The sequence below is a fragment of the Balaenoptera physalus genome (assembly GCF_965194825.1).
Source record: "Balaenoptera physalus genome assembly, chromosome: 5".
Taxonomy (NCBI): domain Eukaryota; kingdom Metazoa; phylum Chordata; class Mammalia; order Artiodactyla; family Balaenopteridae; genus Balaenoptera; species Balaenoptera physalus.
In genome coordinates, this window is record NC_138884.1 from 143,649,193 (window position 1) to 143,721,281 (window position 72,089).

Genomic DNA, 72,089 nt, shown 5'->3' on the forward strand with positions numbered 1-72,089 from the left:
CAGAAGATATAGCAATGCTACTTTACATGTTTTGTGCACCTCGCAATATGAAAAGCATTTTTGTGAACTTTAAATGCTGCTTACCATAAGCCAGAACCAAATGACAAGTGTTATACTCTACAATTTGCAGATGAGTAAATGAGGGCTTCACAATTTTAAATCGTAACAAATAGATCCAATATTAGAAGCCAGTTCTGCTCCCAGGCAAGCATTCTTTTTTCTTTCTCAGTCTCTCCAGAATGACCAGAACTTTGGTGGTGCTTCTCATATATTGTAGGTAATTAGAGCACAATTTACTAAATCACCCAACACTCATTTCAAACTTCCTGGTAATAGATTTTCCTAGTGGTAGAAATATTTTAAGTGAAATTTGTGCCATTTAATAAAGTTTAAAATGAATAATAATTCCCGGCATTTTAGCCTTACAGATATCTACTGAATGCATTTAATGATAGATAGATAGATAGGGAGTATTCAGAGTTGTATTTCTACAACAAATAACAGCATTGAGTCTAACCCCCAAAATGCACCATTTTAGTAAAGCTTTTTTTCTGAAATGAAGAGTATGAGCATTGCTATCTAACAATTGTTATTGAAAAACAGTTCTTCAGAAAAAGTGAAATGAAAGAGGTTGTTGATTTTTGCTTTTGAAATCTCAAGCTGATGAAGATAACACTTTGACAACTGAGTCTCTCATAGAATACATTTCATCAACAAAAATCTCACATATGACATGCAAATTTATTTAACAAGTGGTATGACTAAGTTGAGTGTACAGAAACAGTTGTATTCAAATGTAGGACAGTGGTAAATTAGATTTTATGATGACACTTTATGCATGCTTTTTTGAGGAAGAAATGTCAAAACTATCAGTTCAATGAGCCACTACAGGGGGAAAGAGACTCATCTACATTAGAGAGTCATAATAAACGTAAAATATATAATAAATAAATAAGGTCAAAAGCTGAATAATAAGACGTAGATGAGTGTGTACTATTTTCCTTTCTTAAGTCCAAATAAAGACGGTTATATGAAGTTTGGATGACAGTTTTGGGGTTAATTATTGTTGAAATGATACATATTCACTTTGATATAAGAATTTTCAAATGACTGACAATGCAATTATGATATAAATGTTTTAATTTAAGAATTATTTAAGTAATTTGAAAGAAATGATTCCGATGTTTATTTTGCAAGGATGTGCTTGGTTGAAAGGGAATACTAAATGTTATTAAATGTCCTCTGTAGGGAAGAATCATTTATCAATCCATTATTGAACACTTGCACTTTTAGTTAAGTTTGTGTTACTTTTATTTTTGCCCTTAGTCAATGTGCTATCAGCATATATGAAATTGAACTCAGTAAGTACAGAGTATTTCTAGCTAGCTATTCAGCCACTTCAAATGTTTCCTTTCAATTTGAGTCTATAAAATGTATTCTTCCTCTTCTGTGAGAAGAGCTATGCTGTACCCGAGCAATACAAAGATAAGCAATATGTGGACCTTGCCCTCCAGGGGTAGATAATTCCTTAGACGAAACATACATACACACCAGTAGTGGGGGAACATCTCTAATGTAGGTAGAAGGGCAAAAGTAAATAACATCCACTGTTTAGGATAAGAAAATTGCAGGCAATGAATTGCACTATCATTTTTCTTTACTATAGATGTTAGTGACATTCAGTTTAACCTGTGTAATCAGTGACTTTATTCAATGATGCAACCACCGGCCATTTTTCTTTCTTTCTTTTTTTTTTAATTGGAGTATAGTTGCTTTACAACGTTGTGCTAGTTTCTGCTGTACAACAAAGTGAATCAGCTATATGTATTCATATATCTACCCTTCTAGTGTATTTATGTCAAACCTAATCTCCCAGTTCGTCCCACCCTCCCCTTCCACCCTTGTGTCCACGTCTGTTCTCTACGTCTGAGTCTCTATTCCTGCCCTGCAAATAGGTTCATCTCTACCATTTTTCTAGATTCCACATATATGCATTAATATACGATATTTGTTTCTAGTCATATGTTTCATTTCCTTACTGTTTTTTCACATATTTAAGAAATTTTATTTTCACATTTACCTGAGATCTCAGTTTTTCTTTTCTTTTTTGTACTTTTATTTCTTGAATGCTGTAGATTCTGATATAATTTGAATATTCTTGCAAAATTATGAGCTGAAAAATTAGCCAAGCCCGTGTCTGTGTGTTAGCAACCAAAAGATTGAGATGATCCTTGTCTATTTAAAACATTTCAATGTGCAAATCCACATAAAATCATTGTTTTTCTTATAGTTCCTCTTAGCTTTAATGTTCATTCATTTATTAATCATTTCAACTAACAAATATTATTGAGCCCCTAATATATGTCAGATATTGTTGTAGGCACTGAAGGTGTAACGGTGAAAGATACTGACAAAACATCCTTACTCTTGTACAATTTAGTGTGGGAGACTGAAAACATGTAAGTAAAATACATTGTTTGTTAGATAATGATAGGGCTTTAGCCCATCTTTAGAGTCAAATCAAAATATAGAATCCTACTGAAACCTGGATATAAGGGAGTCTGAAAAATCTAGTTACCAGCTTTTATCTCTTGTGATACAAAGAAGAGCACAGGAGAGCTTGAAAACAAATGCTGGGTGCCAAAATAAATAATAGGTAGCAGAATATAAACAACTTTGGCCAATGTTTAAAATTTCATCATGCAGCAATGCTAAAAACAACATGATTCTTTCTAATATAATAGTGGCTACTCTTCATACAAAGATGTCCCAATTTCTGCCCCAAAATAGGCAACCAAAGTACCATCAATCACCAAATCCATCCCTGAGTGATAGTAATTATTCCTTAAATTCAGTTGCAACCTACCTTTAATATATTTAGTCCCTAAAAACTAATTTATAGTTTTTAACACTTTACCAACACTTTATGTAAATTAGTAAGTGAAGAGTGAAGATAAGTTGACTTATATAGACAAAGATATACATAACAAAGCAACTAAGAAATATAAATATGCATAGTTGTTAAAGTTCTCTTTTCGGCAATGGGTCACACAGTAGCAGTTTGCATTTTTAATTTTCTCCTTCCACTAACCATTCCTTGTTTCTTTGCTCTCAGTCAGCATCTAGATGGCAGGATTTAATCACTCATGAAGGAGCTGAACACCTTGTTGATCCCATCTTTAGTGAGCTCCTACAGTTCTCCAGGGAGTATTAAATGGTACCCCAAAAGAGAAAATCTCCTGAGATTCAGACCTATGCCTCTTTGTCCCCATTGTTAAACAATACTGTGTTGAACATTTTGCCAGATACTAAATGATACAGTGTTTCAACAATAGTGCTGAGAAACAGACCCAAAATGAAAATCTGAGATGAGTTTTCTGAGCTGACAGAGCCTGAATTCATTGATAACTTCTTTGCCACCCTGGTGTTTGCTCAGTTGGCTCATGTTCAGTGTGGCTAAGACAGTCCAGGTGGAGCTTATACATAGGCTTTTAACATGAACTTTCCCTCAGCAAGACTCACCCGCCACCACCTCTGCTGACGTGTCTACCAGCCAACAGCAAAGGTCAACACTGACTCACTAATAGGGCTTTATGTCCAAGGAAACCAGCCAGTCACCTGGTGGCAAGATAATTATAGGAGATTCTTTTCAGTACGGAAAGGCCAGAGATTTGTCCTCATAAAAATAAACCTCTTGGATATGGATTATTTTTCCCCTCAATGCTTTCAATGCTTCTGTAAAAGCCACCTTCTTTGACAACCGGAATGTTTTATTGTGATGGTATCCCAGGGCACTCACAGGGGAAAAATCTGTAAGTTGCTGCAAAATGTCATGTCTGTGAAGCCATGTGTTTGCGTACTGCCACTGTGAAAGAAAGCAATATTTTGTATTCTTTTTTATCTCAAAAGTCTCATATAAATATATTTGGTTGGCAGAATGTTGATCACAATAATAATCCTTGCAGAAAGAGAGTTTGATAAGGGTGGTACTGTGAGGCTTCTGTATTTTACAGTACCGGAGAGAGTATAGGAAGGTGTATAGATAACTACAGATTGAAATATGGGAAGGCACTGGGAGGTTTTGCCCAGATAGATGACATGCTCTAAATTTCCCTTCTAGTCCTCTGCCTGAGGTAGGAGATAGATGGGCCCCCGGGCTGGACAGCTGGGGTTTGCCAAGTGGAGTAAAATTGAAGCTTTGTTCTCACCCAGACACTCCAAGGACAAAGCTAGTGGCAGAAGCTGAGCTCTGCTGAAGCAAAGAGATAAGATGACCACTCCTGAGGTCAAGGAAAACTTCCCTGTCTGTCCATGTGCAGGAAGTCTCCTTGGGGTCAAAAAGGGAGGGGGCGCCACCCCATAGTAAGTGGTGTGGACATGCACCCACAGGCCTCTGCGGTGGGATCCATCTTAACAAAAAGTTGCGCACGCATGGTGGGGAGGGTCCTGGGACCAGTCGGGGGTGAAACAAGAAACAAGATAGTTGGCCAAATGTGAACAAAGACCTGGAAGGACTGTCCTGTATAAGTGATTGAAGTCACCTCTTTACCGCGCTCCTCATTCGGGACGCCCGCCCTCCTCTCCCGGGGTGTATTTCTGCCCCGTTTCTGACTTACACTGAGCTCCTCCTAGTTAGAGAGGATGTTCAGACCCCTTCCCTCTGGGTGTGTATTTCTGCCCTGCTTCTGACTTAAATAAATAAACTGCTTCTCTGTGTGCTCTCCCATACCGTGCTGTGTCTTTAATAATAAACTTGGTACCTGTTTTTACAGTTCTTGCTTCCTTGAAACATTCTTGCTTTCAAATGGGGGAAAGAGCCAGGGCTCACGTTGCTTCTAGCCTGTAGCCCCTGGTGGTCTCGTGGCTAGGATTCCTGGTTTTCATCCAGGCTAGCCAGGTTCAATTCCTGGGTAGGGAACTAAGATCTCTCTTCAGGACCACTCACTGCCATCTCTCTGAGATCATGCCCTTATGTCCTTTTTCTGAATCAGGTGCTTCTCTTTCAGATGTAGACAAATTGTCTTAACTGGTTAATGCAACCTAGGAACTATATTCAAGTTTTAGAACAGGTGGGATATATTTCTTAGGGATCAAGACTTTCATAAATGTTACCACAATCCCTTCATATACTTAAAAGGTATTGACTAGATGTAGGTACTAAGAATATAGAGTTTAATGACCCAGGCTTCTGGACACAGGACCCCACAGTTAAGTTGGGAATACAATTAAAAAAATAAAATAAAAACATAACTGTAATATAATTGAGATATATAAGACAATAGTAATGAAATGATGCCTTTCAATATTAAAAGACACAGTTAAGTAACCAGATGCTTTCACCTACATATGTAATCATCATAAATGTGAGAGTTACAAATGAAGATTAACCAAGAGTGCAGTATGGACAACTCACATATTGGGGGATATAGTTTTTAAAATATTACAAAAAGTTTGGTCACAAATATGCAGAAATTTCAGAGAAGAGTATCTGATGCAGACTGTGAGAGAAAAAGATTTAAAGACAATATATTAGTTTAACTGAATCTTGAATGATGAGAATAAATTAAGTTGTCAAAGACAAATGGGAAAGTTGTTGTAAGAAAACAGAGTAGATGCTAATTACAAGTGTGAAAGCGTATGCTCCTATCAGGGAACAACAAGCAATCCCTAATTTAAGTAGAGTGTTAGGGTGACATTCCAGTCTCTAGAGGAAACTCAAAACTGTCTTTCCTCCTGAAGACTTATGGCTTTGTTGTACATGCAGGAGAAAACGCATGTCTCAACAACAGAACTAGACCCCTCTATGCGGCAGAGTTGGGTGGAAGAGGAAGTTTTGCCAGTAAGGATAAACTGTTCATACCTAGAACTAAAAGGGCAATATGTTCTTCTGACTCACATGACTGCCCTTAGATGCCCTTGTTCCATCTCAACCAGCTGCTACGTTAGCATAGTTCTGAGTAACCTAGAGGAGAAGTCAACCTTGGATGATCAAAGGGAAATGAAGCCAATCCCATGCTGGGAAGGAAGCACGAATAAATAGGCCACAAAAACTTCTCTGTCATGGGCTTATGTTTATGGGAGATGTCTTAGTTTCTGTGGTCCAGCCCAACTCAATAGAATCAGAAACTAGGAAGACTTTTGTGGTCCATGTCCTAGCAATAAATGAGAATGCATTTCCCAGTAATGTTGTCCATGATATATAATCATCAGGTTAACAGAAGTAGCCACAGAGTATAGACAGCTAGTCAAAGATTTAAGGAATTGGGTCCTTATATTGGCTATTTACCGTCCAAAACAGGTAATGCCCCTAGCAGTCAAAGACTCTATGAAAAGGATCTGTTTTGTAATGGTAATTTGACTAATAAAGGAAGTAATACTGAATAAGATGAAAAAGAATTCAAATTCAAAAAATGAGGTTTCCAAAGTAGAATATTTGGTAGTCTAAAACCCTTATCGAACGTCATAATTCCTGATAATTTTTGTAATAAATTATTACTCAACTTTTTGGGAAAGTTCTACTATATAGGTAGAATTATCTGTCAGGCTTTATATAAGTTGTACAAGTATGGGGTATGCATCTGTGGCCAATGTATATGGTCTTGGTGCTATTCCTTCCACAAAAATTAGCCCCATGGCTTAGAATTTAAATTTATGTTAGTGTTTTTTGTTGTTGTTGACACGTAGATACTATGAAATATTTTCCCCTGTGAACTGCTGAAAGGATCCTATGTATATCTAATTTTGAGCTTTGTCATCAGCAGACACTTAGTAAAGGTTTCCTTAGTAAGAAATGGTTTTATATCACATGCTGTAAAATCACAGTTCAAAATTACCTGAGTAAATTTATTTTCTTTAACAAGTGCTTTATAAATATTCATTTAAAAAGTCATGTTTATGAATTGAAATGGTCCTTTGTAAATGTCCAATTTCAATAATTTGACAAGTATAAATACACTTTGTGGCAAACAATACCCTGATTTATGCAGATCCCATTAGATATGACTGTGGACTGTAATTATCCAAATGGACTATAATTTTGCCTGCCCAGTCATTCATGGAGTTTAATACACTCAACTGAGACTGAATTTTCAAAGCTGTTTCTAACAGTGGCAATGATGTATGGGTCACCGCCCTTTCTAATTCTGTTTTTGCTTGAATAAATAACCTCAGCTAGATCCTCATTCATGTTCTTTTACTCAACTCAACAAGTCCAAAAATATGAATAATATTAATAGCAAGACATTTTTGCTCAGTCTAAAAAAAACTTGTTTGCTACCTTTGTAGGTATTTTTTCTTTTTGGTATATATGGCCATTAGAGTTTAAACACCTTAGTCATTAAATTATTGCCTTGATGAAGTAAATAGCCTCCTTTAGAGATATCATACATGGGCAAGAAATTACAGTTTAAATATATGTGTCAAGTTTGAGCAAAACATTACATGTTTACTTCCCTATTTTAAATGCATGACTGATCATTTCTCTTAACTTGGTAGACAAAATCAGTTTTTAGAACTTAATATGCCTTTAGTAACAGTAAGTAATAATGCATAACCCAACTTAATCACATAAACACAGACTATCTTTAGCAAGCTGTTTGCATGACACCAAAACAAACAGGCAGTTCAGATGAATCACCTATTTTGGCACTCTTCAAAAATACATGGATACGAACACGATGTGATAGTACTATACTGATGCTGAACAGTCTCTATGTTTTGAAGTTTTTCAGTTGACATTCACCAAATAGTTGTGGAATGTAGTTACAGTTTTCTAGTTTTAGATGACATACTATGGAGAACAGAGTTTAATGTCATAGAGCAATTCTTTCATTTCTTCTCAACTCAGCAGTAAGATTCAGCTTATAGGAATTATTCTTTCCAAAATGTTGCTAGTATAGTTGACCCTTGAACAACGCGGGGGTTAGAGGCATCAACCATCTGTGCAATAGAAAATCTGAGCATAATTTGTAGTTGGCCCTCCATATCCACAGTTCTGCGTCTGTGGACTGAACCAACCTCATATCATGTAGTACTGTAGCATTTACTATTGAAACAATCCTCATATAAGTGGATCTGTGCAGTTCAAATCTGTGTTGTTCAAGGGTCATCTGTATTACATTGCCTTTATTGATTGATTTCTTAGCACAAAAGCAAGCTGAACTATGCAATCACAATCAAAATCTCAACAAGTTAATTTATGGGTATCACCCAACTGATTCTAAAGTTCATATGGAGAGGCAAGAGGTACATGCTCTTCCTTTTTAAGAGAAACCTTTTATTAAATATAATTTTCTTTAAATACATACCTTTCTCCTACCCTCACCCACTTGGGGGAAAAATAGAAAACCCCTACTCCCTCCATTTGGAGGATTCTATGTATAAAGCCTGAGATGGTGAGGATGAAGTATATGAAGAATAAGAATGAAGTTGGAGAACTGATGCTATTTGACTTCAAATTTTACTATATAGCTACAGTAATCAAGGAAGTGTTGTATTGGCAAAAGAATAGACATATTGATAAAACAGAATGGAGAGCCCAGAAATAGATCTCCATAAATATGATCAAAGGAGCAAAGGCAATACAATGAAGCAAAGATAGCCTCTTACACAAATAGTGCTGGAATAACTAAACATCTACATGACAGGCAAAAAAAAACAAAAAGAAAAGAATCTAGACAGAGAACTTATATTCTTCACAAAAATTAACTCAAAATGCACCTACACTTAGATGAAGAAGACAAAACTATAACACTCCTGGAAGACAACAGGAAGAAAGCTAAATGACATTAAGTATAGCAATGACTTTTAGATACAACACACCAAACACAAAAATCTATGAAAGAAATAATTGATAAATTGGACTTCATAAAAAACAAAACAAAACAAATAAAAACCCCTCTGCTCTATGAAAGATAATGTCAAGAGAACGAGAAGACAAGCCACATACTGGGAGAAAATATTTGCAAAAGACACATTTGATAAAGGACTGTTATCCAACATATACAAAGAACTCTTAAAACTTGGTAATAAGGAAACATAAACCTGATTAAAAATGGGCCAAAGAACTTAACAGACACCTCACCAAAGAAAATATATAGATGACAAATAAGCATATGAAAAGACACTCCAAATCATACATCATCAGGGAAATGCAAATTAAGACAACAAGATACCACTAAACACCTACGGCCAGATCCAGAACATTGACAACACTAAATGCTGGCTAGCATGTGCAGCAACAGGAATCATTCATCATTTTTGGGAATGAAAATGGCGGGGGAATGCAAAATGGTACAGCCATTTTGGAAGACAGTTTGGTGATTTCTTACAAAACTCATTGACTCTGGCCATGCATTCCATCAGTCATGCTCTTTGGTTTTTACCCAAAGAGGTGAAAACTTATGTCCACAAGAAAACCTGCACACAGATGTTTATAACAACTTTATTCATAATTGCCCAAACTTGGAAGCAACCAGGCACCCAAGATATCTTTCAGTAGGTGAATGGATAAAGTGTGGTGCATCGAGACAAGGAATGTCATTCAGAGCTAAAAAGAAATAAGCTATCAAGCCATGAAAAACTATGCAGGAAACTTAAATGCATATTAGTAAGTGAAAGAAGCCTATCTCAAAAGGCCTACATACTGTATGATTCCAACTATACAACATTCTGGAAAAGGTAAAAATATGGAGACAGCAAAAAGATCAGTGTTTGCAGGGGTGTTGGTGGTAGTGAGCACAGATGAATAGGTGGAGCACAAAGGATTTTTAGGGCAAAACACTGTAATTTCTGATATTATAATGATGAATATATGTTATACATTTCCACAAACCCATAGAATGTACAACACCAAGAATGAACCCGAAGATGAACTATAGACTTTGGGTGATGATGTGTCAATTTTGGTTCAACCTTGGTAAAAAAAATGTATCATTCTGGTGAGTTAAATTGATAATGGGGGAGGCTATGCATGTGTGCGGGAAGGGGTTACATGGGAAGTATCTACTCCTTCCTCACAATTTTGTTTCAAACCTTAAACTACTCTAAAAATTGTTTTTTTCTGAAAGGTAAGCTTAGACAAAATTGGAAATTATAGAATTGAATGCAGCAATTTAAAAATCAATTTGTAAAAAAAAAATACTTGTTTCTCAATGCACATATTTTTTCTTGGCCACTCCCATTTAGCAAAGCAACTGGTCCCTGAATGTACTTGAAGACTGTCATAAGTATTTGTCTCTGAACTGCTTTCTACAAAACGTAAATTATTGCTTCTAGGATATATCTCCCTTGTCATTGTCGGGGACACTATCATTAGCAGGAAGTGCTACAATGAAATTGACCCTTGTGCCTTGGGCATAATAGTGCTGGGTCCCCGACCAAAAGAAAGTATTATTGACTGGTCTTTAATATAATGTTCTATGTCAATACACAGAAAATATTTATCTTGCATTTTGCAGTTATACTATGTTATATGAGTTTCAAAACAACACTAAGTTTTCTCTACATATATCATTGAAGTTTAACAAAAACACATTTTTCAGGTTTTTTTTTTTTTTTTCTATTACCTTGTCTCAATCTTAAAGTCAGTCCTGAGCCCATAGGAGACTGGACATGGTATATTCAAGGGGGAGAAAGAAACATGTATTTTAATCAACAGTTGTCATATATAAAACCCAGGAAATTTGAAATCTACAATCCTGTCATTCTAAGCAGGTGTGCAAGACAAACTCCTTAAAAGAGTTTTTTTTTTTCCCATGACTTTGACTATTTCTTTCTAAGGGGCTTCCAAGCTCTTCTGCTTGCACTTCTGTCCAGTCACGTCAGTTCATTTCCAGAGACACGTTTGCAACCCAGCAAAGAGCTCAGTTAAGGCTCATGATGGACTTCTATCATACAGTGAAATTAGTAATTCTATACATAGCATTAAATATACTGATCCATGTTTACTCATTTATTTTTCCCTCACCTCTAAATTTTGCTTTTCCATAGTTTGTTCTGAATGTTTTTCTTATTATTTGTATAAAATAATTGTTTTTGATCACTTTATTATTGTCTATATAGAGAGATACCTTTTTTTTCAATTTTATTTATTTGGAGTTAAGATAAAGGAGAAATAGCAACCAATTTGATATGTCTTTTCCTCACAGCAATTGCAAAATCATAAAAATTGGTAAGCTCTTAAATTTACTAAGGTATAATGTCCATTAAATTTCTAGTCAGTTCTGAAGAAGATGTATTACACTACTTCAGAGAAGAAACTCCTTCCATACTAAGAAATTACGATTTCTATGTATTTTTCTTCTATACATAGCACTACCTTTGGTTTACAATTTTTGTATTCACCTTTGGAAACCACCAAGTCCCAAATTCCACCTTCAAATGATATTAAAAATTAACTGTTTTGTTGAGAAAAAAATCCTTTTTTTGAGATAAAAAGATTCACATGCTCTCACCCATGCTCCATCTGTAGTTCCACTCTCTCCAGTGGCGACTTCAAGACACATTAAATGTACTGAATGCTTCCTAAAAAATGCCTGCACAACAGACCCACTGGGGAAGATGAAATCAGAGGAGTTCCAAAGTAAAAGGAATGTTCCCTTTGTCAGTAGGCTGGCTGATTGTATGTGCATTCATTTTGATTGATTTTTAAGACTGATGGAAAAAAAGTAACTTTTCAGTGCAGAAACAATTACAGCAGGAACTGCTATCCTTTACTGAATGAACAATGCTATTTATAAAGGAAGAAAATTACAAAAGGTTTGTTTCCTGCTGCTAATTTTGCTTGGGTACTGAATTAGTATGACACTGCTGGGAGCTGCAGGAGACCTTTATGATACATGAGTAGGAAGGAGGTGACCTGATGAGTGGTGTTAATCATCAAAAGCTCCACTTAGTGAACATGTCAACAAGGGGACAGAGAGGAGTTATCCCTGCCTCCACCCCCCCCACCCCCCCCACCCCACCCCCTGCAAAGTCACTGTAGAAGGTAATGTTAAGTAAAATTGGAAGTGACCCAAATCATTAATTTTTTTACTTGAATCAGTTAGAGGTAAGAAACAAAATTCTTGGTGGGAACAAGTGGTTATGTTAAAAGAAAATCAACAGCAAAATTAGTCCATCTCGATTTTCTTTTTTTCAGCTCTGCATCTAATTTATATTAGTTTGCTAGAGCTGCCTCAACAAAGTCCCATAAACACAGTGGCTTAAACAAACAGAAATTCATTGTTTAACAGTTCTGGAGTCCTGAAGTCCCAAGTCAAAGTATCAGCATGTAACAAAGAAGAACAAACCTGAATCCATATTGGATCTATTCCTTTAGCTCTAACCCCTGTGCTCTGTTGCCTGTGCTTAGTCATGCTGGCTGTACACCTTTGTAGATGAATGTCGCTTACAGCTTGAAATACACATGATAGCCCATTCTCAAGGCTCTGACCTTTAAAGGCAGAACACTTTTCTATTCATATAGAGATAAAAAGTTGCAAAATAGAAAATAACAATTGTCCTGTTGGAGGTTTATAGGAACACTGTGACTAGATCTACTGGACAGCTGCAAGACAAAGGGCTCTGGCACCAAGAAGCTTCCAACAACCACTCACACACCCTCTCCCCTTTTAGTATAAAAGAAGCCTGCATGCTAACTCGGGTAAGATAGTTCTTTGGGACACTAGTCCACCATCTTCTTGGTCTGCTGGCTTTCCAAATAAAGTCACTATTCCTTGCCCCAATAACTCGTCTCTCGATTTATTGGCCTGTGGTATGGCGAGAAGTATGAGCTTGGACTCAGTAACAAACAGGATTAGATCTTTCTTAAGGTCGAGAAAAGAAGTGGTTCCATGCCTCTCCTCTAGCTTCTGGAGGTTTGCTGGCAATCTTTGTCGTGTAGAAACATCACCCATCTCCGCCTTCATGTTCATATGGCTCTCTTCCTGTTTGTGTGCCTATCTCTAAATTCCCTTATTTTATAAGGACACCACTCATATTGGATCAGGGCCCACCCTAATGACCTCATTTTAACTTGATTATCTATGTAAAGAGATCCTATATCTAAATCAAGTCATATTCTGAGGTGCTCAGGGTTAGGACTGCAACGTACTAGATTAATTTGGAGGTGGGTGGGGAGATGTACAATTCAACCACAACATGATTAAAAAATAATTCTGAATAAATTGGACTTTCAATCTATAGCTAAAACAAGTTAAAGTTTGCTTGACGGATGAAACATACATTTATCAAAAAGTTTGCCAGGGGCAGAAAATGGAAATGTGTATATATTAAAGCTCTCTGAAATATCTGCAAGTTAAAACTTTGTTGCTGTATTATTTATAGAGTCAATTGAATGTTAACTCTGTAACCCAGTTTTTTACATGAAGAAACCAAATTTACCTTGATGTTGAAAGTCCTGAAGAAATTACAAAGCTAGTCAGAGATAAGACATGCCAGCAGTTCAGTGTAAAAACTAACAGAGCACCCCAAAACAGAAGGCAGACACAGTTTACTCTTTCTGGGTAAATTTGCTGCTCAGTAGGCCTTTCACCTTTGGGTGGCCACAAAATATGCAATTATTATTATTTTTTATTTTGCTAAATGAATAAAAGCATCATGTGTAGGTTCTGGAGTGAAGAGTAAATCTTAAAGATATACATGGTATCTCTGTGGGCAAATAAAATTTTCATCAGAAGGAAGAACACTGTCAAAAGGAATTAACATAGTATGTGTCGGTGCTGAACATAAGAGGATCATATTCTAAATTTCACAAGCCATGTAACAGCTCTGCTGTTATAAGGTCGCTGCAGGAATGATTATTACAAGGGTTATTTTTCACTTTATAGGAGGTAAATGCCAATGGGAACACGATAATGCCTTCAATCATCAGTGACTGTATTGGACATATCTTGCAAACACATGTGGTTTCCACACCATCCATGTATCCTAGGATCGACAATTATCCTATGAGAAAACTGTTGCCAAGACAGCTTGAATAACATAGTTTTTTTTGTTGGTTTGTTTGTTTTAAATTTTAAGCCATGCAGCTGTGGAAGGCCTATTCCCTTCTTCATAGTTTCCCTTCAATCTGGATTTAAAATATGGGATTCTTGCCTCCCTGAAGCTATTCCCAGTGTTTGGGGACTGACAGAGAAGTCTGACCACTGACCTCTTCCCATATTCAGCTAATTATGTTTGACAAGAAAATCTTGATTCAATCACAACATTTAGCAACTCATTTCTTCTCCAGAACTTTTAAGCCCTTCTAGAATACTGCAAAACCAGCTGCTGTGCCATTTGCCCGTGTTTAGTCAAATGAAGGATTTTAATACATTATATTATGATGAAAGCAGGCCATGTTTGCCAACATGAAACAGCAATAACTTACGTGAGAGTTTTATACATCTGTAAAGTACTCATGTCATGCCTTTTTTTTTTAAACTAAACTTAGTCTTTGGAAATGGATTGGCAGACAGTAATGTTATTAATGTCACTTACAGCATTGGGAGTTCATATTTATGAAATAATTTTTAAGAAAAATATCTACCCAAATGCTGAAAGAATTTTAATTTTTAGAACCTCACTTAGCGTTTTTCTTTGTGGTTAAACTTACTGTGCTTATCCAGCACTAACTCCCCACAAGACCTAGCATAACATGTACCACACAACAAGTACTCAACATCTACTGAATGAATAGAACTCTTATGAGGATAACAGATAATTATTTCGAGCTTTAAAAAACCTCACTACATCCTTTTCAAAGCACTTGAAATTTATCATCCCACTTAGTTATCATAGCAGCCCTAGGAAGTAAGTGCTATTATGATTCCCATTTTACAGAGGAAGAAAAGGCTAAATGAGGTGCTAAACATTAACAGAGTAAATACAGATGGGTTTTGTACCCAGGTTGCAACCCATCAGAACCTGTGCTGTAACTATTATACTGTACTACTTTTTAAGTATGGAGATATTTAATAAATAAAAGGTACTGGAAAAATAAATAAATAAAAAAATAAAAGGTGCTGGAAAACATGTTCTGTTTTTATTACAGAATAATGTTATAATGCCTGGTGGCATTGAACTTCTGAGAAAGTTCCGTGAGATTGTTAAACCAAAGGCATCACTTCCTTACACGAGGTCAAGGCAGCCTTGGTGTTTTCCCTCTACCAAATTTACGTTTAGAATTATGATTATCAGATATGCTTGCAATGATTTAGCACAAGTTCACCATGAAGAATCCTTAAATAGAAAAATGTTAATAACCACTCTCCTGTATCCCCCCACCAAAAAACAAAACAAAAGAAAACAAAATCAGCCAACTAGGCTCATGTAAAAATAAGTAAGTTCTTTATGCTTTCAGGGTGTATTCATGTGAGCACAGCAATGATGGACAATAATTATGGATTATCTAATTCAAAGTCATTATTCAACAGATTTTTTTTAAAAAACAGTATTTTGACAGTAACCAATTTATACTGAAATGTTTAATTTAGATATACTGTAATACATGGAGGAATGATTAATAGAATAGAAATAAACCCTGTGACATTACATGCCCTCTCCTGCTAGTTTAGATAGGATATGCTAACTACTTGACCATGCTTGAGTCATACATCCCAACACTGGAAGCATTTTCTCATTTAAAGACCATTATTGTTTGTAAAATTTTCAGCATACGTATGCAATGGTATTTTTTTGTCATTTTTTTAAAATCTCATTTTTATATAATTTTAATGAAAATTATTTTTTAAAATTTCTTACCGATTTTTAAGGACTGAAAGAGAGCAAATATATGTGTTTAATCAGTGGCAGTATACCTAGATTTAAATATATTTTATAGCTATATCAAGGAGGTAGATATATAATTGATGCATGAATTTGAGGGGCAAATCTAATGTAAGGAGAACAGAGGAGGAACAAGCATTACTATATTTGGTAACTGGCCATTTATTTTGAACTGATTACCTTGGCTAATTCCAACTGTTGTAGAATTACTCAGTTACAGGATCTTCTGGTGTTGGGTGATTTCTTCCGTTCCCTGAAATTATACCTTTATTTAGTCATAAATAAAGATATCATAAACATCTTTATTTATGACTTACTGGTAAATAACATTTTTGAACTTTGAAGAAGAGAACAAACAGGATCGGCTTAATCTGGAAATACCTGAGGTTCCTAGTTGTTATTGTTGTTTGGATTGTTTCTAATATGGCGCTGAAATTGGAGAAACATAATACGAAAGACTTCCTTGAATGAACACTCGTTTAGTTTCCTCTAAAAGGAAGCATATATTTATTTGTGCCTGGTCTGTGGTGCTTGTTGACTTACGATTAGAACAGCTGGACAAAATGTAGCCGCAGAACTCAAATCCACATTTCAGAAGCACCTGTTAGCCTAGAGGAGTGGCTGCTGTGCAGGCCTTAGGCATGCTTAGACCACTGGCCTGTGCATTTTGGGGAGGTTAGAAATAGCACCCATTACGTCGTGTACCCCAATACAAAAAAGTGAAGTCATTATTGAAGACCTGCCGATGGATCGATGCCAACCTTTTTTTTTTTTACCACAGGCCGAGAAGAAATACACTCAAGCAGGATTCTCCCATTTCAGATCACATAGTGGAATTCAGCACTCTTGGTTTGGTCCGCCTGGTTTTGTATGAATCTGTGCTGAGATTGTAGCTCCATTTACAAGAACAGCGTCATTGGCCAGTGCTCCAGGGTTTATTATTGGAAGTGTCATGGACTGAATGGTTGTGTCCCCTAAAAATTCATTTGTTGAAATCCTAATGCCCAAAGTGATGGTATTAGGAGATGCGGCCTTTGGGAGATGTTTAGGTCATCAGGGTATAGTCCTCATGAATGGGATTAGTGCTCTTGTAAGAGACCTCCTAGGGTTCCTTAGCTTCTTCCATCAAGTGAAGTTACAGCAAAAAGACAGCTGTCTATGAAATAGTAAGTGTACCAGGCCCTGAATGGTCCATCACCATGATCTCGGACTTCCTAGCCTCCAGAACTGTGAGGACAATAAAATTCTATTGTTTATTAGCCATTCAGTTTTTTATACTTTGTTACAGCAGCGCAAACAGACTAAGACAGGAGGGTTTGGAGATCAGTCCTGCCTATGCTTACCGGAACTGGGAAAAAAAAAACCCATTTCACTAGGGAATTCATGTTTTCTATAGCTTTGAGGTGCCTCATGTTTGGGCTTCTGAGGAGGGCAGAATGTGGCGTCTTTAGTAACAGGCTTTATTCCATAAACACTTTGCTTCCACAACAATGGGGTTGGTTTCACTATAAGAAAACTATGCTACCCTTTTCATTTGTGCTTCTTCTGACAGTAGGGGGAAAAGTGATGGCTGTGCTCCATCATTTCCTTTTCCCCCTTTCACCCCACTGGCTCCACCTCAACTACTTGATTCAACTTGAGTAACGACCAGTGAGAAGTCATAGATGGGTTCTCATCTGCATCCCCATTCAAATATAAAAATGTGTTTGTTCATCCTGCTGGTTGGTTGTGGAGTACAAGTTGTCTTATTGTGCAGCATTTAGCCGAGAGTCTTTTAAATCATTTTCTGACTGTGGATCATTCTAGAAAGAAGAAATGATGATGTCTTATTTCGTAGCACACTGGTCACCTATATCTTCCCCTTATTGGAGAAAATAGATTGCAAATTTTCCTGTATCATTGTAAGCAGCACTATGAAGCTTTCTTGGAAAGGTGATTAGAAAACATCTGTAATCATTGCTGAAAGGACAATCTGCATGAGCTAGTTAATCCATCGCTCCTCCTCTCTGGCCAGCAGGATACAAGAAATGAGACCCTTCTGGTTTCTTCAGTAGAATCCTATTTTGAATCATAAAAAAATATACAGCTTCATGTTAAATTCAAATGGCTTTTTAATAGGCTTCCCAGTGTTTCTCTGGAACACACACACAAAAGGCACTGCTGAACGAAGTGGGCTTTCACAGCTGTGAGAGGTGAGATCTGTGAGTTTGGAGAGCAGTTTATCCCAGCTAAGAAAAATACGATATTGTATGCATGGTGTTTTTCTCTTTAGTACCATATTCTTAAGCCTCAGGGACTGGAAAATGTCGACAAACTCACTAATGCTCTTTCAGTCAGGGACATATTCTTGGTCTTTGGCAAAATGTAAAAATTTCCTGAAACCTTTTTCCAATTTGAACCTGTCTAGAACTCACAAGTGCTAGTATATCAGGTTCTGAGGAAACTACAAAGCAGGTATGTCATGAGAAATATTCTAAGAGCTGGAAATCAGAGAGACAATCTAAGACAAAGATCTATATGGAAAACCCAGATGAAACAGCTCAGGAGACGAAAATGACAAGCAAAAAATCCAGGAACCAACAGGGTAGGGCAAAGAACTGAACGTTAAAAAGTTATATGGAAGTATGAACAAATTAGAAAAATGTTGTGAACAAACAAGGACAGAAGACCCATGATTCAAATGCCAGCCAATGTCCTTTATTGCTTGGCGACTGGCTAGCATATGATGGATTCAGGATGGCAAACTACCTGGGATCATCATAGGCAGGGCTGGGTATTGTTTACATTATTGAAGTAAATGTTATCATCCAAGAGGTTGATGAAAGTGAGAAAAGAAGTCAAGATAGACTCCAGGAGACCATGAGTTTCAAATTAGGGGTCAAGGAAGAAGGGTCCACAAAGAAGGAAGGAGGGTCAGAATGATGGCCCAAGGGAGCCAATGAAGAGGGGTGTTCTGGCAAGGAGGTGGGAGTGGTAAAATGTCAAATGCTAAAGAGGATGGGAAGAGCTGGAAAATACAAGTTACTGTGGCAATTGGACAGCTATTGGTTCAATGAGAACCGTTTTAGTGCATCAGTGCGGCTGAAGTTAGAGGTATCAACTAGACAGTAAATCAGGTGTGAAAGTACAGAGGCAAATGGAGGAAAAGGGTTGATTTGAGGGTGGATTGCTTATTTTTCTCATGGGAGGGAATTGCTGACATCTATAGGTAAAGAAAGAGCTAGAGAGGAAAAAATCAAGAACGGTTTTTGTAGACATTTAAAATTATATATATATTAAAAAAATTTTTTTTGAATTTATTTATTTTTGTCTGTGTTGGGTCTTCGTTGCTGTGCACGGGCTTTCTCTAGTTGCGGCGAGCGGGGGCTATTCTTTGTTGCGGTGCAAGGGCTTCCCATTGCGGTGGCTTCTCTTGTTGCGGAGCACGGGCTCTAGGCGCACAGGCTTCCATAGTTGTGGTTTGCAGGCTCTAGAGCGCGGGCTCAGTAGTTGTGGCGCACGGGCTTAGTTGTTACGCAGCATGTGGGATCTTCCCAGACCAGGGCTCGAACCCGTGTCCCCTGCATTGGCAGGTGGATTCTTAACCACTGAGCCACCAGGAAAGCCCTAAAACTATATTTTTATATAAAATTTTACATTTCTATTTATATGTGGAGGTAGGGTATGGTGAGTCAGAGTATAGAAATTAAACTTATGTTTCCATACCAATAAGTGGAAAAATAAGTAACCCATAATGAATTAGGAGCCTGGGTGAGTTTTGACGTCAAATTAATATTATGATCCCTTGACAGAAAGCAACACTAAAGTAGAGGAATCCTCCTCCTCTCCCGTCACTATCACTCCTGCCCAGAAACCTGGTGGTCTTGTGGTCAGAGCTAAAGGAATCAAACTGTGTGGCTAATGCTTTGTGGCTCTCAAAGAGATGTATTTGAATCTATGAATCCATGTTTAGGAGACAGGAACAGTGAAAAACAGTGCCCCATCCCACCCCTCCAGGCACATAACATGTCCACATATACTGTAAAATCGTTGGGAATTCCTGACATTAAAGGTAAAGCTGGAGGTGCATGATATGCTAGATTTTTTGATTTGACAAAGGGAATATCTGAAATATATAAGCATTCCTAGAAATAACACTTAAAAGATTTATTTTAAACAGTCAAGCAAATGAGTAACCACAACAAATGTTTTGCCTCCTAATTATAATTAGGAAATTTAAAAAATGCAAAGAATTACATACAGAGCTCCCATTCTCTTGCTGCTCAGAGACTATTATTGTTAATATTTTGATGCTTTTACTTTGAAAATTTTAAATTTATTTGAATCTGATAGACATACAGGAAAAAGCCTGTTTTCATTTAAATATGCATAATCATTTTCCAGTGTTAACTGTGTAAAAATAGTTGAAATAGTTTTATTATATTCCATCATATGTCAGCAAATTAATTTATATGAAAACCTCTTAGTGTTGAAATTTAGGGAATAAATTAATCATAAGCATGTGGTGCATTTATATGGTATTTCAGGATTTTTCCTTGGTATATGTTTTCGGAAGTAGAATTACTGAGCCAGATATATAAAAATTTAAATGGATGTTGATGTTGCAAAATTTTCCACAAATGTTGACCCAGTATAAATTGCCACTTATCATGCAAAAGCCTGCCTGGTTCTCTTTGCTCTCAATAAACTGCCTATTGCCTGGTCTCATTAAATAAACATTTTCTTTTGGTAAGAAAGTATTTTACTGTTTACATTAAACAGTACATTTCCCTTGATGATATACATTTTTAAAACCTTGAAATATTATCTGTTTATTTACCTGAAGTTTAAAATGCCCTCAATAATGCCCACTTCATGGGATGGACTAATACACGATTGAACATATATGTGTAAAATTCAGGGAAAGGAGGAGTTGAGGGTTTGGGAAGAATGAAAGTTGAAGTGAAATACCTGAAACATATGCTAAGAAGTCATGAAAATGAGGAGTTTGAGGCTCATAGACTAAGAAAAAAAGAATGGTCCAAGGGATTGAAGATCCCAATGATACTATAAAAAATTAATAAACAGAAACCTAAATTAAATAGTCAGGAGACCAGAGGGGGAAGCCGTCATGCTCTGCAAGGACCGCAGAGCTCAACCAGCAGAAGAAAGGCTCCTCTTCTTTCCTGGCAACAACTCAGCCAATGAAAAGCCATGGACGCTTTGTTCACTATTGCCCTATCGCCCGCCCAACTTCCTTTTCCCCTCTATAAAAGGGTTCTCCCTCACTTGCCATGTGAGCACTTGCACATGGCTCAGCATGACTGCAGAGCTTGAACTGCAATTTTCTGCTGATCCTCATTAAACCTTTTTTTTTTTTTTCTGGAGAAATAACTGTCCATTTGTTTTAGGTCAACAATACTAAAGAACAGATGTGGTTACTTTAAAGCAAGGAGGGCTCCAGCAGGGGCCCTCTTATTATTCCACTTTAATAAGTTGATGCCTATTAAAGGCTGAACAGTAAAGTTTATGTTTGTGGTTTGAGTACTACTGTTTGATGCTGAGGTCCACAGAACTGTATAGGAGTCCGGTACTGAGTGGGATGGAAGAGAAATCACTGAAAGTGAAGTGAAAAGAACATGGCTGTTGAACCTGACATGTAATTCACACATTCAAGGTAATAGTAGAAATTGTTGCCAAGTCTCTGAACCTGGAAACCAAGATGAGAGGTCGACTAGATATATCTAGATAGCTCAAGCCTCAAAGCATTTTTTTTTCTCACAATGGGAAACAATTATTTATGGTGACCAGCCATAATGGGCAGACACAATAATGCTGGAGGTTTCTTCCAGCCAGGCAGGATGTGGAAGAAGTTATTTCTTAAGAGTTGCAGCCAAATATTATACAGAAAACCATATAATATGGATTTTTCTAATTCTTTCCTCATAAATCAAGTTTGAGTGAAACATTTTTGTGTATGTGTCAAAAATACTACATGGGTGATTTCCTGTTGCATAACAACATTATGAGGCACATAATACCATTTTGTTCTTATCAACCAATGCCAAGTATGATTATTTTATCTGGTATTGCCTTCTAGATCTTTACATCAGAAAGGAAAAAATTTTTTTTTCCTTTGGTATTCTGCAAATAATATGTGGGGTATTGCTTAAAACATGTGTGAATGAATTTTAACATTCACTGATAATCTTTGCTTGAATAAGGAATTATTACAGTAGTCACAAATGCTGATTTTCTATTTTCCTACTACATGTATTAGCTAATATTCCTCTGTTAGAAAACAGCTTTTCTCCTTCCCCATTTTTTTAAAGTATTACTATGGACTCATGCATAATATACTTTAATTCATTGTGTTATAACTGGTTACTCTATTTTTATGATGTTTAATTGTCACTAATTTGACCCCCGTGGGCCCCTTTCTCACTAGATCCTATGCACTTTGACATGTTCCCATTAGTTTTGAAGCATGTCCTTGCTTTCTGGATCTCTCATCCACTTGGAGCTATTCTCTTATATGCAGTCGAGTATGACTCTAATATCTCTTTTTTGCAAATGATTACTAAGTTGTCACAACACCATTTACTAAAAACTACATTCATCAATGAGAACTCTTTAAAAACCAGAGAAATTAACACTGATTTGTGATGTCATATTTACATATGTATGCAGTTTCTTAATGAACTTTAATCTTTTTTCTGTGAGAGATCAATCTCTTTGGGCTTGAGTTATAGTTGGTCGACTTCATTCCATAAAGTCTTTATATGTAGGAGCAAATAAATATTTTGAAGACTTCACATCCAACAGTCAATTTCTCTCCCTCCTTCCCTCTCTCCCTAATTCTCTCCCTCTAATTCTTATTTTGGATTTGATCTTAATCTCTTATAACAAATAATTATGAAATAATCAATATGAAATATGAAAATAAAAATGAGAAGACATGGTTTTTAGTCTTACGTATATCTATTTAGGTGTAGGAATTCTGAAAGACAGTAAAACAAATATCACTCAGATTAAAAAATTATCTCACTTGCTTTAATTTCATGCACATGGTTTTGTGTTAGCCCTGTATAAGCTCAAATCTATTTAAAATGTTATTCTATTTTAATATTGTCAAAATTACGCACTTTATGCTCCCTAATTTAACTAGCATGGTAGGTTAAGGGGTCATTTTAAAAATTACATTTCCCATGCAGAAAATGATAAAGAAATGCAATGGAATGGCACTTTTTTACTTTATTCATTAGGCTTCACACTAGTAAATAATTTGTAGAGTCGTGGAGCAAATTAGCCAAAACTGTTTTATTTGATTCTAATTCTAATTTGTCATTTGTGAACAGAGATGATGGCACTGACACAATACCCATAAGGAATGCACTCTGTGGTTTCCCAGCATGGTGATGGATTTTCACGGATTCATTCATATTTTCTTACCCTGTCTCCCTGGTAATCAGTGTTGCTCAAGAAAAAATTATTTTCCTAAGAGCAAGATATTGGACTTGATTCAATCTGTGTCGCAACAAGCTGCACTAAATATACGTTGATATACTGTTGGCTCTAAAGTTAACTGTGGAAATTTTTTAAAATAATGAATCATTAAAATTTGAAAGACTCTGGAATGTTAACTGTAGTGCAATTATGGGAATACACTACAGAACCCAAGTTTTAAAATCTACAGGATAATTAACTGGAAAATACTAGGATTCTGCCAAGTCCCTACTCATAAAGTTGATTTCAGGCCACCAATCTTACATTTAAGTTGGGTGTCCTTTATTAATTTCTTCCTTACTAAGTTAGAGAAAAATTTTAATTGCCCAACAGATAAAAATAAATAAATACATAACATTTTAAAAAGTCTTACCTAAAAATTTAAGAAAAATTTCCATAGCACCTTGCATTTATCAGCAGAAACCTCATTTGGTTTCTGTACAGATTCTGTATCCCATTATATTTTTTGAGTTAATATGGATGAATTGATAATCCTAATCTGATTATTACCTAAAGGTTAGATAGTTTGATAGTCTTATCAACTACTTATTTCACTCTAAGGAATACTTCGACATTGTAAAAATTTCAATGTTTTTCCTGTATATACTACAGTGTTTCAGCAGCTTACAAACTCAAGCCTCAAGACCACACTGGAAGTTTGCTGGGAAGGGTAATGATGCTAAGGTCTCCTTACTTAGGTAACCTGCCCAACTCTAATACAATGAAGAAAATGATGATGGCCATGGGAGCTCAGCATCTGAGACTCCCAGCTTTTCAGTTTCCTTCTGGGTTCTTCGATTTTCTATTGGCTCGATTATGTCATGCTGGCATCCAGCTCATCAGAAAACAATGAGAACTCTTTTCAATTAGAGAAATTATCACTGAATAGGTAAATCTGAGATACTTGATGCTAAAAGGCAACAATGCTTTTAGACATTTGTCAAAATAACTAGTACCATGGATGTTTTCTAATCTGAAGGGAACACTCAGGATAGATGTACAGAAAGTATTAAAGGGTGACAAGAACTCCAATTTAGTCAGCCTTTTCATCAGTCTCATCCCTTGAGATTCAAGGCAGTGACTGAAGTCACAGGAAGATCAAACACACTTGGGGGCTAACACCAACTTCCCTGGCAGTCTTGAGAATACAAACTGATAGCTGGTTTTACTGGACAGCTAATTCTTGAAGAATATGAGTATCTTTTTAAAAGGACTCTACAATGTCTTTTTATTTCTTTCATTATATTTTCTTTCATCTTTTGATAACATAATGGTCCTTCTTAACTTGTAACCTGTTATTTGGATATTTACTGTAGAAAGCTTGTAATTCATCCAAATAGAAAACTTCATTGTTCATTTCAATGTTAATGTGTCAATCTGGTTTCTTCACTTATTTCCTCCCTCCCTCCCTTCCTTCCTTCCTCCCTTTCTGTCTCTCTATTTTTGGTTTCGAGAAGAAGTAGCAACACTATCTAGTAAAGGACCTGTGATCCATTAGGCTATAAGTATTAAAAGGGAGTAAATTCATTAACAATAAATAATGTTTACTGTAAGATTTCTGATAAACTTAGGTAAAATTTATTTTACTTGTGGGAAATGTAAAAATTGAAAGGAAAAGAATATTTGCCATATGGAATCTTTAAATCAGGATTTGTGCTGGGTAATTTACACAAATTATATATCATATAGTCTATTCAGAAAAAAATGACTAAAATAACTAAATTAGTTATTTATTAAGTTAATGCAAAGATTATTATCCTGATTTAATTACTGAAGATCTCAATTAAGCCCATATATCTAGTAAATTTTTGATAACGGGAAAGAACTCATTAGATGATTAGAATAACAAATTGAATAGAACCTTAATTAGATAAAGTGCTTTCAAACATTACAAGATGATTTTAGCTCCTTAAAAGAGTTTCATAAGTTTGGGAGAACATCTCTCTAGGCTTCCATGTTCCCTCTTTCGTTCCTCTCTAGAATTGAGTGATGGGCAGTCATGATTTTCTTAATTCTTTGTCAACTTCTCAATTTGAGAGAGAATTAGTTTTAAGTGGGTTTCACCACAAAAACACAAAATCATTCAGAAAAAAATTGCTTTATCAAAATTGCTCTTAAACTCTTCTTTATCCTAAGAACAGGATTTCGCTGCCTTATGAGAACTGATACAGTAGCAGTGTTGGAAAGGTGGAGAGCATTCCTACATTCATGCATCCTCTTAAGGCATTTCTTGCATTAAGTGCTATTCTCTTATGATGAATATAAATGAAAAGACTAACTACTCTGTCAGGCGAAAGAGTCTAGGATGTTTGCAAATTCCAGGAAGGAAAACATAGGTTCTGAAACACTGCAGTAGCAGTTACAAACACAAAATATACCTCAGCACTAGAGTCTAGCCTGCTCTTCAAGTTTACTCTGCTTTAGTCCTGTAAGTCCAAGTTTATTGGAAATGGAAACAATTTCTATTTGTTCTGAATTTGTTCTCAATTTCTATTTGAGAAGTATCCTCTTGGCTGCAAAACTGTGACTATTATTATGCTATTGAACAACCACAGAGATTTATAAAATCTACCATAATTGCTCTTTTAAATATTTTGATCATTGTGGAATAATGAACACACCATTTGAATATTTTTTTAAACTGACAATTGTTGATATTTCTTTTGCCATTCAGTCTAATTTTGTATTAGTTCTACCTGTTTTCTCATGGTTAACAAATATTTTAAATAACCCTGTCACTATTACACAACAGAGCCATTATTAACATATTTAATGCTTTGTTGCTTATATATAGTGAGAGACAAATATCACCAGGGAGGAAAATTCGAGGTAAAGATGGAATAATACAAAATTATGATCAAGCTTCTAAAGAGACTGATTTTGCTTTAGTGGAATATTCAAGAAATTCTTGAAAGTACCTATTCTCAGAGGTATAGTAGATTTATTAATCAGAGTGTAAGTTTATTGGAGGAATTGGAAAAAGAAATCAAGAACTATTCTGTATCATGACAGCTAATAACACTGTTAATACGCATAATGAAACAGGAAATTAAATCATATCAAATTAAATTAAATTTCAAAGATAAACATCTCTGTAAATCTAAGGATGTATATATTGATGAAAGTCAATAGCACTTATCTCTGCGTGGTGGGATTTACAGTACAGTTTTTACTTCTTATTATTTTAACTTATTTCTAATTTTTATTATTAACATAACTTCTACAATTACAATGTTAAAGTCCCAATATTAAGCCAAACATTGCAAACCCTAATGATTTTCTGTATAGTAAATGAATTCTACTGTTTATTAATTGATATTTTATTCTCGTTTCATCTGAACTCTTTAGGCATCACTTATCATCCACATGTTTTTAAAGGAGATTTTGGGTGCTTCATGAGGAATATGGACACACATTACAATATATATCAATTTTTGGAGTGAACTTACGGTAAACTTACGCATCTTTGGAATTTGGTTAAAATAATGACAAGTGGTTAGAAACTACAAAAAGAAAACACAGTAATATGTTTGTTCTTTATATTTGAATCTGAGCTTTCTCAGGTATTGAATACATTATTTAAGATTAGGTATGATACCAGTTCCTTAGATGAAGTTAATAGTTTTCTTCCACTGAATTATTTAACCACTCACCCCTACAAAAATTTAAAGAAATCCTAAGACTGATGTCATGAGAAGTTTCTAAACACTGTTTTTACAAAAGTAAACATATCACGATTTCCATATAATTTTATGACACAAAAGTGAAGGGCAGAAAATAAAACACAACACTATTATGATGGTTCTCTGAGGACAAAACCAGTACAATTAGAATATGTATATTTTCAAAGGATGAACTGATTCCAAAGGTAGAATTTAGATGATTTGGAGGAGGAAATAAAATTCAGAATTGATTAAAAGATTTCCTTTATGTCTCTTTTACCTGTGCTTTTGATAGGAGCTAGAAAACAGGCTCACTAAGATCGATTTCTCATGCAAGGGGCCAGGGTCCTAGTGTGTTATGTTGTTGAATGAGAACCACAGTAGTAAGGATGGCAAATGACACATCTGCCCTTCACAGAAACCAACCAAGATAAGTGAAAGTGGGGTATATGCCTTTTCACTCCAAACCAGTATCTGATCTCCCACTCAATCTGGGGAGTATTGACCACTGAGGCAAAGAAGCTGAACAGCCTGGCTCTCACCTTCCCTTCCTACGTAGCAGATTGGGCATTTGTGTATGATTGAGCTTGGCCATCTGAGACAGAAAATCATAAGTGTGTGATTCAGGGATAATGAAGAATTAATCAGGCATGTGATGACCATGGCACAAAAAAAAATAACTAGATGAAGATACATTGGAGGAATATTGCCCAGTGCTGGTAGGGGCAGAGATGACAACACTAGTCTCCAGTGTCCAATGTTAGTGGCACTTCCCTTGTTCGGCCACTTGCTGTGGCATGAGTCTGGCTGTGATACTTGCTTCTGAGTCTCCTTCGGTGCATGCCTATTTTCTGAGCCTGACTATCACACCCATCAGTTCTGTGAACCAGTCAACACTCTTTCAATAAATGCATTTTTCTTTTAAATGACTGGGAATTCGTTTTTGTTACTTATAAGAAAGGGTTCTGAATAACAGACTTTGCTGAGAAGTAATTTCACGAAATTTAAGATAGCAATGAATTTAACTTTATAGTAGTAGTTAATATTCTTAAAAACTGATTAAAGCAGACAATTTAGGTGACACAAACTTTATCTACCACTTCATAAAGTGGACAGCCTCCTTTTGGGGAACTGCAAAATGGGGCAGAAGGCCAGAAGCTTTTATAGGATTAAAAAAATAAGAACAAGGAAGAGAAAGATAGAAAATATCTGATTGGTGGGGACCACATAGTCAACTTGGGGGTGAAAAGGCCCATAACTGGCTTGGGATCTGGGGCTTGTTTGATTGGATACGATGAATTTCCTGGCAAGTGGAACATTTACAGAAACACAGAAGTTATCTAAATTTTGGTTTCCTGAAGTGGCATCCCCAGCAGGAACAGCTCCATCCTGGACCTAGAAATTTATTTCATCAGTCCCCCTCTTTTGATCATCCTCTTGATCATTGAAGAGCTTTGATAAAAAATATCAGTCTTAGTGTGACTCTCAGTCTTGTGAATACTATGCTGAGTAGTATTCACAAGAGGTGATTTCAGGCTATTCTTAGAGCTGGTTAGTCTTCTGTTCTCTTTTGTCATTCCAGCCAGAGAGAGATCATCTGTCAGCTGGTTGATGGCTGCCTATATGCATTTAAAACTTTTGTAAGAATACAGTATATTGGAGAGACAACAAAACAAGGCCCATGGTTTATAGAGCACTCCTGAGCCAGGGTCCCCATGACTCAAACCAGCTAGAATCAGATAAGTCAAGAAATGATCCCAAAGAGGTGGACACTTCTGCAAGCCACTGCCCTATTTACGTATTTCATGTAACTATGTCTCTATTTTCCCAGAAGTGTTTATCCAGCAAGTTTGTTCCAGAGAAGCTGAGGCACTGGAAATCAGGGAGAATTTTGTGAAGAACACAAAGAGCTACAGGATCACGAGCATCATAGCAAATCCAACAGTTGGTTGGAGGCTGGATTACCCAATGACCTAAGATATGTGAGCAATGGCATTACCTTTTCTGGCCAGGACAAGGAAGAAGGTGAACAGAAGTATCACAACAACCTTCCTGGTATAAGAATTAGGAATAGAATGATCAGAGAGGGAAAAATGAATGGAAAGAAATGCTCTTGATCTGACATCCTGGGTTGAAGCAGTCTACCCCAATGTCAGCTACTTCTCTTCTTAGTGAATTTGATTTTAGGTCTCTGGCATTTACACAGAAGCAGATGTCAGGTAGAACCTTCTTCAGTTGTGAAATATGCACTCAAGGTTTGACATCTTGTAATTTGGCAGCAGTGTCAGTGGTCAAGAGTACTTGGTAGGGTCCTTTCCATGACCCTTACTTTTGCAAAAAGCATCAGAATGAAACAATAACTGTCTGTATATGACAAAAGACTTAAAGCCCATGGTTAAAGATCTGATGAGAGTTCATTATACTGGAATTGACAAGGAATGTTGGTTATTTTTGTGACACACAACATTTTAAGGTGATAACTGGAATTATGACTAGTAGAATTATACCAGGACATACTGGATTTTTAGAAATGTTATACAATTTCTAGAACACTGATATTAATAACATACAAATATAACCTAAAAAAGGTTAAACATCACTTCTTATTTGAAAATGTTTCCTATGTGACTTAACATATCACATAAGCCTAATTAGTTTAACATTTCTCTTTTTACAAAAAGAGAGAACAAATCATTGGAGACATTCCAGGAGCCCTTTGAAAAATCCCGAAGTTAGTTCAAGGTCAAAAAGACTTTACTTAAAATTTGATTTGGTGGGAGTTTCTCAAAAAAAAAAAAATCCATTTAATCAAAGTAAGATTTAAAGACTTTGAAAACAAATATAGAATGCTACATAGTTGTAAAAAAACTCAGCTCTTTTAATATTGAGAAGGCTGGGATTTCTCATGTAATCAAAATCCTGATAAAGAAACATGAAGTACAGTAAATTATTTTGGTAAGACACACAAAAAAATCTCTGCTTTCCAGGCAGATTACTTAAAAGGTTTACAATTTATTATTAAGGGCAGACCAATAAACTAATAAAACTTTGTCCTTTTAACAGAGAGAAAATCAAATACTAATTTTGTACCAGTGTGCTTTTGATAGTAAAACTCATTAAAAATAAAACAAAACTTAAATATATCCATTCTAACCTTAGCCAGCTTGACCACACATAAAATTCTTTCCCAAGATGCCTTTTCCACAAACCCTCTACAACTGTTTATATTCATTCAGATTTTGTCCTACTTTTTTCTATCTTTCTCTTTCTGGAACAATCAGTTGTTTTACTTCAGAAAAAAATTACTCTTTTTACCTTAACAAAAACACATCTCCATACCTCATACCTTTTCTTACCAAAAACATAACCTAATTCCCTTGCACAGACATGTTTCCCTTATTATTTCTAGTAGTTTTATTTATGTATCTTAATTAGAATCCATAACCCTTAGAATTCTTAATTCCTAGTGAAAACTTAGAAGAAAGCAATTTGTGAACTATTATACGACCATTCTGTGGACTGGAAAATTTATAAATACATTTCAGAATTTCTAGAAGTAGAGTCTTACTTGTAAATTTTTCAATGTGGTACAAAACGTGTTTACTAATATACCCAAATATTTTTCAGTTCTTCTGTAAAAGGAAGCCAAAAGTGGATAAATCTTTGTTCAGTAATTAATGTTTCAGTATTTTACCTTATTTGGAAATGATTTAGATAGTCAATGAATATCCATCATTTCATTTAACTCAGTATAACTTTAAGGATGGAAGCTGCCAAAAAGATCTTGAAAACTATTTTTAAGTATACATACCATAGAGCATAATTATTGCTGAAAAATCCATTTATAAAATTTTATCTTACTTACATCTACTTAATCTACTTGTTCTTAACAATTATGTTTAGATTATTCATGGAATTTTCATGAGACATTAAACAGCTAACCATCACCTAAGTTATCTTTCCTGCTGACAAATTCTGTAAGAGATAACATAAGCTTATTTGACTTCCGGTTAACCTAAGTAGAATAAAAGTATTATATTCAATGCTGATAACTCTAAAGACATGCTATTTTAATTAAACCAACAAACTTAAACTAGCTTTTGTTTACTGAAGATTATCTTGGGAACTTGAATAGAGCTCTTTACATATAATACCATCCAAAGGTAGAAAAAAATCATACATTTATAACACGCATACAAAGACATACATAAATACACAGACAGACACAGAAATTTTATAGCTTTTGTTTTAAATTTTTAGCCATGAGTTGGGTATGATAATGAAAAACTCACTAGTCTGAAAAAGAACAGCTGAATCCAAACTGTGTTGCTGCCAGATGGAATAAGTTAAGGTTACCGGCTTGGATGGCTTAAACTTTTTCATAATATTTGTGGAGAAGACTTAAGATTCTTCATTCACCTCGTTTTCAAATATCCTTTTCCTTTTTCTTTCTTCTGATAAATTACATCCCTCGAGTTTACATTTCAAAGAGATTCAGGTCTTAGAGAAGACCAAGTAGAACATTTACATTGCAAAGGCACAGAGAAAGAATGTGAGTTCCTGCAAGAAGGATTTTTGTTTCCTAAATCCAGAATTTTTATGATATCTACGAGTATTTTGAGATGAACAGGGGAGTTTTGGGGATTGGTCAAAAGGATATGTGGACTTTTTCTGTTCTTGTAAAGACTCAATTTGTAAGTAAGTTGTACAAGTTGTCCTCAATTTGTAAAACAGTTGTTCTTAATTTCTCAAAGAATTGGGGTACAACGGGAATGATATCAAGGGACTGATCCACCCATTGAAGTACATTATTATCAGTTTGCTTCTTCATATCAGGAACAAGATCTTCAACTAAAACAGAAATCAAAAGGTTCCCATATTCTAGATTTAGAGCTGTTTATCTTTTAAATGTCTTTCTTTCCCTCTGGGTACATAGTTTCATTTAGCTTAGAAGAGAAGGCCTTTAAAAAAAGTTCCTGTCAGGCTCTGAATGTCAGTTTTCAATTTTGCCAACTTCTGACTCCCAGGGTTGTAGAGCTACTTAAAAAAATATATCCTTTCAAATATCTTGTCAGGTTTCAGCTGAGACAAACAGTAAATATTCTCGGCAGTATTAAACAACTTCATGGACCTAAGAGGCATCCCCAAAGAGGGTACAAAAGATACTACCTTCCCAAGCTTCAGAGCCACTCTCAAAGACAGCCCAATGAAAGAAAGACTTAGAGAATTCCCTGAGAGCTGGCAATGGTCAGTAGGACCCCAGCTATGAATGTAGTGCACCCAATTTTGTCTGGCAATATCTAGCCCCAAATGGGGTGCAACCCACATTTCTGTCTGGACGTATTTTGGGATCCCCAACCTGATAGGTGAGCTGCCTGTATGTGAAAGAACCAACAACCTGCAGGTCCCAGGCAGGCAAAAAGCCAAGCCAAGTTCTCAGGACACAAAATGAGACAAACAAGAAGGCAATAGCTGTCCCTAGGAGATAAAAGGATTGATAACCAATAAGGGGCAACGTAAAATTTTACCTTCCTCTCTCAATTGGACACTACAGAGATCCAGGAGAGCTGACTCTAGTAAGAATTCTCATCCTTCGCTGGCTTCTGCCAATTTTCCCTGGATCCCATCGGCAGGCTCCAGAGTGAGTAAGTTTCAAGTAGAGAGTGTAACCCCAGTATCTACTAGAATATGGCAAGGTTTCCATTCATTTTAATTTTAGTTTCTCCTTGACTACTAGAGGTAATAACTGGTAGCATTTTGCCAGAGAAGCCCTCACCGTCCCATCAACCCTGGGAGGGCCCGCCTTCAAGGGTAGACATGGGGGTGTTGGAGTTGGTGTGGAAAGCTTTGACTTTTGTTTAGAGTCTTGCAGTCTTTTCAGAGTGGAAAGGAAATTCAGATAGAGAATTACTAGACTAAATATTCAGGTAAATAAAGATAGAGGGCAGTAGCAGAAGTCACATCAGTCTTACAGTCTTTTGTTTTAGGTACCTCCTGTGTCTTTAATTTTTCTTTAGCCTTTTGCAATGAACCTTTTAATGAAGCTAGAAATTGTCAAGTCTTTTGGAGGCTTCTGCATGCCAATTAAAATAGGTATCCAATTCTGTTTGATTTGGAAATCCTTGCTTTCAGGTGCACTTCTTAAATGAATGATCTTGCCCAGTTGGACTGTTCCCCATAATGTCCATTGTAACTCTAGGTTGTTTTAGTAAGATTTTGCCATTTTTGTAGATATCTAGATTTTCTAAGACCACAGTTCTTAGACATAAAATAAGCACATGTGCCAGAAAGTGATACTCTCGACTCTTTGAAACTTGAGGATTCCATTTCTTTAGCTAATCCTTGGTTCTATCAGAGCCAAATTAATACCCAAGAGGGATGTGCCACTGGGTTGGGGATTGTGTGGTGTTTTACAGTGTACCTCATTGTACAGGAATTTTCTGGAGGATAGTATGTGATGTAGTGTCAATCTAACCCATTCTGTGACCAAATTATCCTAGCATGTGTGTCTTAAAATTAAGTGGCAAGTGCTCTAACAGCTTTTAAGTGCTTGACCTCTGCCCACCAATTTTGAGACTTTGGCTTCAAAGTACCCATTAGCAATAGGTCTCTTATTCCTTTTAGGAGAAGAGTTCTCTATAGAACCCTAGGTAGACACCTTAATGGCTTTTGATAGTCTGACTTACGCCTACTTAGATTTTGATTTTGATAGTCAAAATAGTCTGAATTTCTTGTCTTAATCTACTTCCCCAAGTCCTCTAGTGGTTTATGCTGTGGGCTTACCTTAAGGCTTTGTGAGTCCCATAATGGATGCCACCTGATGTGGACTTCCAATGTAATTATCCTGGAACATTTCTGGGACCCCAGAACATTTCTGGGAACTTTAATAAACCCTGGACCCTCTCTGATATATATTAACCACCAACCTCAAGAAAATTTCTGTGCAAAGAGGTACACTGTAAAATACCACAAAATCCTCAACCCAGAAGCACATTCCTCTTAGGTATTAATTTGGCTCTGAGAAACCCAAGGGTTAGCTAAAGAATATATGTGTATGTATATATGTGTGTGTGTATGTGTGTGTGTGTGTCTATATATATAATTTTTTTTAAAATACAGTTTGTTTGGATTGGAGAGCTGCATGCGAGGGAGCAGAGTTCAAATCTTAGAGTGACTTACCCGTGGCCCTCAGAAATGACGAGAACAGTGAACTCAAAGGGATCAGCCTACCTCTCCTGTGTGTCTCCTTGTCCAAGAGGCCATTAGCAGTCAGCTTAGGATCCCATTCCTCCACGCCAAAAACTGTAAAAAAAAATGATTAAAGAAGACAATTTAGGTGATACAAAAAAGCTTTCTTGGGGGAGATCTTCAAGATGGTGGAGGAGTAAGACACAGAGATCACCTTCTACCCCACAAATACACCAGAAATACATCTACACGTGGAACAACTCCTACAGAACACCTACTGAACGCTGGCAGAAGACCACAGACCTCCCAAAAGGCAAGAAACTCCCCACGTACCTGAGTAGGGCAAAAGAAAAAAGGAAAAACAGAGACAAAGAATAGGGACGAGACCTGCCCCTCGGGAAGGGAGCTGTGAAGGAGGAAAGGTTTCCACACACTAGGAAGCCCCTTCACTGGCGGAGACGGGGGGTGGCGGAGGGGGGAAGCTTCCGAGCCCCGGAGGAGAGCGCAGCCACAGGGGTGCGGAGGGCAAAGCGGAGAGATTCCCGCACGGAGGCTCGGCAACGAGCAGCACTCACCAGCCCGAGAGGCTTGTCTGCTCCCCCGCCGGGGCGGGCGGGGCTGGGAGCTGAGGCTCGGGCTGCGGTCGGATCGCAGGGAGAGGACTGGGGCTGGCGGCGTGAACACAGCCTGAAGGGGTTAGTGCGCCACAGCTAGCCGGGAGGGAGTCCGGGAAAGAGTCTGCAGCTGCCGAAGAGGCAAGAGACTTTTTCTTGCCTCTTTGTTTCCTGGTGCGCGAGGAGAGGGGATTCAGAGCGCCACTCAAAGGAGCTCCAGAGACGGGCATGAGCCGCGGCTGTCAGCACGGACCCCAGAGACGGGCAGGAGACGCTGGGGCTGCTGCTGCCGCCACCAAGAAGCCTGTGTGCGAGCGCAGGTCACTCTCCACACCGCCCCTCCCGGGAGCCAGTGCAGCCCACCACTGCCAGGGTCCCGTGACCCAGGGACAACTTCCCAAGGAGAACGCACGGCGCGCCTCACGCTGCTGCAACGTCATGACGCCTCTGACGCCGCAGGCTCGCCCCGCCTCCTCCGTACCGCTCCCTCCCCCCGCCTGAGTGAGCCAGAGCCCCCGAAGCAGCTGCTCCTTTAACCTCGTCCTGTCTGAGCGAAGAACAGACGCCCTCAGGTGACCTACACGCAGAGGCGGGTCCAAATCCAAAGCTGAACCCCAGGAGCTGTGCGAACAAAGACGAGAAAGGGAACTCTCTCTCAGCAGCCTCAGAAGCAGCGGATTAAATCTCCACAATCAACTTGATGTACCCTGCATCTGTGGAATACCTGACTAGACAACGAATCATCCCAAAATTGAGGCGGTGGACTTTGGGAGCAAGTGTAGACTTGGGGTTTGCTGTATGCGACTGACTGGTTTCTGGTTTTATGTTTATCTGAGTTCAATATTTAGAGTTAATTATCATTGGTAGATTTGTTTATTGATTTGGTTGCTCTCTTCCTTTTTTTAATATATATACATGTATATATATTTATCCTTTTTCTCTTTTTGTGAGTGTATATGTGTATGCTTCCGTGTCTGATTTTGTCTGTATAGCTTTGCTTTTACCATTTGGCCTAGGGTTCTGTCTGTCTGTTGTTTTTTTTTTTTAGTATGGTTTTTAGCACTTGTTGCACTTCTAACCATTGGTGGACTTGTTTTTTGGTTTGGTTGCTCTCTTCTTTCTTTCTTTCTTCTTTTTTTTATTACTTTTTAATTTTTTTTACTTTTAATAATTTTTTTATTTTTTATTTTAATGACTTTATTTCTTTTTATTTATTTATTTTCTTTCTTTCTTTCTTTTTTTTCTCCCTTTTCTTCTGAGCCGTGTGGCTGACAGGGTCTTGGTGCTCTGGCTGGCTCTCAGGCCTGTGCCTCTGAAGTGGGAAAGCCAAGTTCAGGACATTGGTCCACCCAAGAACTCCCAGTTCCATGTAATATCAAGTGGTGAACACCCTCCCAGAGATGTCCATCTCAATGCCAAGACCCAGATCCACCCAACAACCAGCAAGCTACAGTGCTGCACACCCTAAGCCAAACAACTAGCAAGACAGGAACACAACACCACCCATTAGCAGAGAGGCTGCCTAAAATCATAATAAGGTCACAGACACCCCAAAACACACCACTGGATGCAGTGTTGCCCACCAGAAAGACAAGATCCAGCCTCATCCACCAGAACACAGGCACCAGTCCCCTCCACCAGGAAGCCTACACAACCCACTGAACTAACCTTAGCCACTGGAGGCAGACACCAAAAACAACGGGAACTACGAACCTGCAGCCTGCAAAAAGGAGACCCCAAACACAGAAAGTTAAGCAAAATGAGAAGACAGAGAAACACACAGCAGATGAAGGAGCAAGGTAAAAACCCACCAGACCAAACAAATGAAGAGGAAATAGGCAGTCTACCTGAAAAAGAATTCAGAATAATGATAGTAAAGATGATCCAAAATCTTGGAAATAGAATGGAGAAAATACAAGAAACGTTTAAGAAGGAACTAGAAGAACTAAAGAGCAAAAAACAATGAAGAACAACACAATAAACGATATTAAAAACTCTCTAGAAGGAACCAACAGCAGAATAACTGAGGCAGAAGAGTGGATAAGTGACCTGGAAGATAAGATACTAGAAATAACTACCACAGAGCACAATAAAGAAAAAAGAATGAAAAGAATTGAAGACAGTGTCAGACCTATGGGACAACATTAAACATCCTTCGAATTATAGGGGTCCCAGAAGAAGAAGAGAAAAAGAAAGGGACTGAGAAAATATTTGAAGAGATTATAGTTGAGAATTTCCCTAATATGAGAAAGGAAATAGTCAATTAAGTTCAGGAAGCACAGAGAGTCCCATACAGGATAAATCCAAGGAGAAACACACCAAGATACATATTAATCAAACTATAAAAAATTAAATACAAAAAAGAAGTATTAAAAGCAGCATGGGAAAAACAATAAATAACACACAAGGGAATCCACATAATATTAACACCTGATCTTTCAGCAGAAACTGTGCAAGCCAGAAGGGAGTGGCAAGACATATTTAAAGTGATGAAAGGGAAAAACCTACAACCAAGATTACTCTACCCAGAAAGGATCTCATTCAGATTCAACGGAGAAATTAAAACCTTTATAGACAACCAAAAGCTAAGAGAATTCAGCACCACCAAACCAGCTACACAACAAATGCTAAAGGAACATCTCCAGTAAGGAAACACAAGAGAAGGAAAACACCTACAATAACAAACCCAAAACAATTAAGAAAATGGTAATAGGAACATACATATTGATAAATACCTTAAATGTAAATGGATTAAATGCTCCCACCAAAAGACATAGACTGGCTGAATGGATTAAAAAACAAGACCCGTATATATGCTGTCTACAAGAGACCCACTTCAGACCTAGGGACAAATACAGAAAGTGAGGGGATGGAAAAGATATTCCACGCAAATGGAAATCAAAAGAAAGCTGAAGGAGCAATTCTCAAATCAGACAAAATAGACTTTAAAATAAAGACTATTACAAGAGACAAAGAAGAACACTACATAATGATCAAAGGATCAATCCAAGAAGAAGATACAACAATTGTAAATATTTATGCACCCAACATAGGAGCACCTCAATTCATAAGGCAAATGCTAACAGCCTTAAAAGGGGAAAATTGACAGTAACACAATCATACTAGGGGACTTTAACAACCCAGTTTCACCAATGGACAGATCATCCAAAATGAAAATAAATAAGGAAACATAAGCTTTAAGTGATAAATTTAAAAAGATGGGCTTAATTGATATTTATAGGACATTCCATCCAAAAACAACAGAATACACTTTCTTCTCAAGCGTTCATGGAACATTCTCCAAGATAGATCATATCTTGGGTCACAAATCAAGCCTTGATAAATTTAAGAAAATTGAAATCCTATCAAGTATCTTTTCCGACCACAATGCTGTGAGACTAGATATCAATTACAGGAAAAAGTCTGTAAAAAATACAAACACATGGAGACCAAATAATACACTACTTAATAACCAAGAGATCACTGAAGAAATCAAAGAGGAAATCAAAGAATACCTAGAAAAAAATTACAATGAAAACACGACGACCCAAAACCTATGGGATGCAGCAAAAGCAGTTCTAAGAGGGAAGTTTATAGCAATACAATCCTACCTCAAGAAACAAGAGATATCTCAAATAAACAATCTAACCTTACACCTAAAGCAATGAGAGAAAGAAGAACAAAAAAAAACCCCTGAAGTTAGCAAAAGGAAAGAAATCATAAAAATCAGATCAGAAATAAATGAAAAAAAATGAAGGAAACAATACCAAAGATCAATAAAACTAAAAGCTGGTTCTTTCAGAAGATAAACAAAATTGATAGACCATTAGCCAGACTCAACAAGAAAAAAAAGGGAGCAAACTCAAATCAATAGAATTAGAAATGAAAAAGGAGAAGTAACAACTGACACTGCAGAAATGCAATGGATCATGAGAGAGTACTACACGCAAGTATATGCCAATAAAATGGACAACCTGGAAGAAATGGACAAATTCTTAGAAAAGCACAACCTTCAGAGATTGAACCAGGAAGAAATAGAAAATATAAACAGACCAATCACAAGCACTGAAATTGAGACTGTGATTAAGAATCTTCCAACCAACAAAAGCCCAGGACCAGATGGCTTCACAGGTGAATTCTATCAAATATTTAGAGAAGAGCTAACACCTATCCTTCTCAAACTCTTCCAAAATATAGCAGAGGGAGTCACACTCCCAAAATCATTCTTCGAGGCCACCATCACCCTGATACCAAAACCAAACAAAGAAGTCACAAAGAAAGAAAACTACAGGCCAATATCACTGATGAACATAGATGCAAAAATCCTCAACAAAATACTAGCAAACAGAATCTAGCAGCACATTAAAAGGACCATACACCATGATCAAGTGGGTGTATCCCAGGAATGCAAGGATTCTTCAATATACACAAATCAATCAATGTGATAAACCATATTAACAAACTGAAGGAAAAAACCCATATGATCATCTCAATAGATGCAGAAAAAGCTTTTGACAAAATTCAACACCCATTTATGATAAAAACCCTGCAGAAAGCAGGCATAGAGGGAACTTACCTTAACATAATAACAGCCATATATGACAAACCGACAGCCAACATCATTCTCAATGGTGAAAAACGGAACCCATTTCCTCTAAGATCAGGAACAAGACAAGGTTGTCCACTCTCACCACTATTGTTCAACATAGTTTTGGAAGTTTTAGCCACAGCAATCAGGGAAGAAAAAGAAATAAAAGGAATCCAAATCGGGAAAGAAGTAGTAAAGCTGTCACTGTTTGCAGATGACATCATACTATACATAGAGAATCCTAAAGATGCTACCAGAAAACTCCTAGAGCTAATCAATGAATTTGGTAAACTAGCAGGATACAAAATTAATGCACAGAAATCTCTTGCATTCCTATACACTAATGATGAAAAATCTGAAAGTGGAATTAAGAAAACACTCCCACTTACCATTGCAACAAAAAGAATAAAATATCTAGGAATAAACCTACCTAAGGAGACAAAAGACCTGTATGCAGAAAATTATAAGACACTGATGAAAGAAATTAAAGATGATACAAATAGATGGAGAGATATACCATGTTCTTGGTTTGGAAGAATCAACATTGGGAAAATGACTCTACTGCCCAAAGCAATCTACAGATTCAATGCTATCCCTATCAAACTACCAGTGGCATTTTTCACAGAACTAGAACAAAAACTTTCACAATTTGTATGGAAACACAAAAGACCCCAAATATCCAAAGCAATCTTGAGAAAGAAAAGCAGAGCTGGAGGAATCAGGCTCCCTGACTTCAGATTATACCACAAAGCTACAGTAATCAAGACAGTATGGTACTGGCACAGAAACAGAAATATAGATCAATGGAACAGGATAGAAAGCCCAGAGATAAACCCACGCACATATGGTCACCTTATCTTTGATAAAGGAGGCAAGCATATACAGTGGAGAAAAGACTGCCTCTTCAATAAGTGGTGCTGGGAAAACTGGACATCTACATGTAAAAGAATGAAATTAGAACACTCCCTAACACCATACACAAAAATAAACTCAAAATGGATTAAAGACCTAAATGTAAGGCCAGACACTATCAAACTCTTAGAGGAAAACATAGGCAGAACACTCTATGACATACATCACAGCAAGATCCTTTTTGACCCAGCTCCTAGAGAAATGGAAATAAAAACAAAAATAAGAAAATGGGACCTAATGAAACTTAAAAGCTTTTGCACAGCAAAGGAAACCATAAACAAGATGAAAAGATAACCCTCAGGATGGGAGAAAATATTTGCAAATGAAGCAACTGACAAAGGATTAATCTCCAAAACTTACAAGCAGCTCATGCATCTCAATATCAAAAAAACAAACAACCCAATCCAAAAATGGGCAGAAGAGCTAAATAGACATTTCTCCAAAGAAGATATACAGATTGCCAACAAACACATGAAAGGTGCTCAACATCACTAATCATTAGAGAAATGCAAATCAAAACTACAATGAGGTTTCACCTCACCAGTCAGAATGGCCATCATCAAAAAATCTACAAAAAATAAATGCTGGAGGGGGGGGGGAGAAAAGGGAACCCTCTTGCACTGTTGGTGAGAATGTAAATTGATACAGCCGCTATGGAGAACAGTATGGAGGTTCCTTAAAAATCTACAAATAGAACTACCAGATGACCCAGCAATCCCACTACTGGGCATATACCCTGAGAAAACCATAATTCAAAAAGAGTCATGTACCACAATGTTCATTGCAGCTCTATTTACAATAGCCAGGACATGGAAGCAACCTAAGTGTCCATCCACAGAAAAATGGATAAAGAAGATGTGGCACATATATACAATGGAATATTACTCAGCCATATAAAGTAACGAAATTGAGTTATTTGTAGTGAGGTGGATGGACCTAGAGACTGTCATACAGAGTGAAGTAAGTCAGAAAGAGAAAAACAAATACCGTATGCTAACACATATATATGGAATCTAAGAAAAAAAAATGGTTCTGAGACTCTAGGGGCAGGACAGGAATAAAGATGCAGACATAGAGAATGGACTTGAGGGCATGGGGAGGGGGAACGGTAGGCTGTGACGAAGTGAGAGAGTGGCATGGACTTACACTACCAAATGTAAAATAGATAGCTAGTGGGAAGCAGCTGCATAGCACAGGGAGATTAGCTCGGTGCTTTGTGACCACATAGCGGTGTGGGATAGGGAGGGTGGGAGGGAGACGCAAGAGGGAGGGGATATGGGGATATGTGTATATGTGTGGCTGATTCACTCTGTTATATAGGAGAAGCTAATGCCCCATTGTAGAGCAATTATACTCCAATAAAGATGTTGGAAAAAAAAAAGACAGTGGGTTTGACTCCCATCCTAATCAGGGATCATGGGTTCAAGTCCCAATCTGAGGTGTGAGTGGGTTCAAGTCCCACCCGAGAAGGAGAGTGCAGCTTCGATGAGATATAGAAATAACATGTCACAGAATTCAACATGCATTCATAAGAACTATCATACAACTAGGACTAAAAGGGAAAATTTCCATTCTGATAATGGGCATCTTTGAAACACCTACATCTAACTTTATACTTAGTTGTGAATGACTGACTGTGTTCCCTCTAAGGTGAAGAAGTCAAGGATGTCCATTCTTACCACTTCTGTGTAACATTTCTCTGGAGGTTCTATCTAGTATAACAAAGGGAAAAAAACCACGAAGTTCAAAGAATACTTATTGCAAAGGAAGATGTAAAAATATTTTCTTTTACAGAAAGCAAGATTCTATAGTTGATGGAATCCCCAAAGACACTGAGGAAAAATCAACCACATCTTCCTACACTGGGAAATAATCAGTAAATGAAAAAAAATAGTATTTAAACTAGCATTAAAAATGCAAAATAATTTGGGACAAATTTAACACCATATGTGAAAAAACAATTTACTGATAATTACAAAACATTTCTGACAATAATTTAAGACTACTTAAAATTTGGAGACACAAACAAATTTCATGGATTGAAATAAATGATACTGTAAAGGTCTTATTTTTCCCCAAATGGGTCCATATATTCAGCATAATCTCAATAAGAAAATCCCCAAAACCTTTTTTTTTGGTTTTGTTTTGGTAGAAGACGACAAACTGGTTCTAAAGTTTGTAGGAAGTACAAAGTCACAAAAAAAGCTAAAATAAAAATGACATATAACAAAGTTGGAAGAGTTACGCTAATACATTTTAAGACACATTCTCAAGGTTCTAAGTGGTGTGGTATTCACTTAAGGACAGACTTACAGATCAAATGAAACCATTCAAAGAGTAGAGAAATATACTATTCACCTCCACTAAAATCCACCTGTGTCATCTTCTCAATTCACTGAAAAATAAACCTTTCTGAAATCATGTTAATTGATTTTTCACAGTTCTGTGTAGACAAAAAATAGTCTTTTTACTAAGTAGTGGTGGAATGGTGGAATGGTGGACTGGATATCCAAAGAAATGTATCTTAACCATTTCCTCTTTCCAAACAGTTATTAACTCAAATGGAGTCATACACTTAAATATAAAATAGATAAAGCTGTAAAAGTTCTAGAAATAAATAGCAGAAAAAATTTCCCCAACATAGGATAGACAGGGAAGGCAAAGATCTTAAAAAGAACTCAAAAAACACAAGGCATAATATATACATATATTTGTATAATATATATTTATATATATATCTGTATAGTTGGTCCTCCATATTACATGGGTCCATATCTGTGAATTCAACCAACTGTGGCTCCAAAATATTTTTTAAAAATCCAGAAATCCCCAGAAGCAATACTTGAATTTACATAGGATGTGTGTAGATTTCATGCAAATGCTACGCCATTTTACGTAAGAAACTTGAGCATCCATGGATTTTGGCATCCGCAGGGGTCCTGACACCAATCCCCCATACATATATACATTCGTCCCTCAGTATATACATACTATAAACTCACAATAAAACTGTGCAGTAAGAAAGCATATACACAACATGGATAAATCTTAAAAGCATTTTGTCAAACAAAAAAAGCCAGATACAAAAAAAAAAATACATACTGAATTATTCTATTCATGTAAAATTCTAGGTCAGGCAAGACTAATCTACAGTGACTGAGAGCCAATCTGTGATGGCCTGGAGCCAAGGATAGATGGGTGGGTTTAGTGCAAAGCAGCACAAAGGAATTGGGGGGTAATGGAAAACAAAAATTCTATCAGTCTATATCCTGATGTGTGGTGATTACACAGATACTCACATTTTTAAATATATGAACTAAAAATTAAAAATGTGTGCATTTTAACATATGTAAAATGATATAGATTTAAAAAGTAGGTGTGCAACAGCTAAATAATTAAATAATGCTCAAACTCTATCACAGAGCAATTAAGAATTTCTGGTGGTAAAATCTGTGCCTCAGTATTTTCTACAGAGCTTCTGGGGGAAATTCTAATATGTAGGCAATGTTTAAAATATCTTGTTTAATGGAAATGAGGGTGTCATTTCTTGTAGACTTCTAGTGTTCTACTTAAGTATTGCTTTACTAGTAAGTGATGTAATTGTTATTTTTATTTTGTTTTGTTTTGTTTTTGTGTTCATAGACCTAACTCAGCAAAGATGAAGCTAACTCAATTATAAAAATCTCCTGAGGATAATCTTAGCAGTACAGAACATCTCAAAAAAAGAGGACAAAAAGTTGATATCCTTTCATACTAGAGAGATTCTTCTTTCACCTTGCCTCTAAGCAATTCCAAAACAATGGCAGTAAACATTTTAAGAGGGGCTGATTTATTTAACTAGTTTTTACACAGCCTGTTGTGTTCAAAAGTATTTCAAACAAATAACACATTTGATTAATGTGCACACTCTAAACAAAAGTCTGAAAGAGGAAAAAATATCAGGGTCCCAATGAGAATTTATTCTTGGACATTCGGTTGTCATGAGCTCTGCACTGAGCAAAAACGATCAATAAAATAAACATGTGAGAGACAAATTGAAGTAACAAAGAGTAGACAAATCTGATTATGGACTGTCTTCTTCCAGAAGATTAGAAGATTCAAAACTGACTGATGCCTCTTACCTCTTTCCTACCACCTCTGTTTGCATCATGGTTAAGAGTATGGGCTTTGGAGCCAGTTATCCTGGATTTTAATCCTGTCTTCATCACTTAGTAATCAGGTGGCTAAGTGCAAGTAAACTCATTTCTCTGGACTTCATTAGTAATCTTGGATAAAAATAATTGCTATTAGATAATGTGAAGATTAATTGAATTAATGCATGTAAATTGCCTAGCAATTGTAAATTAAAATTAATTTTAAATACCATTGATGTAATTATATTTCAAAATTTGTCCCTTGTTAATGATCATACAGGATGGAGACAGTGACTTTTATATCACCTAAATTCACATATGGCATGATAAAATAAGAACTATACCTATTCAAATAAGATGGCAATGTACAGCCATTTAATATTAATCCAAGTAATGAAGAAAAAATAGTCTTTTAGATCTAAAATATATTGTTACAAGTTTGCAGTATTGGGGGAGGAAGTTCTGCTTTCAATAAAATGACTCACAAAGCTTGTATAGAGAAATCTGGTCTCCCATCCTGAGGTAGTAGGTCAAGGTTGGCAAAAACATGCCAGGCATGCTGCCATTATCCCCTCTGCCCATCTAAGAGGTTATGAAACTGTCCTACTGTGTCTTAAGACAGTCCAAAAAACTTTCTTATTTGAAAGCTCTAGGCTGTCCCTTCTATTGAAGTTGACATTTTTGATAAATTGCTATAAATGGATATAGATGATTCTTATAGCTATAATCATTATAAAATTCTTGCTTCTATAGATATAAATATGAAAACAACATCCAATGATGGTTAACTTGAAAAGTACAATGAAAACAACAAGAAAAAAATTAATATGGTCAGTGTATGTGGGGAGGAGAAGGGGTATATGAGAATTCTACTTCCTACTCAATTTTGCTATGAACCTAAAACTGCTCTAAAAAAAAAGTCTGATGATTTAAAAAATTTTAATAAGATGTAAATATACATGTGAACAAATATTAAAAAAAGATAATTTCGTGTCAAACTAATATAAATTATAATTAATTGAAAAGGATAAGGTAGAAGAAAGATGTCATGGATAACTGAGCTCCAATGAAAAGAATAAAATAACAACTAGATTAAGATACCAAGAGATGAAAAAAAGAAAGAATCTCATGAGATAGTCACAGTTGGAAATGGGACAGTATGCCAGGGCTTCAAACCTTTTCTCAGAGACAACCAGCCCCTTTAAGCTGAAAGAGATGGCAGGATCTGTAGACTTTGAGATGAGAGTCCACCCAAGACTTAAGGTTGAAAGCAGATTTTTCTCCATCTGGAAAAGGAAAGAGCTAAGAGCAAAAACGTTTGCCCTTTAAAACCCTTATGTTCACATTTGTAAGCTTGAAACTTCAGATATCCAGCCATCGTGTAAATGGTGAAGGCAGGGCAGACACCTCTCAGGTATCCTCAGAGCTCCTCTCTCTGTGCTCATGTCTGGTCACTCCACAGTGGCGAAGTATAAGCATCAACTGTTTCTATTATATAAACTCAAAGGTACACAGTTGAACAATCAGATTTGAGTGCTAGTTTCTAAAAAACTAAGTAAACAAAGAGGTATTTTCATTTCTTTGATTATCCTTAGAAAATATCGTGACCATTTATGTCGACTCAAGCAGTTGATTGGTGTTTTTTTTAATCCTTAAATACAGCAAACATAAAACTCTTCTGGTTCTGTTTAAATCTACTCTCGTAAACAAACTGTTCCATTTATAACTCATTCAGTGTTCTTCTTCATAAACATGATTATTATGTCTAAAATAAGATAATCTATATGAAAAGCAGATTTTTATTGCTTTGGGTATATTTGCCAAATGATTTTAAAAAGAAAAGTATAATGGGTTAGATGGATTTATGGGGCAAATAACTTACTCTTGGCAATAGGATGCTAAAAAAAGGCTGCTTTAAAAGTTAAGAAGCTCACAATGCCAGCTCAGAATTTACAGCTAACAATTTTATAGGCCAAAGCCACGACACAGGCATCCTTATCCTGCAGTGCCAATAGGATTACCCTTCCAAGCATTATCCTAATGTGGAATTAAACTGTCAAGTTGGCTTGCTTGCTGCATAGACTTGTGCATAAGATGAATGTAACTCTGGGTAAAGTTCAATATTGCTCCATCTGTTAAGCACCGTCTTCTTCTAGAAGTACAAAAACTGGAAACACACACATGCATACAATTCCTATTTAAGTATTGAGCCATTGTGGGCTGACATTGAAAAACATGAGGACAGCAATCCAGAACAATCTTAATTATAAGTACAAAATTTTCTATTTCTTAAAACTTCTATTCCTTAAATTTTTTTCTAGTTCTTAAAAAGCTGATGTAATTTGAATTATTTAACCATCATCAGAAAAGCCAAATATAAATCATACAAAAGTGGGAAATGGATATAAGAATTTGCCGTGCATGTCAATCTCTAATAGCAATAAACTTATCTCCATAGCTAAACTTCTTTTCTTTGATCATTAGAAACTCTTTGGATGCTTTTAATTATTTTGTGTTCTGTCCATGACACAAAATAATTGGTTGGTAGAATCACTGCATTATAACCATGATGATTATGGAAAATTACAAGGATAGGAGATTATTAATTATTGAAATAGCAGTTGCCTGATAGTTTACTAATCTGAATCACACTGAACATAGAAAAAAAAAATAGCTAAAAAGTACCTAGTTTGTATAAGAGGAGAGACATAGAAGAGGCAGCATTTTAAGGTAGTGGAACTACAAGTTTTAAAACTGCCTCTTTGGAGAGAAATTTTTAATTAAGCCTTTTTCCATAAATACTTAGGTAATATTTTTTAATTAATAAATTAATAATTTAATTTTTAAGTGTTTTTTGTTCTATTTATTTCTTTTTTAAAAAGAAAAAGATTTACCCTCACCTCACAAAGATAATAATTTAGCCCTAATCCAATATAAGTATTTTCTATAAATTTCCTTTAAATTGCTTCTAAGGAGAGATTAGCATAGCTTAGTAGATAGCTAGCCCTTATTTTTCAAGAAAAACACTATGCTAATGAGTATTTTACATTGTACTAACTCAAGAGGAAAAGCTGGCTTTTTTCTCTTTCCTCATCTTTCTTACTTTTAGGAGAAATATTACCAAGTAACAGGAATTTATGTAATTGCATACTCTTAACATGTTTCTATCCATATTTAGGTAAGACAAATAGAAGTAATTGTGTAGATCTAGAGAACAGAGTCTAAGGAGAATCTTTTTGTGACTAAATTCTTAAATTTTCAATCGTAGGACCTGATTTATGAGCCAATTGATTACAGAGTACATAGGGATTAGATTTTTTCTTCTGAGTATTACAACAAAGTGATATTTTAGCACATAAGTTAAAGGAAAAATGATTTATATACATTTTAATGTATTTTTCTTATTCATAGGCAATGCAATATACTATGTACATATAAAATCATAAAATCAATGATTGGAAGCAACCACACGAACTGTTTAGTGGTTAACTCTAGGGAGGAATATATGATTGAGAACAGAAGGTAATAAAACGTGTGTGTGTAGGGGCTGGGTAGAGGGGAGTGCTGTATTTTATTGCATATGTAGTATAATTGCATTTTATGAAACAATAGTATACGAAATGTTGACTTTTTTATTATCAAGGCTTTCTGAATGTAATACTTGCAGACCAGCTCCATTGTATATTGTGCTTCTATGATTGCCACAGACTAGCGTCAGCTAACCTGGTAAACAGCAATATCCACTTCCCTCCTTTTTTTTTTTTTGCAGTGCATCTTTTAAACCAGACTGTTTTTAATGTGTATTGGAATTTCCAGGAAATTTTTTTCTAACACCTGTGCTGTTACTTTGACATTCAATGTTTTTATAACCCAAAAATATTTTTATCTTATGACAATATCATCTAAGAATTAATTAAATAGTAGAATCAGTGCTAGTTCAGAAAAGTGCTGCCAGGCGACACAAACCTTGGAATTCAATTATGTATGTTAAATTTCTATGAAGAAGGTCAAGCTTTTAATTTAGATAGCTTTATTTTAGATAAAAAAAACATAATTAGAGAAAAAGCACATCTAGGAGATGTGCTGTGATTAGAAATATCTATATTCTAAGACTGCATTTCTCCATTTCCTATTCTACAGGAAAAAAAATATTCTTGAATTATTTTAGGTTTGAATTATGCAAACTTGCAATTGCATAATATCCCCAGAAATGCCTCTTTTAAAATAAAAGACATCATTGATATATCTCAACGATGTTTGAATCATTTTCAATGAGAAAAGTACCATTTTATTTTGCAAATAACCATGAAGAAGGAAAGCAAAATGACTGTTAAAGAAGTTTCAAAAATATAAAGAGATTTTTAAAAATGATACTAGTAGGGGCTTCCCTGGTGGCGCAGTGTTTGAGACTCTGCCTGCCAATGCAGGGGACACGGGTTCAAGCCCTGGTCTGGGAAGATCCCACATGCCACGGAGCAACTAGGCCTGTGAGCCACAACTACTGAGCCTGCGCGTCTGGAGCCTGTGCCCCGCAACAAGAGAGGCCGCGATAGTGAAAGGCCCGCGCACCGCGATGAAGAGTGGCCCCCGCTTGCCGCAACTAGAGAAAGCCCTCGCACGAAACGAAGACCCAACACAGCCAAAAATAAATAAATTAATTAATTAAAAATCCTTCCATGAAAAAAAAAAAAAGATACTAGTAATACTACCTACCAGAGATAATCATTGTTAATATTTTAGCAGGTTTCCTTTTAATATATACATATGCATATATACATACAATGTTTTATAAACTGTATGTATATATGCAATGTACTTTCTCCTATCATTGTATTGTGAGAAGATGTGTATGTCAGTATGTATTGTGGAAAACACAGTGTAGATAGCCATATAATACGTAATCATTTCCACTCTTAATATAAATAACAATGTACTAATTTATGGAGAATTCCTGAAGTTTCTGGTAATTTCTTTACGACAGTTTACTGAACTGAAATTACAGTATATTAACTCTTTTAAAGGTTATTTTACGTTTTTCTATTTTGCTTGACTGAAGATAGTATATCAAACATGAATTGGACTGTCAAAAGTCAAATTCAAAAACCTCTACCACAAAATGGAAATCAATTTTATGAGTTAGTATTTTCCATTTCTCTAAGTCTATGCCTGCCTTGGGTAGATCTTCCAGTCATTAGCGCCTCAATAATCCTTCATAGTCCATTTGGTCAAGCATTTTTCTCTTCATACGTATATTTTTTCCTGTTTCTGGAATGTGGCTACTTCTGGTTTTCTCTGCTCTAGAGAGCCTGTCTCTTGGCCAGAGAGGAGGAGAGAAAAGGGTGATTGTTATGTGGTCATTTCATTAATGAATAACACCCTTAATTAGGGCTCTGTTGGCATTTAAGTGTGGCTATTCTTCCTTGCATGAAACATGCCAGACCATTTCAGAAAGTTTAGTTTTTCTCCCCACCACAACTCCTCCACCTCTGCCCAAATAATTGCCAGTAGAACCTTGCCAGGTATTGTGACACCAAAAATCACTCTGACACATTTCCTCCACACGACCGCTGGGGACAGGCACTGCCTAGGAAAGGGAAACAGGAGGGCAGCATCCAGTTTCTTGATCTCCTGGAGGTACTATGTTTGGTTTTTCTGCTTTTATATCATTTCATTGGTTGATTTTTATCTTAGTTGGGCCGTTTTAATACAAATTTGAAGAGATGAAAATGACACTACATTGATGCTTTTTATTAGCATCTTTTATTAATAAAGTTTAAATATGTCATAATCTGTATTAATTCTGTAAGTATTTTGTTCATATTTTTGCCTGTGTTTTACTTACTGGCTTTCCATATTTGATCAACTCTCTGTATAGAAGGATTACTCATAATCCATCTGTTTTCAATGCAGCCATCATAGTGATGTTTCTAAAACATAAATTGCATTGTAGTGCCATCCTGGCTTAAATTTTTTCACCCTCACATTTAAAACAAAATCCAGGGAGTTCCCTGGTGGTCTAGTGGTTAGGGTTCGGTGCTTTCACTGCCATGTCCCGGGTTCAGTCCCTGGTTGGGGAACTCAGATCCCGAAAGCTGCATGGTGTGGGAAAAAAAAAAAAAAAAAATCCAAAAATCATGACATGAAAGTCCTCACCACACCATTCTAATCTTTCCCTATCTCATACTTGCCCAAATTTACCAATTCTGCTTCCCACATCAGGTTTATTTCAGTTATTGAAATATGCCAATGTATATGTGGAATTTTTCTTACCCTGTCCCTTGTCATGGAATCTGCCTTCTTATCCTATAAACTAAATGCTTGTGTCCCCTCAAAATACATATGTTGAAGCCTTATCCCCCAATGCAACTGTATTTGGAGATAGAGCCTTTATGGAAGTAATTTAGGTTAAATGAGGCCATAAGGGTGGGGTCCTGATCTAATATGATTAGAGACCTGATACAAGGAGACATCAGAATGCTCTCTCTCTCTCTTTCTCTCTCCAAGAACAGAGGAAAGGCCATGTGAGGACACAGCAAGAAGGTGGTCATCTGCAAGCCAGGAAGAGAGATCTCACTGATAACTGGGTCAGAACCTTGATCTTAGACTTCTAGCTTCCAGAACTGATAAAAATAAACTTCTTATGTTTCAACTGTAATATTTTGTGATGGCAGCCAGAGCAAACCAAGACACATTTTGGTACCATGAAATGAGGTTGCTGCTATATAACAAATACCTACAAATGTTAAGGCAGCTTTGGAAATGGCTAAAGGGTAGAGGGGTTGGAGAAGTTTTGAGGTGTATGCTAGAAAAACTGTAGATGGTTGGGAAGGAACTGTTCATAGAAACATGGATGTTAACAGTGATTCTGGTGAGAGCTCATAAAGAAAAGAGGAGAGCTGGAGAGAAAGCCTCTCCCATTAGAGAATACATAAGTAATCATCAACAGAATATTAGTGGAAATATGGTCATTAAAAGCCATTCAGTGAGGTCTCAAGACTAAAACAAGGAATAGGTTATTGGAAACTGGAGAAAAGATAATACTTGTTATAAAGCGGCAAAGAACATGACTCACTTTTGTTCTTAGCATTTTGTGGAGGACAGGGCCTGTGAATGATGAAATTGGATATTTAGCTGAGGAAATTTCTAAGCAAAATATTGAAGGTGTGATGTGGGTCCTCCTGATTGCTTATGGTAAAGCGCAAGAGGAGAGAGGTAATTGAAGTAATTATTAATTACTTAATAATTATTAAATTAATTAATTATTAAACAAAAAGGAACAAAAACTTAAACGTTTGAAAAATTCTCAGTCTGTCCGTATTGCAAAAAATGAGAAAATGTGTTGTGAAGAGAACACCAAGGGTGTGGCTGGACTGCCAAAGATAAAGAGATTATGGGATTATATGAGCAGAAACACTGCCAGTTTGAACTGAAGGGGACGAAGATAGGACAATTAAGGGAAGGCTGTAGGACTTTATATTCTACAGCATTGGTCCCCAACCTTTTTGGCACAGGGACTGGTTTCATGGAAGACAATTTTCCACGGATGGGGGGGGCGGGGGCGGGCTGGTTCAGGCGGTAATGTGAGCGATGGTTCAGGCAGTAATGTGAGCAATGGGGAGCGATGGGGAGCAGGGAGCGGCAAATGAAGCTTCGCTCCCTCCCCCACCCGCTGCTCACCTCCTGCTGTGCGGCTCCGTTCCTAACAGGCCCCAGACCGGTACCAGTCTGCGGCCAAGGGGTTGGGGACCCCTGTTCTACAGGGTGGGTTCCCTGGTGGTCCAATGGTTACGACTCCGCGCTTCCACTGCAGGTGGCACGGGTTTGATCCGTGGTCGGGAAACTAAGATCCCACATGCTGCGAGGTGTGACCAAAAAAAAAAAAAAAAAAGTGGTATATTCTACAGGATGGGGCCATAGAATGACCCCAAAGGTGATTCTGCAATCATCAGGGCTGCCACTCTCACCACAGGTCCAGGGGCAAGGCCGCTTCTACCCCAGTTTCAAAGGGTGGGGCCACCTTCAAGGTTTCAATATGCCAGGCTGCCACTAAATGGAGCCTTGGGCCACCTGGAGTCTTGAGGGTAAGGTTGCCTGGTGCATTAGGGGTGGGGCCCTGCCTGGCAGACCCTTGTGTGCAGACAGCAGCCCCAGTGGGTCCAGAAGATGGATTTCAAGCCAAATAAGATTATTCTTAAGCCTTAAGACCTAATATTGTCTGCCTTGCTAGGTTTTGGACTTGCTTGGGACTCATCCCTCCTTCCTTCTTTCCTATTTCTCCCTTTTGGACTGGGAGTGTCTATCCTATCAACTTGCATTTTGGAAGCACAAATGCAAGTTGATAGGTTTTACAGGTTCACAGCTAGAGAGGAATTTTGCCTCAGGATGAACTGTACCTTAAGCTTCACTAACACCTGAATTAGATGATATTTACAACAGACTTCAGACTTTAGATTTTTGAGTTGTTGCTAGAATGAGTTAAAGTCTTTTGCAGCTGTTGGAATGGCATGAATGTATTTTGTATGCAAGAATGACATAAGGTTTGGGGGGCTAGGGGTAAAATGTTGTGGATTGAATGTCTGTGTTCCCCCCAAATTTATATGTTGATGCCCTAACCCCCAATGTGACTGTATTTGGAGACAGATCCTTTACAGATGTAATCAAGATTAAATTAGCTCAAAAGAGTGGAGCTCTGATCCAGTAGGATCGGTGTTTTTCTAAGAAGAGACACGCAAGAGGTTGCACGCTCTCTCTGTCTCTCTTTCTCTCTCTGTCTCTCTCTTCTTGTGAGCACAGAGCAAAAGCCATGTAAAAATACAGCAAGAAGGTGGCCGTCAGCAAGCCCTCGACAGAAATCCAATAGGCAAGAAACTTGATCTTAGAATTCTAGACTTGAGGACTATGAGAAACAAATCTGTTGGTTAGGGCACCCAGTGTGGTGTTTTGTTATGGCACCCTGAGCAGATTAATACAGATGGTGACTTAAATACCATCTCCTCATGACAACCAATGTTAACCTTTAAAAGTACAACTTCCACCCTACAACACATACACACACACTCTGGTGTTGCCTTCTACTCTGTGTATTTCAGAGTACTGATCATTTATTAGGATTTTAATTTTAAAATATTTTGAGCTTTTTAAAAATTTATAGTTTTATTTTCTCATTTGTCTTTTATCTAGACTGCCAACTAGACTGCCAGCTCTACATGCGAAAATTATTCTTGTTTCATTCATGTTCCTTTGTGACCAGACTTAAGACTTAGACTGTGTACATAGAGCTGCTTAGTAAATATTTTCTAGTAATTTATTTAGTTAATATTTATTGACTCACTATTTACCGGGTACTGTCAAAATACTTTACAAGCTTTCTCATATTTATTCTTCCAAGAACCATGTTGTGTAGGTATTATTCTTTAGAGATGAGGAAATTATGTGTCTAGCCTGGAATAAGAGTTAGTATCAAAGGAACTGAGATTAAAAAATGGAGTCTGTCTCCAAATCACTCTCAACCATGACAGCATGTTATATTTTTTCTCAGTAATGAGTAAATTATTTGAATAATAAATATCATCTTGTTGACTGTAACATTAGCTGGAAATATTTTCCCACATTTCCCCCCCACATTTACATTTTAATTAGTTTGCTATGATCCTTTTAATGAATTTTATTTTTAAAAGTAGTACATACACTCAGTTAAAAAAACAAAATCAAATAGAACCAATAAGCCTGGTAATGAAGTGGCCTTTTTCCCACTATTTCCTAGTACTCCCTAATCCCACTGCTTTGGCTTCTTTTTTCTTTTTTAGCTATGTCCACTTATATTTACCTGTGTATACACAAAATGTATACCCATACTGCTATATCTAGATATACAATTTTTATAAAGTATATATTGTTTTTTATTATGGTGTGTAAGATTTATATCTCTGACAACAAAAGCCCTTTCCATTGTTCTCTTTCTTTCCACTCTTATAATAAGCCCAAATCACAAAATTTGTTTAAATACTCAGTATATACTACTATGCAACTACACTTATCATTCAATGCTGAGCCAAATATTATACATCAGTAAGCACCCTTAAAAAAAGTTTTAACTTTTCTGAAATAAACAGTTGCCCCATTTTGGAATTTGTATTGTTTTCTAATAAAATTGCTTCTTCTTCTGTAACAGTCCACTGGATTCTAAAAAGTCTCTGAGTGCATTTTCTGCATGTTCAAACCCATCAAAATATCTACCAATTCATTATTTTCAAGCTGACCTCTATCCTAAAACCCTGCTCCTTCTGCACCCACCTCCATGTGGGTGGCACTGCTGTTCTCCATGCCTACTATACAACTCTCCCTGGGACTTCCTTTCACTATCATCCTTCTGTTAGAACTAACTAACTCTGGATCTTGTGCTTTCTGGAATGGAGGTCTTCTTTTTTTCTTGCTGTACTCTCTAGACTTTTAGGGAACACAGCCTCCAGTAGTTTCCATAAAAGGCATGGGAGGTAATATTTTGAGAAGATGCATGCCCACCAAAAACATCTTTGTTGTATCATAATATGACATCCTTATTTTGCCTTGGTATAGAACTCAGGGGAGAGGTATAACCCTTTTTCTTAGTAAACGAAGGTATTACACTCTTATCTTCTGGCTTCCATATATTATTGTCAATCTAATGCAGTTCAGCTTGATCATATCTTTATCCACTATGTTCTGAAATTTTATAATGTAGTTTTATTTTAAGTCTTTTTCATTATTGCTGTATACTCAATGGTCCTATTAATGTGAAAACTCAAGTCCTTCAATTCTGAAAAAAAATTCATTGTCTATAATTAATGTCTTTCCTCAAAGTCTAATTACGTTTGGTTACCTATTCATGTTAAAAAGAAGAAAAGTGCTAAATGGAAGTTCTGTTTAAATTGGCAGAACTTGTCTAATGGTGTGTATTTTAGTTTTTGTTTCTTACTGTCACACACCAAATTATCACAAGTTTAGTGGCTTAAAAAAAATCCATTTTAATCTCACAGTTCTGTAGGTGAGAAGTCTGGGCATGGTTCAGAGGAGTTTTCTGCTCAGGGTTTCACAAGGCTGAAATGAAAGAGTCGGCCAAGCTGCATTCTCCGCCAGAGGCTCAAATGAGCTATTTTCAAGCTCATTCAGATGAGCGGCAGAATTCAACTGTAGAAATTCTCACAGTTACAGGACTGAGGTCCATGTTCTCCTTGCTGCTTGCTGGTCAGGGGTTGTTTTCAGATCCTAAAGTCTGCATTCAGGTTCTTAGAAACATGGTGCTCTCCGTAACATGGCAGTTTTCCACTTCAAGGCCCAAAGGGATACGTCTGCTTTCGTTTTAAGTCTCTTCTAAGGGCTCATCAGTTTAGGTCAGGCCCACCCCAATAATCTCCCTTTTTATTAACTCAGAGTCAACTGGTTAGACACCTAATTACATCTGCAAAATCCTTCCACTTTTACCAGATAAGGTGACCTTATAACTGGAGTGATAACCCGTCCTATTCACAGGTGATTATTTGAGGCTGTGGGTCATCTGGAGTCATCTTAGAATTCTGTCTACCACGATGTGGACCACAGTAGCATAGTGAGTCGGTAATCCAGGCCATTTTACTGTGGAACTATACACTCCACTGAGATCATGCTTTCTCCGGTGCTGATTAGTTTAAAGGAAGGACTAATTCAATTTTGTCTCTTGGGGGGTGGGAGTTATAACTCTAATTTGTAAAATTCTGGGAAGTTAGCAGGAAACTTTGGCTGGTTTCCTGCTAATCACCAAGTAGACTTCCATTTAATCAACCTTATTAAATCTGTTACTCCTTTCCACAGCTGTGCCTTATGTACCAGAATTTACCATCCCTCCATAGAGTAAGCCATCTATCTTCTGACAAAATGGCAAGAGATGGTTTTTGTTTTGTCCCCTTTTGTTTTGAGTTAGGAGAGGGAGAGGACATTTTGGAATCTAAGTTCTCCTTTTATTGACTTTCAATTATCCATCCACCTGTTTTCAATCCTACCTACATTCTGTCTTATATCACTTGTCCATTTGCCTTACAGCTTTCAAAGTTTTACCAGATTCCATCTGCTATGATGTTCTTTCTTCTCTTTTATTCTTGCATTGTATCACTTTTACCATGTAACAAGTTAGTTCAAGTTTTAGCAAGTTGAAACAGCAAACGTTGGTCCTCTTTTGGTTTATGTGGGTCAAAGATTCAGAAGTGGCTTAACTGAGTGGTTTTGGCTCAGTGTACCTCATGAGGCTGTGGGCTGGATGCTGGCCATTACTGCAGTCATCCTGACTGGGCTCCAGAATCTGCTTTTAAGATGGTTCACTTCCATGGCTGCTGGCAGGAAACACCAGTATCTCAAGGGCTACTCACAAGAAGCCTCGGTTCCTTGCTACATGGACCTCTCACTGGGCTGCTTGAGGGTCCTCACGACATGGCAACTAGCTTTCCTCAGAACAAGTGATTCTTTCATTTAATTGTAGTGTGATTTGGGGAAATAGAAGAGATAAATGCATGTGTTAATATATTGAGGTCTGGACCCAAAAAATAAAACAAACAAACAAAAAGCCAAAACAACAACAAAATAAAACAAAACCCTGATTCTATTAAGGTGTTTCTTTTTTCTTGTTCTTACCCAAATGTTATTTCTGTCTTTGTCTTATATGTCTACAACGTTTTATAGTTTTGTAAAATCAACAATGATGATGAAAAATCTATCATATCAGGTATCTAGCCATGTCTATTATATACTAGATAGCCTTGTGAATATACTAGTCTTGTGAATTTTTTATGTGTCATCTAAAGTACTGCAAACCGATATTTTGGTCTGACATATTATAGCACTTTTAGAAAACATTGGGTTTTTTCGTTTTGTTTTTTCCAAGTGGGGTGAAGCTTCTTTAAATCAAAACAGGCTAATTTAGGTTGAGGAATGATCCACATTTTTCCCACACAGTCCTTAATAAACTTCACTCAATGATAAGTGACGGTTCCGACTGTTTCTGTGCTATTGACTATTAAGAAAGATACATATGTTTCCCTGGAAATTCCCTAAATGTGATTAATTGCATTTTTATTATGAAAAGAGTTCCAAAACATTTTTTTTTCTTTTTAGTATCCAGTGCCTCAATAGACGATAAATATTTTATCAAAAAGCTTACAAATAGGTTAGGAAGCTAGAAAATTTCATATAGTCCATTATTTGCAGGAAGGATAGATTCAACTTTAAGTTTATATTATATTAACTACCTATGTGAGTGCAAAATTATTTGCTTTGTAACCGTTTATTTGTTCACATTAGAAAATGTAAGAATTTGCCAGTAAATTGTAAGATTTTTAATACTACTGCAAAAACAAGACAGAAATTATAATATTGAAAATATACTGGGTATACACTGGTATTTTAGACTTTGTAACCAACAAGTGTAAATGGTTCCTTTGCTTGGGAATTTAGAATGCTGTTACTGTTAAAAAGCTCAGCAATCTCATGATACTCATCAGACTTAAGTCAACTATCTCCAGTTATTAGCCTGGGTCAAATTATATGTCATTTTTGCCTTGTGCAAACACTAGATCTATTTGTTTGGTACAATTTTCCCTTGTTATATAACTAAACCACTAACAATTTAGACCTAGTGATGGCATGACTGGAGAGAAGAGAAAAAGAAAACAAAATATGTGACTAACTTAGGTGGTCTTTAATTAAAACAAAAGGAAACCACAGTGATATATAAGTGAATATTGCAACAAGATAAATGGATTCTGGCAAAATTGCTTTGACTTAACAATTTTGTGATTGAAAAGTCACATACATTCACAAGCAATAAAACTATGTTTATATGACAAGAATAATAATTAAAAATTTTAATTGTTACCTATATACACGTACTGTTTTAAGCATTTAATTCTGATGATAACCCTCTGATGCATGGTCATTACCTCCATTTTTTAAAGAAAACTAAGGAACAGGTAAACTGGCCAACATCACACCAGACACTTCCCCACGTGGAGGCAGGATCTGGACCGGAAGAGTTTGACTCCTGAGCCTAAGAGACATTTGTTTCCTTATCAATCAGGGTTTCTCAACCTCAGCACTCTTGACATACTGCGATGGTTAATTTTTTGTTGTGAGGGTCTGTACTGTATATTATAGGATATTTAGCAGTGCCCCTGGACTCTATCCACCAGATGCCAGTAGTTTCCTCCACCCCTCATTGTAGCAACCAAAAATGTCTCCAGGCATTGCAAATGTTCCCTGGAAGACAAGCTCACCCCCAATGGAGAACTGATGATATAAATTTATTTGTTCTATACTTAACAGCCATTTAATAGTAACTTAAAATAAGATGCCATATAGATGGGCTTGATATGAAAATACAAACAAAAAATTGGATGGAATTATCAAAATTTTAGTTCAACAGATATATCATATTTTTATGCTTAAAATGTCAGTAAGGAAAATGAAGGAAATGAAGGTAATATGAAAAATGTAGGTAATATGAGAAGATTACTGAAAATGCTATTGTAAAAAAAATTTTTTAAGGTACTTATAGGAGCCCTTAAGAGGAGGGAAACTTAAATAAAACTAATACAGTCAGGGAAGTTTCAGATGGTACTCAGAGGAACAGTCTTACAAGACAAATACTGATAAATCTAAGCAACTTGCCTTGGTATCATAAAAGTCAGGGAGGTCCCAAAGTCAACTGGAGAGTACATGTTCCCACTAAAGCTATTCAAATTATATTTTTTAAAAAAGTCAGCTAATTATTATTTTTTCCAAACCACATTCTTAAGGACAATACTTTTTGATACCCAAAGTAGTGGGTTTTCTAGGAAGAGGAGTTATCATGTGAATAGGTCCAAATTTGAGGAAATTGAAAGTAGTAGAATGTAGTTAGGCCATAAGATTTGATGAGAAGATAAATGTCTAGAAAGGTAATGTATAGACAGGACTGGAGCCTTCTGTGATGTGCTAAGGAGCCTGAGATGTGTCTTAAAGATAGAGGACATTGAACGTGTAACAGAAGGATAGCATGATTAAATTTGCATTTAGAGTATTCATTCTGGGAATAATTTTGAGCTTGGTTTGGAAGATACTAGCTGTAAGAAAGCTGTGAAATAATCTAGCAAATATTGGTCAGAATCATAAAAGCAACAATGGACTTGGAGAGAGAGAAGAATGAATTCAAACGTTAATAAAGAGGTAGCAGCCAGCTTGGGCATGACGTAGGGAATGCATGTAAGGATTATGTGAGTAAGATTCTAAATTGGCTCTCAGATTTCTTGTTTTAGAAACTAGGTGGCTGGAATCATTCCCAGAAGATATATGGGAGGAGGGGTAAGTGAGGAGGGATGGATGACAAGTTCAGAAATAACCAGATGTGGACACCAAAAATGTTTATCATGTAAAAGCTGAATTTTAGCTTCTTGTTTACCTTATTATGATGCAAAAGCAAACTGGCATTAGTGTTCAGTTTAAGCAATTTTCAGCATTAGCTTGGCACCAGCGTTTCCCATTGGCACTCTTTAAACTTGCCCTGGCTTCAGTGCCAATACTGCCAGGATGTACTTGGCAGTCACAGGACCTAGGGGTCAAATTGTAAAATGATTTTGTTCCACTTTCTTTTTAAAGAAATGATTTTTGCAAGCTAACTTTACTTCCTATTTAGTAATTTAAAGTGAATTTCTGAGAAATATTTTCCATACAAGTATTTATTATTTAAATTCAGCAGTTCCAGTTTTTCTGGTGATCCTGCTCATTTCACACGCCTCAGTCACACTCTCTCATGTCTTCTACTCAATTCACTGAAAAGTTAGCCCTTTCAAAATAGCACCATGTACCAGAAAAGCCACTCTCCCACAGGTATCAATTCAATGGTCATCCGTTTTACATTGGGTTCTGTGGAAACAGATTCTAAAACAGGGACTTCCGTGCAGAATGATTACTGGGGAGTAGTCTTGGGAGACAGACCTGTCTGGAAGTGAGAAGAGCAGGACTAGACAGAGGGACTATTTTAACGCTCTGCAACCAAGATCCCAGCTAATCCTACATGGAGCTCTGCAGCTGGGATCGCCCTTCAGGGTAGTTCCAAATTTAGGCAAAGGACCAGGCCTTTGTATCCCCACATCAGCCAATCTCTGGTCACTCCTGGAAAGGTGAACAGCCTTGAGTGAAGCATTTTCCTGTGACTAAGAGAGGAATACAGCTGTGAACAATTAGCAGTCAAGATTATATGCTTGGCAGCTGGAGGATGGGTGCCTGGAGACTGAAGAGGGAATCTGGGTGAAACACCACCTCATCTGCCACCCTATCATTCACACCATTTCTGAACCCCCATCTCTTCCAGGAGCCTAATTCTCATTCCTCAGATTCTCACTGTCCAGTTGGAACTTTCTGGTCCAATTATATCTTTATCTTCACCTGTATAATCTAAAAAATTAGATTACTTTCTGTTCATCTTTTTGGCTTCTGGGCTTTTTTTTTTCCTTGTTCTCTCTCTATTCTGTATGTTTGGATTTCTAAATGGAATGTGGTATAGAATTACATATAACATTGAACATAAACACTCAAGAATCTTAAAAAAACTGTGCAGTACTAGAATATAAAAATTTGAACAAAATGTATAGAAATAAAAGCCTGAGAAAAACTTGAATATGTAATGTATATTAACATCAAGCCCAGTCCCTGGAACAAAATTCTTTTCTTTCCTTAATGTCTTTCCTAAACTGACCCAAAATACTTAACTAAGGTCAGTTAGACAACCCATTTAACTAGTTAAACTAGTTCTGTGTTCCTTTCATTGTATAATAATGAAAATGTTAATAATTGATAGATAAGGTGTAACAAAATATCAAGATCTTGAGAACGTTTTATTAGACAGTTTTAAGTGAAAAATACCTGTTCTTTTCCTGATACTAGAAGGAAAGCATTTAGTCTTTCAACATTAACCATCATGTTAGCTGTAAGTTTTCACAGGTACACTTTATCAGTTTGAGGAAGTTCCTGTGTATTTCTAGTTGGCTGAGAGTTTTATCATGAATATACGTTGAATTTTTTCAAATGTTTTTACTGCACCTATTGGGATGATCATATAATTTTTATAGTATAGTCTCTTTATATTGTGAATTACATTGTTTACAAATTTTACACAAATTTTATTTCTTTTACATAAATTACTGGATTAACTTTGCTAAACTATGTTTAAGGATTTTGCATCTGTGTTCATGAAGTGCGAACTGTTTGCTGCTCCTCTATTTTCTGGATGTGTTTGTATGAAACCGTTAATATTTCTTTTTTAAATGGTAGAATTCATCATTCAATGTACCTAGATCTGAAATTTTCTTTCTGGGAACATTTTAAAGTACGAATCCAATTTTTAAAAATAGATATAGAGCTATTCAGGGTATCTATTTCTTCTTGGATGAGCTTTCGTAGTTGATGTCTTTCAAGGAGTTTTTCTATTTCATCTAACATCAAATTTCTTGGCACAAAGGTTGCTCATAATATTCCCTTCTCAAACCCTTAATGTATGTAGAATCTGTAGTGATGTTTCTGCTTTCATTAATAATATTGGAAAATTGCATGTTCTCTTTATTTTATTTTATTTTTTTAAACATCTTTATTGGAGTATAATTGCTTTACAATGGTGTGTTAGTTTCTGCTTCACAACAAAGTGAATCAGCTATACATATACATACATCCCCATATCTCTTCCCTCTTGAGTCTCCCTCCCCCCCACCCTCCCCATCCCACCCCTCTACGTGGTCACAAAGCACCGAGCTGAACTCCCTGTGCTATGCGGCTGCTTCTTATTAGCTTTCTATTTTACATTTGGTAGTGTATATATGTCCATGCCACTCTCACTTTGTGCCAGCTTACCCTTCCCTCTCCCCGTATCCTCAAGTCCATTCCCTAGTAGGTCTGTGTCTTCATTCCAGCCTTGCCCCTAGGTTCTTCATGACCATTTTTTTGTTTGTTTTTTAGATTCCATATATATGTGTTAGCATACGGTATTTGTTTTCTCTTTCTGACTTACTTCACTCTGTATGACAGTCTCTAGGTCCATCCACCTCACTACAAATAACTCAGTTTCGTTCCTTTTTATGGCTGAGTAATATTCCATTGTATATATGTGCCACATCTTCTTTATCCATTTTTCTGTGGATGGACACTTAGGTTGCTTCCATGTCCTAGCTATTGTAAATACAGCTGCAATGAACATTGTGGTACATGACTCTTTTTGAATTATGGTTTTCTCAGGGTATATGCCCAGTAGTGGGATTGCTGGGTCGTATGGTAGTTCTATTTTTAGTTTTTTAAGGAACCTCCATACTGTTCTCCATAGTGGCTATATCAATTTATCTTCCCACCAAAAGTGCAAGAGGGTTCCCTTTTCTCCACACCCTCTCCAGCATTTGTTGTTTGTATTTTTTTTGATAATGGCCATTCTGACCGGTGTGAGATGATATCTCACTGTAGTTTTGATTTGCATTTCTCTAATGATTAATGATGTTGAGCATTCTTTCATGTGTGTGTTGGCAATCTGTATATCTTCTTTGCAGAAATGTCTATTTAGGTCTTCTGCCCATTTTTGGATTGGGTTATTTGTTTTTTTGATATTGAGATGCATGAGCTGCTTGTAAATTTTGGAGATTAATCCTTTGCCAGTTGCTTCATTTGCAAATATTTTCTCCCATTCTGAGGGTTATCTTTTCATCTTGTTTATGGTTTCCTTTGCTGTGCAAAAGCTTTTAAGTTTCATTAGGTCCCATTTTCTTATTTTTGTTTTTATTTCCATTTCTCTAGGAGCTGGGTCAAAAAGGATCTTGCTGTGATGTATGTCATAGAGTGTTCTGCCTATGTTTTCCTCTAAGAGTTTGATAGTGTCTGACCTTACATTTAGGTCTTTAATCCATTTTGAGTTTATTTTTGTGTATGGTGTTGAATTTTGTCAAAAGCTTTTTCTGCATCTATTGAGATGATCATATGGTTTTTCTCCTTCAATTTGTTAATATGGTGTATCACATTGATTGACTTGCATATATTGAAGAATCCTTGCATTCCTGGGATAAACCCCACCTGATCATGCTGTATGATCCTTTTAATGTGCTGCTAGATTCTGTTTGCTAGTATTTTGTTGAGGATTTTTGCATCTATGTTCATCAGTGATATTGGCCTGTAGTTTTCTTTCTTTGTGACATCTTTGTCTGGTGTTGGTATCAGGGTGATGGTGGCCTCATAGAATGAGTTTGGGAGTGTTCCTCCCTCTGCTATATTTTGTAAGAGTTTGAGAAGGATACGCATTAGCTCTTCTTTAAATGTTTGATAGAATTCGCCTGTGAAGCCATCTGGTCCTGGGCTTTTGTTTGTTGGAAGATTTTTAATCACAGTTTCAATTACAGTGCTTGGGATTGGACTGTTCATATTGTCTATTTCTTCCTGGTTCAGTCTCAGAAGGTTGCGCATTTCTAAGAATTTGTCCATTTCTTCCAGGTTGTCCGTTTTATTGGCATATAGTTGCTTGTAGTAATCTCTCATGATTGTATTTCTGCAGTGTCAGTTGTTACTTCTCCTTTTTCATTTCTAATTCGACTGATTTGAGTCTTCTCCCTTTTTTTCTTGATGAGTCTGGCTAATGGTTTATCAATTTTGTTTCTCTTCTCAAAGAACCAGCTTTTAGTTTTATTGATCTTTGTTATCATTTCCTTCTTTTCTTTTTCATTTATTTCTTATCCGATCTTTATGATTTCTTTCCTTCTGCTAACTTTGGGGTTTTTTTGTTCTTCTTTCTCTAATTGCTCTAGGTGTAAGGTTAGGTTGTTTATCTGAGACGTTTCTTGTTTCTTAAGGTAGGATTGTATTGCTATAAACTTCCCTCTTAGAACTGCTTTTGCTGCATCCCATAGGTTTTGGGTCGTCGTGTTTTCATTGTAATTTTCTTCTAGGTATTTTTTGATTTACTCTTTGATTTCTTGGTTATTAAGTAGTGTATTGTTTAGCCTCAATGTGTTTGTATTTTATACAGATTTTTTCCTGTAATTAATATCTAGTCTCACAGCATTGTGGTCGGAAAAGATACTTGATATGATTTCAATTTTCTTAAATTTACCAAGGCTTGATTTGTGACCCAAGATATGATCTATCCTGGAGAATGTTCCATGAGCACTTGAGAAGAATGTTTATTCTGTTGTTTTTGGATGGAATGTCCTATAAATATCAATTAAGTACATCTTGTTTAATGTATCATTTAAAGCTTCTGTTTCCTTATTTATTTTCATTTTGGATGATCTGTCCATTGGTGAAAGTGGGGTGTTAAAGTCCCCTACTATGATTGTGTTACTGGCAATTTCCCCTTTTATGGCTGTTAGTATTTGCCTTATGTATTGAGGTGTTCCTATGTTGGGTGCATAAATATTTACAATTGTTATATCTTCTTCTTGGATTGATCCCTTGATCATTATGTAGTGTCCTTGTCTCTTGTAATAGTCTTTGTTTTAGTCTATTTTGTCTGACATGAGAATTGCTACTCCAGCTTTCTTTTGATTTCCATTTGCATGGAATACCTTTTTCCATCCCTTCACTTTCAGTCTGTATGTGTCCCTAGGTCTGAAGTGGGTCTTTTGTAGACAGCATATATACAGGTCTTGTTTTTGTATCCACTCAGCGAGCCTATGTCTTTTAGTTGGAGCATTTAATCCTTTTATATTTAAGGTAATTATCGATATGTATGTTCCTATTACCATTTTGTTAATTGTTTTGGGCTAAGTGGCTAAGGTTGGTTCAGTGTGTTGTTTAGGCTTCCTGGGGGAGGGGACTAGTGCCTGTGTTCTGGTGGATGAGGCTGGATCTTGTCTTTCTAGTGGGCAGGTCCACGTCTGGTGGTGTGTGTTGGGGTGTTTGTGGCCTTATTATGATTTTTGGCAGCCTCTCTGCTAATGGGTGGCGTTGTGTTCCTGTCTTGCTAGTTGTCTGGCATAGGGTGTCCAGCACTGTAGCTTGCTGGTCATTGAGCGGAGCTGAGTCTTGGCATTGAGATGGAGATCTCTGGGAGATTTTCACCATTTGATATTACGTGGAGCTGGGAGGTCTCTTGTGGACATATGTCCTGAACTTGGCTCTGCCACCTCAGAGGCACAGCCCTGATGCCTGGCTGGAGCACCAAAAAAGCCTGTCATCCACGCAGCTCAGAATAAAAGGGAGAAAAAAAAGACAGACAGAAAGAAGAAGATTAAATAAAATAAAATACAATAAAGTAAAATAAAATTATTAAAATAAAAAATAATTATTAAAAAAAATTAAGTAATAAAAAAAAAAGAAAGAAAGAAGAGAGCAACCAAACCAAAAAACAAATCTACAATGATAACAAGCATTAAAAACTATACTAAAAAAAAAAAACAAAAAAAATGGACAGACAGAACCTAGGACAAATGGTAAAAGCAAAGCTATACAGACAAAATCACACACAGAAGCATACACATACACACTAACAAAAAGAGAAAAAGGGAAAAAAATATATATATCGTTGCTCCCAAAGTCCACCTCCTCAATTTGGGATGATTCGTTGTCTATTCAGGTTTTCCACAGATGCAGGGTACATCAAGTTGATTGTGGAGATTTAATCTAGTGATCCTGAGGCTGCTGGGAGAAATTTCCCTTTGTCTTCTTTGTTCGCACAGCTCCTGGGCTTCAGCTTCGGATTTGGCCCCGCCTCTGTGTGCAGGTCGCCTGAGGGCGTCTGTTCTTCCGCTCAAGTGGGATAGGGTTAAAGGAGCAGCTGATTCCGGGGCTCTGGCTCACTCAGGCTGCGGGGGGGGGGGGGGGGGCGGGGGGGGGAGGGAGGGGTATGGAGTGTGGGCGAGCCTGTGGCAGCAGAGCCCAGCATGACTTTGCAGCAGCCTGAGGCGTGCTGTGTGTTCTCCCAGGGAAGTTGTCCTGGATCACGGGACCCTGGCAGTGGCGGGCTGCACAGGCTCCCAGGAGGGGAGGTGTGGATAGTGACCTGTGCTTGCATACAGGCTTCTTGGTGGCTCCAGCAGCAGCCTTAGCATCCCATGCCCGTCTCTGGGGTCTGCGCTGATAGCCGCGGCTTGTGCCCGTCTTTGGAGCTCCTTTAAGCGGCGCTCTTAATCCCCTCTACTTGTGCACCAGGAAACAAAGAGGCAAGAAAAAGTCTCTTGCCTCTTAAGCAGCTCCACACTTCCCTAGATTCCCTCCCAGCTACCTTCCTTCACTTCTTCGATCATACTTTCCTTTACTTCTGTAAATAGGCATTCAATAACTACTTTGCAGTCTTTTGCTGTTAAATGTGACATCTAGTTGCTCTTATAGGCAGTTCCTTTCTCATGCTTTTTTTCCCAGTTATGGGTCATACTTCCCTATCTCTTGGCCTGTCTCATATTTTGTTATTAGAAAGTGGACATTTTAGATAATATATTGTAGGAACTCTGAGTACTCTCTGGTACTGTCCCTCCTCCTGGATTTATTATTACAATTCACTTGTTTGTTTAGTGACTGGCTGGATTATTTTACTGAAGTCTTTCCCCTACCCTAACAGTGTTATGCCCCTGACATTTCTCCTCAAAGAGTCACAGTGTTCATTATACCCCCAGTCACCGTGGCATGGCAGTGTCACTGGTAGGACTCTCTTCCACTCTCTCCCATAACCCACCTATCTGTGAAACGCCACTAACTGCCCCTCTGGACAACTTTTCTATTATTTCCAGTAAGGCCCTGGGGCAAAATTACTCTTCAAACTAATCCAGTCAAATTTGTCTCCTTTGAGGGGATAGTTTTTGAAATCAGCATTGATATTTCTTTCAAGTGCTCCTCCTAGCTGTCTTATTCCAGAGTTTCCTCCTGCAAACTAGCAGGCCCACAGTATAAGCTGTATCTTCATTGAAGCCACCAATCTCCTCCCAATTGTTTTTCATCAAAACCTCAACTGCTGGGCTTCCCTGGTGGCACAGTGGTTAAGAATCTGCCTGCCAATGCAGGGGACATGGGTTTGAGCCCTTGTCCGGGAAGACCCCACATGCCATGGAGCAACTAAGCCCATGCGCCACAACTACTGAGCCTGCGAGCCACAACTACTGAGCCCGCGAGCCACAACTACTGAGCCCACATGCCACAACTACTGAAGCCCGCACGCCCAGAGCCCATGCTCCACAACAAGAGAATCAACTGCAATGAGAAGCCCGCGCACCGCAACAAAGAGTAGCCCCCACTCACCACAAATAGAGAAAGCCCGCATGCAGCAACGAAGACCCAATGCAGCCAAAAAAATAAAAATAAAATAAAATAAAAACATTAAAAAAAAAAGAGCGATGTACTTCAAAAAAAACCCAAAAAAAACCCCTCAACTGCTTTTGAGAGTGTCCTTAGGTTTAAACTTCTCCATACTCTTGCAAAAGAAGCCAGTTTCTTTGAGAAGAGATTAGGAACTACCTGTTTTACATCCTGCTTTTACCCAAAGGCAAAAATCTCTGAAACAGCTGGGGATGGGACAATGGAAAGCTTCTCTTTGAGTAACACCTTTGCTGTTGGAGTTGACTCAGTGGAGGGGCAGGCAACAGTCCGCAATTTTCTCAGCTTGCCTCTCTGATGTGAATCCACTACTTCACAAACTGGAGGAAGAGCTATGGGAGCCCCAGTGTTCTCAACATGCCACACTCAAAGCAGAGCCTCCATTCCACAAGTGGCAGTTGCACACACGAAGGAAGCCCCCTCGTCTAGACTGCACTTACATGTGATTTAGCCTCAGCAACAAGTGTTTAAGGGCAGGATGAGAAACACTGAAGTCATGCCTCTCCTGGGAAGAAAGCCTGGTGACTGGGAGCTGGGAAGAGAGGGGAGTCCTGCTTCTTGGCTGCAGCCGTCTGGAGTCTCTTTCTTGCTGAGCTGGGAGAGAGAAGGGAGGGAGTGATCTTGGCTCAAATATCACAGACTCTTGCCTTTCCTACTGAATTTTTATACATTTTCTTGAATAGATGTTTCTTCATTTTCCGTTTGCCCTTAGTACTATTTCCAGAGGCTTTAAATGGTTGTTTTTACAAATAATTTCCATCAATTTCACTGGAGACCAGGTCAGCAAAACTCCTCATGCACTTCAGCTAGAAATTAATACTTTTATTTTTGAAAAGTACTTTTTTGGGGGGTATAGAAATATAGGTCAACAGTTTCTTGTTTTTTTGTTTTTGCTACTTTAAAAATAACCTTCTACTATCTTTTGGTTTGTGTAGTTTCTGGTGAAAAGCCTGTGGTCACTCTTATGTTTATTCCTTTGTAAGTCATAGTTCTTATTTCTGCCTGATGATTTTCCTTTATCACACATTTTCATCAATTTGATTATGATATTCCTTGTGCAGTTTCTTTCCTGATATTTCTGCTTGAAGTTTGTTGAGCTTCTTGGATCTGTGAGCATGTAGTTGCCATCAAATTTGAAAAAAACTGCCATTATTTAAATTTTTCCTGCCTCTCCAACTTCTGGTACTCAAATTACATAAATGTTGGATTTACTGATAATGCCCCACAGAAAATGTGAAATTCTGTTCATAGTCTTTTTTTCTCTTTGCATCTTCACTCATCTTACCTTGTGAAGTGTCCAGTCTGCTCTTAATCAAATTTGGTGTATTTTTCATTTCATTTTGCATGTTTTTAAAAATCTCTAGTGGTTTGAGTGATTTTTTTTACATATGCTATTTCTTTATTCATCATGTAGTCTTTAACATATGCAATGAAATTATCAAAGCTATTTTAACTTCTCTATGCTAATTCTATCAGTCACGATTTTTTTCTGTTACTATTGATTGATTTTTCTCCTGGTTATTGGTTATTTTCTTGCCTCTTTGCATGCTTGTTAATTTTTTAATTGTGGATTACAAATTACTGCTCCCTTTAGATCCAGTCATTTTTTTCTTAATACATTGGATGCTATGTATGGTATGTTTCAGTGAGACTGCAACACCTTTAAACGTATTTAGGTTTGTTTGTTCTATTAGGGAGTTAAATTACTGACACATTACTTCCAGACTCCCAGGCTTGCTTTTATTCTTTGTTAGAATACAGCTATTTTAGTTTTTTCCTTAGTCCCAGGATGTGGTTCATATTCAAAGGCATATTTTTTTTCTCCCAAGGCTTGAAGATTCTACATTCTCAACTGAATGGATAAGGAGTTTGGGGAGGACTCTATCTGACTGGGCTAGAACTCTGCCTTTCAGCACTTCACAATATCTGGTATTTCTGTCAGCTCTTGGTCCCCTGCAGCAGTGACTCTCTACTAACCTTCCAGTAGTCCCTCTGCACATGTACAAATTGTCCCTCAATCATTGAAACATGGGGAACACTCTCTAGATTTCTGAGACCTCCCTCTCTGCATTCTCTTCTCTCTAGTACCTGCCCTACTAATTTCAACCACTTCAGTTGCCCTAAACTCCAATATTCTCCCTTAGCTCAGTGAGGCTATTGTACTCTGGTTGGACTTCAACTTACTGCACTGTGGGAGAGAAGGTCTCCTGAGTCAGAAAGCCTGAGTGCATGTGGGGCTTGCCTTGTTTGTTCTCCTTTCCTCAAAATCACAGTCATTCACTGACTGTGGTTCAAAGACTGGAAACATCTGCCTCATGTCTTTTCTGAAATTTAATATTGTCTAAACCGAAAAAACAAGTCTGGTTCCATTTAATGGCTATAAGAGAAATTTTGAATTCTTCAATTTTAAATAAAAATTTCTATCTTTATCTCTTTGAAAATAAACTATTCATAATAATTTTGAAAAAATAATTATTTTTCAGCAACTACCTGAAGTATTACTTATTTGTGTAAAATAATATTGGACAAATATTTTATTCACAATTACCTTAATTCTTCTAGACAGGGAGCATATGATTTACCTTAGATTCAATTTTTTAAAAAGTGTGAATATGGCAGCAACTGTTACCATAAATAACTTAAATTAAATATATTTATATTTTTTAAATACTTTAATAATCTGCTACCTACAAAATTAACCCATTGATGACTTTTCTTTTTCTAATGCATTGCAATGAATCAGTACATTTTAATTATTTGAATGTGAATGAATCAAATTTCAACTACATTTTTTTTTTTTTCCAACTACATTTTTACATGTGAAAGGCAAAGCATTTGTGAAAGGTAAAGCATCTGTGCTTTTTAGCACTGGGCCAACTGGAAAATCATTTTTATATCATACTGACTGTTTTCTAGGCATTTCCTACTATTTTAACGAACAGTGAGTCAAGCTATATTCCTCCATTTACACACTAGTAATGTAAAAATCATTATTACAGATGGAGAAACTCACAAACAAGGATAATTCTTTTATATGACCACAAAGAGAAACAACAGTGTACGAATAACCGTTACTTATAGGAGAACATTAAGTGTGCTAACAGAGTGTTTTTGTTTTTTTTTTAAATGTAATTTGAGGGCAGGCACTACATTTCTCAATATATTCCCCAAACTAAGGGGCAGTCCAATAAGAGTTGCATTTAAGTAAAGGTCAAGTAATGAGGACAAGATTCCTTCCATTTTATTTTGTCCCAGTTTGTGATTTATATGATGTCATCAACCATCAATGAATCACCCATTCAACGCCAAATAAAAAGATGAAATGGCTAAGAAAAAATATCTTTTTAAAAATACAGGGGAAAAAAAGAAATAAAAATCAGCTACTAGGCTGTACACTGAGAAGACGTGGCCTAAATACTCTTTTATTTGAAGCACTTGTATTTTAAGGAAGCAAAGCACATGAAGCATTGCCAATTTTTCTTTGCCCGAATAATACATTAAATATTTTAGTCCCAGAGTAGTTTTGTTAATATACTACAGTCTCAATTTTGTCTAAGAAGACCTGAAAGAGTTATTTTTATCCTTGAATAGTTCTTATCTTATTGGTAGGTCTTGGATAGCTATGCTATAAATACTCCTGGTTTCACGATCTTTCATGAACTTGTTCTCAATCCATATCTTTGTTATCAAAACAAGTCAATCTAGATGAGATGAGGATAATGATAACAACAGTGATTTAAAAATTAATGTTTTTGCCTACGTACTATGTACCCAAAAAACTTTCAAGAAACACACAACTCAAAATTTCTAAAAGGAAGATGCTACTCTGATCTACAAAATACCTTCTTAATTTCTATAATTTCTTGGATTTCTGCAGTAAAATTCAGAACATTAGGAGGAAAGTATTTAAAAATAAAATGAATGACTCTGTTTTTAAATATCTTCCCTCTCAATGACAACGGATAGACTTAAGGAAGATATAGGTTGGTATGAGGAGACAAGAAAGGATTAACAGAAGATGAAAGCAATGGAGGGGCTGAAGGAGACCATAATGATTCTGTGTCAAACCATATCCACTAAGAGCCACACTAACATCTAGAGAGGAAAAATTGTAAGTTAATATCACAAAAGTGATTCCCTATGTATATAACTTGTAGTTTTATTCATCTTTAAGTTTAAATTTAAAAAATATAAAATTTTACTGCATAGTATGTTTTTTTTCTTACCAAACCCTTTGTATTAACTTTATAATATTTGATGTTAAAAATTGTCTACTTAGTATATTTGAAAAGATAGGTGCCTATGCCTGATGAATCCACAGAAAAGTGCAATCCAGTACTGGTGGCCAAAGGGAGCAGAATGAAGAACACCATGCCTTATAGGCTAGTTCCGTCTATACCCAGGTAATTAAAGAAGCCCAAGATAGATCCTT